The following is a 65961-nucleotide window of genomic DNA, read 5'->3' as shown; positions in this document are numbered from 1 at the left end:
ATTTCAATGTAGTCGTCAACGCTGATTTTTTTGAGGCGGCGCATACCTATACGGCTATACATAGGGAAGGACTAGCGGTTCCTTGTTACTGCGTAAATTAAGGATGTCATTCTTCAAGAAGAAAAAAAGTATTCATTATAAGATATTATGTCACTGCCAAAATAATGTATTTTATTTAATATATACAAGAGTGATGGAAAATAATCAATGGAAGAGTGTATGCAAATGAGATATTGGGTGAAAGAAGAAATTAACATAAAAAACAAGAAATTTGAAGATAAAAAAAGCAATATACAATTTTAATGGATCTATTAACTTTGTAACTATACTCTCTGGTCATCCTTGAGTCGAGTCTAATGATTTATTATAGATTCTTTTACTTTTAGCATCTACATACTATCACACTTAAGGCTGAGGGGTTACGTACCCTTCAGGCATCCATAGCTAAAAATTGTGTCTTTTAGCCTTTTGGTGTTATTGCACTTTTTAGCCTAGGGGTAGTGTATCTTCTAGTCTCTATTGGATTAATTGAGCCCAAATGGTAGATCGACCATGTGAACCAAGGGATACTCAAGGACACTTCTTGCAGCATGAGGGAAATATAATAGGGAAGAAGGCGAAGTTGGTTTGGTGGGCTATTTGAAAATACCGAAACGCAATTATATTTGAAGAGCTAGGCTAGGCTAATCGGGATATGGAGGCAGTGGTAGGGAAGCTGCAATATTTTTGGTGCTGCTGGTGGAAGGCCAAAATGAAGGGATTCAATTACTCGCTTTATATATGCCTGAAAATTGGATCCGATGATAAAAACCATTCGATTTAAGCGATTATAATCCAGTTCCATCTGAATCCATTTTTTTTTACACACCCTACGGGTCTGTCACAAGTGCATGGTGGTGTTACAGGTATAAGGGTATCATGTAAGATGGCTAATCCTCATTGGGGAAAGTAAATGGGGTGAAAGGAATCTGATGTAGTGGTTATCTTGTTTTAATATACTCTGTCATATGTATTGAGGGTGGATGGAACTTCATGTGACATCTTACCTGACTCGTGTAATTCTTTCGTATGCAGATATAAGAGCAGTTGAAGGAAAAAAGAAAAAAGGAAAAAAAAATATCAGAGTTTGATCCATTTATCTAATGAAAAGTAAAAAAATAACAAGTAATATTTATTGATAAAAAAATATAATCCTTTTCATCTTTCTATTAATATAATTTGGCTGTTGGAATAAAAAGTGGTGCTGGAAATGAATTAGAAACATGTTGAAGTTAGGCCTTATAATGGGCGCGCGCATGTGTGAAAAAGATGGGAGGTGGATGTGATGAGCCGTTAATTCTTCTCAAGTGTTAAATATATAGATAAAAAGTGGAATTAAAAAAAAGTCACTTTGAAATTATTTTAAATATGAAATGCTATTGTTTTTGTAAATAAATAAATATGATTACAAATCATTTTGAAAATTAATATTTCATGCTACACATAAAAAGTTAAATGTTGGACTCTAGTAGTCCTAAAAGTCACGTTTTTACATGGATGAGAGACAAATTATATTTGCTTCTACTACATGATTAATTGATTGTAAATGAATAAATTACTTATTATGAGTAATTTTGTGAGAAAATAAATATTCCTTTTAAAAGTTAATTAGTTAGGAGTGTAAATACTTTTAATTGTTGAAGTTAAATATTGGATATACATGTGACATAAATAGAATTTTACGCAAAAAATATTATAATGAATAATATTTATGTGGAAAAAATATTATTTATGTAAATAAATCACTTTATGGGAATTTTTTTTTGGGAATACTATAGGAAGGCTTTATCGAAAATGTTATTAAGTGGAATACTATAGTAAGACTTTGAAGTAATTGTTAGAGTATGAATCATTTGAATTATTAAAGTTAAATAACGATTATTATTAGACTTAAATCTTTTTTAACCAGAATAAATCAGTGAATTTTGATTTAGATCTTTAATAATTTTTTTTATTACATCGAGTATCTAATAAAATAAAATATTTATTTTTGATCCTTATTATTTGTTTCAAACCTTCTATAATATATATATATATATATATATATATATATATATATATATATATATATATATAAAATATAATATGTAGATAATTTGGTATTAGTCCTTATCAAATATTTTTCAAAAGTACTAATACAAAATAAATTTTTTTATAAGGATTAAAATGGAAAAATAAATATATTAGAAGTACTAAAACAAAAAACAATGATCAATTTTTTTTATTAGAGACTAAAAAAAAAGTTATTAGAAACTTAAAATAAAAATTGTTAATTTATTAAGAAACAAAAATATATTTAAGCCTTGTTATTAAGGTATACAAATAAAATTTTGTGCAAGGAAATTATTATGAACTAATATTTAACGAAGAAATTTATCATTTTAATTGAAAATATTTAATTAATTTCTTATACATAAATTTATTTTGAAATGATATACGAGGAGAGGAATTTTTCATTATAACGTTGTCATTTTTAATAATAATTCATACTAACTAAAAAATTTAATTAATCATATTTAATTATATTAATCTCAATAAAATATAAGTTTTTTTTTTTCCAATTTACTCTTCATTGTAACTTGGTACTAGAAATAAAATATCAATTTTGAAAAGTTTTTTTTTCAGAAAAAATGAGCGTGTAATAATTGAATTAAAAATTTGGACTTCAAATTAAAAAATCAAGCCAATACATTGGTTCGAATCCAGTTTTAGAAGAAAAAAAACAAATTAATATTTAAATTATCAAATTTAGTACCGAATTTATCATATGGATCTGATCCAATTAACACCTATGTTTTAGGTTTGACCAAATGTAGAGAACAAGCCACATTATTATAGTTAGGCAGGCCCATGAATAAGCAGCAACACAACCAAATGCCAAAGCGATTATGTGAACACGCGTCAATACTACCAGCAAGATACAAGTCCTCCTTCACGTACCTCAAGTTATGCTCAAGAAAATGACAAGATTCTTCAACAGCAATGCAATATTATTAAGCAAAGCGTGGTTAAAACCAAAGTGGACGTGTACATCAAACCTACAAGGAATACATGCCACTCGTGCAAACAATATTAAACACTACTTAAATACGCTCTCAGACAAATTGTTCTTGGAATTTTGAAAAGGTTATCTAAAAGTCAATCAAATTATTGCGGATCTCAGAACCCCTAAAGTCACCTTTAATAATTAATTAACACTCCACATTGAGACACCCAAGGGTAATCCGTTTTTGCAGCTCAATTAAGCTCCTACATATTGAGACAACCCAAGCAATGCGGAATTTTATATTTGAAATCCACAAGGTAATGTGGCAAGAGAGGAGGAAAACTAGGTGATATATAACTAACTACTGAAAATTTCTGTTTACCAACACACGGAGAAAAGGCCAAGTATACACCTTAAATTAAGGCTTAGACCCATTTCACTACATATAATATCATATTATTATAGAGAAAAATATAGGGTAGAGATGTGACAAGTTAACCGAAATCTAAGCGTAGCCCATGCGTGTACCACATTCCCCACACGTTAATTAAGGTGATTTATGCTACCTTTATTTTTTTTTTTTTTTGGCCCCTATATAAGGAGAGTCATAGACTTTGTAATAGCATCCCAAAATTGAGCTTCTATTGGAGAGAAGCAACCACCAAATTAAAAGATCTACCATGGCAAACAAGTACCATAAGCTTCGCTCAATAAGTTTGCCTTCTAGATCTCATCCTAGCACCGTTAGAGTAGAGGAGGAGCTGAGAAAGATCAAAACTTGGGAAGGAACATCCACAATATCCACATCAAAGTCTATTCACACAGGCCTTTCATTGCTTGAAGATTTGTACATTTGCTTGGATGATCTTCTCAACATGGCATCCACCCAAAAGGTGATTTCTCACCATAGGGGTGACAAATGTGTGGAAGAAGTGTTGGATGGTTCGGTGAGAATTTTGGATATATGTGGCATCACAAGGGACACCATGTTGCAAATTAAGGAAAATGTCCAAGCCCTTCATTCTTCTCTTCGAAGAAGAAAAGGAGACTCATGTGTTGAAGCAAGTGTGGCCGAGTACAAGTTGTTCACAAAAACGATGAAGAAGAATGCCATTAAGTTGATCTCATCTTTGAAGCAGATGGATGGCAAATTTGGGGTGTCCCCACTTTTGGATCTTGATCACCACTTTGCTGCTGTGATTAGAGTTCTTAGGGAAGTCATTCTAATCAACTTGTCAGTCTTCCAATTTATTTTGTCATTCTTGACCGTGTCTTCATCGAACTCAAAGACATCCAAATGGTCGTTGGTGGCAAAATTGATGCATAAGGGGGCAAAACCATGTGATGGCACCAATGATGAGATGCAGTGTGTGGAAGCAGCTTTGAGCTCCCTCCTAAATGAAGGGACTAATGATGACAAGATACATGTGGCACATGAAAGGTTGGAGGCTTTGGAGGATGCCATTGAAAGTTTTGAGAATGGTTTGGAGAGTTTGTTTAGGCATTTGATTAAGACTAGAGCTTCCCTTTTGAACATAATATCTCAGTAGAGTATTTTCAATAGCATCTTTTCTCCAATTCCTGCAATGCATCCAAATTTTAGGGACCTGCCGAGGAAAATAATATTTTTTTTACTGATAAAATATATAATATTTAATAACAATTTATAGATTTGTACAACTCATAAGTAATACATTGAAGTGTAAAGAAAATGCTCATTTTCTATTTTTTTATTACTTAAAGTATGTCCAGCATTATGTAGTATTACTTCCGATCTTATTTATCAGAAACATAGTATCATCAAGATAAAAAAATGGTTAAAATAATTATTTTTAATTAATACTAAAATTAATTCAAATTTTGTTCTAAAAATTTCCTCAAGATTAAATGCTTTAAGTGGTGACTATATTTAATATTAGTACTCAGAATTCATTACCTAGTAATTAAAGTTATAAATAAACTAAAGGTATTAAAGAAATTTAATTCTGAATAAATTTAAAATTTAGTCAATGTTTTTTATAATTATGATCAAAATAAAAAAATTAATTTGTTTCTTATAAATAAAACAAGAGTGTTTTAAATTTTAGGAAGTTTATAATTAAACAAAAACTAATCGCATAATATTTATTAGTTGGCAGCATGTTATATTCACTCACTATGAAACTAGCTCAAAACTAAAGAATAACTAAAACTACATAGCATATAAGGATACGAAACCATAGCAAGCCTATGGTAGGCTTCAAAATGCTACACTCAAGGAAGCACTAAAGGGTATCACTCACGTAACTATTCAACTAATCTTATATTTCGTATGATAAATTATGTAATCATATGCATGTTCTTTTTATCTTCATTTGATTTTTTCTCATTTTTTATTTATAAATTTCACTTTAATTTAATAAAATAATAAACAATATACCTTTAATTATTACGACTCCAATTTTTAATCTAACCATATTTTGTTGTGAATCTTAATCTAATCATAATTAAACCAATAAGACATGAATTAACATCTTTACGTACCAATCTTTCAGGAAAAAAAAATATTTTTACCAATCCGATTATAGATACATTAAATTAAACACTAAATAAAGCTATAAGAAAATAAGACAGAGCACAAAGAAAAACAAATACTTAATATGACTAAAGTACGTTCAGATCTAGTTAAAAAAGAGTTGTGCGCGTAATCAAATTGATTCAGATCCTGTTTTAGACACAAAACAATTAATATTTAAATTTATAACATAAACTAATTGAACTAGTTTAACTTAAAATTAGAGTTTAATGGACCATGTTGTATTAATAGTGTAAATTACATAATCATTCAATTATAAATTATTATTGATATAATTTTAAAGATAATTTTATAAAAATTAAGAAATTTATGATAAACAATTAATATTTAAATTTATAATATAAACTCATTGAATAATATTATAAAATTATTTTATATTTTCATATTGCATAACTTTTTCTCTCTTAAAATTAAATTATCAAATGCATTACCGAATTTATCATATTGATCCTACCCAACTAAGACGTACACGTACACGTCTTAGGTTTTACCAAGTATGGAGTATAAGCCATGATTATAGTTAGGTCCATGAATAATTCAGCAACAGCACAGCCACATGCATGCCAAAGACCTAATGGGGCATGAATATATCTTTCACAAGATACCCAGCAATTATATGAACGCGCGTCAATCCTACCAGCAAGATACGCGTCCTTCTTCGCGTACATCAAGATTGCTCAAGAAAATCGAAGGGAAAGAAAATGACAAGATTCTTCATATAGCTTGGTAATGCAATTAATTAAACAGGCATATGGTTAAAATCGAAGTAGACGTGTACAAGGATACACGCCACTCGTGCACACAATATTAAACACTAAATATATACACTCTCATAGACCCATTGTTCTTGGAATTTTAAAAAGGTTATCTAAAACTCAATCAAATTATTGCGGATCTCAAAACCTCTACATTAATCTTTCTTTAATAAATAATAATCAGTTTCAGCAGCTCAAGCTCCTTCATATTGAGATTTGAGACAATCCAAGCAGTGGATACCAATTTTATATTTGAAATCAACACGGTAATGTGGCAAGAGAGGAGGCAAACTAGGTGATGACTAATGAAGATTTCTGTTTACCAACACACGGAGAAGAAGCCAGGTATTCACCTTAAGGCTCAAACCCATTTCACTACACATAAATATCAAATTATTATTATCATATATAATATAATAGAGAACAATGTCGGCTAGTGATGTGACAATTTAACCGAAATTTAAGCGTAGCCCATATGCGTGTACCACATGCCCCACACGTTAATTAAGTAAGTGATATGTGCCACCTTTTAATTTGGGATTATTGATGAGGATAGCTCTTATATAAAGAGAGACGAGGACTTTGTAAGAGCATCCAAAATTTGAGCTTCTATTGGAGAGAAACAAACACCAAATAAAAATAGCAATCATGGCAAATAAGTACCATGTTCGTTCTATTAGTTTGCCTTCTAGATCTCATCCTAGCACCATTAGAGTTGAGGAGGAGCTTAGCAAGATCAAAACTTGGGAAGGAACATTCACATCCACATCAGGGTCCATTCACACAGGCATATCCTTGATTGAAGATTTGTACATTTGCTTGGATGATCTTCTCAACATGGCATCTACCCAAAAGGTGATTTCTCACCATAGAGGTGAAAAATGTGTGCAAGAGGTGTTGGATGGTTCAGTGAGAATTTTGGATATATGTGGCATCACAAGGGACACCATGTTGCAAATTAAGGAAAATGTCCAAGCCCTTCACTCTTCTCTAAGAAGAAGAAAGGGAGACTCATGTGTTGAAGCAAGTGTGGCTGAGTACAAGTTGTTCACAAAAAAGATGAAGAAGGATGCCATTAAGTTGATCACATCTTTGAAGCAGATGGATGGCAAATTTGGGGTGTCCACACTTTTGGATCTTGATCACCACTTCGCTGCTGTGATTAGAGTGCTTAGGGAAGTCATTCTGATGAACTTGTCACTATTCCAATTTTTTTTGTCATTCTTCACCGTGTCTTCATCGAACTCAAAGACATCCAAATGGTTGCTGGTGACAAAATTGATGCACAGGGGGATAAAACCTTGTGAAGACAAATCAGAGAATATCAATGAATTTCAGTGTGTGGAAGCATCTTTGAGCACCCTTCTAAATGAAGGCACTATTAATGATGAGAAGATGCAGGTAGTTCATGAAAGATTGGAGGCTTTGGAGAATGCCATTGAAAGTGTTGAGAATGGCTTGGAGAGTGTGTTTAGGCGCTTGATTAAAACTAGAGCTTCCCTTTTGAACATAATCTCCCAATAGAGTACTTTCAATAGATATTTTTCTCCAAATTCTGCAATGCAGCCAAATTTTAGGGGTATGCTGAGGAATGAAATTTTTACCTACAATTATTTGTAGATATGTATAATTCAAAAGAAATATATTGAAATGTAAAAACAAAAAAGAAATCTTTGTTCCCTACATTACGGTGTCTTCTTGTGTTAATCATATTTTCTCAAGACAGCATATGTTTACATTTGACATATTCTCTGCCTATACACTCTTAATATTTTCTCTGTGATCATCTTTAATAATTAATCAGATTTGTCCATCCATAGCTTTTTTAAAAATAAAAGCAGTAAAACTTTGTTATTCTTGATTTTTTCACAAAATAATTGAATGGTCTGCTTGTTATTGGAATGTCCAAAGGGAAGCTTTGAACATAAGCTCTTGAGAACTTCATATACAGAATCAACGGGATATCTGCTAGCTTTTGACACCGTTTATTTCGCCACACTAGTAGTTTTGATTAAATTTACTCATGACAATGATTTAATAGTTTGTTATTTGTTACTTTGAAGCTTCAAGATATAAGTTTTCTTTTTTCTTTTTGGTCTAAAATTGAGTGTAGAACTAGAAATCAGTAGGAAATCCAAAACTCTATCACCTCAACTTTAACAAAGATCCACACAGTTGATTTATCTAAGCTGCCATTCTTTAATCATATTACAAGTTGATCAGAAAATCTTTTCTAAAATCTCAGGGTATTTCGATTAAGGTGAACCGTCAAATATACTTTCAAATTAATTTGAGATTATATGAAGTTACATGAGAACAGTGTTGTCCTTGTCTACACTAATGTTGTGACCACAAATAATAGATTATGCAAGGATAGTTTATAATTGGCAATTGTCTGTTCTAAGACCTTTCCCCTGTGTATTTTATCTGTTATATTGTATCTGTCTATTAAGGGCAACCAAATTGGGAAAGTGGTCTCAGCCATGGTATAAATTCAAATGAAAGTTATGAGGGTAATTCTGTTTTGAAAATGGACCATTCTCTAAACTAGGCCAAGGATCCAGTACATAATTTAACAGTCATCTATTTTTGCTCATTGAGGCATTATGTCAATTGTCAAGCACATGGTCCATCCCCACAACTCTGCCACAATTGCAAATGAATACATACCTAAGCACATGATCCACCACACGCTTTGGACATGTATTGATAAAGGTTGATATATGGCAAATTGGCATGCTCAATTCGGATAAAATTTTAAAGTTTAGCAAATTAATCCACTATTTTTTTTTTAAAATGTCCACTAAGTTGTTTCATAGTTATTCAATTTTTAAAATGCCATAAAAAGTTAAAATGATAGGTAAAAGGAATTATAAGGTTGATTTGATGATTATAGATAAAAGAGGAGGAAGAAAAATTATGGAATCAAATATCTGATGTACATCTTAATGAAGCTAAAATTTACTTATAAAAAATATATATGAAAGGTAAAATTAACGAAAATAATGACACATGTGTTTATACTGTATTGGTCTAATTAAAACACCACAATCACCTTAAATTTATACTGTATTGGTCTAATTAGGATACCACAATTTCCTTAAATTTATACTGTATTGGTCTAATTAAGACAGCAAAATCCCCTTAAATGTAAGGGTATTGTAAAAACATTGCTATAAAAATAAATAAAATTCACAAGAGAATGATCACAACATGATTAATTTTATGCGCTTTTTACAAAAATCACATTTTTATTGAATTGTTTTATTTTATTTTTATTTATTCCGAACATTTTTTGTAATAGGAAAAGATCCATGTCGAATTATTAAAAATACTTCTAACAAGAAGCATGTAAGATACTACTTTTCCTTTGAAGCTCGAATTACCCAATTCAAACTTTTCCAGTGAAAGAATTGTGCGAAGATGTCCGTGGGTTTTGAGATCTTCATGTTTAAGAAAAAAATAATTATTAGAAAATAATCTATATATTCATAGTATAAATGGTTATCCTAAACTTCCTCTTAAAATTGAATTTGATTAATAATAAAATATCATATAATAAATTTATTAATTTTTCCGATAACTACTTAAAAAAATTATTTACTATGATTTCTGATGCATTGATATGATAAATATTTTTACACCAACAGTATAAAATTAAACTTTTTAATAATAATAATAATAATAAAGTAAGGGTGTTCAATGAAGAACAACAGTTGGATCCTCCCTTCAAACTTTCTCTCTGCTTATCCGGATGTTACCAGAAGAACTAATGAAGTTATTCTCCTCACAATCCCGGAAAGAGATAAAAAAAATCCTTTGGATCAATTCTAATGATGACAAACTCTCTTTCAATCAAGCCTTTGCTGAACTTAATCCCACAGCTACGCCTAACATCATCATTTTCTCGATCTAATCTACCTCTGGAACAGGTTTATTCCTTCATCGATCAAACACCTTTATTCTTTGGTGGCTTCTTACTAAATACGATTTTTTTACATAAATAATACAAAAAATTTATTATTTATCCGAATGTGAACTATTATTTATATTTATGATATAAATTATTATTTATAAGTGAGAAATTAATTTCCCCCAAATCGATTTCTCATCTCTCTTTTGGGGGAATTATTTTTCATCTATGAACAATAATTTTGTATCATGAATGTAAATAATAGTTTATTTGCATCATTTGGATAATTAATAAATTTTTTGTATTAGTTATGTAAAATTTTACAAAAATGAAGAGAAATTATAATTACAAAGTTTACAATAAAATACAATTATGTAGTGAAAGGTTGGGCATTAGTTTGATTGAAGCTAATTTTTTTTTTAAAAAATAACTTATTGTGAAATCAGTTCCTTAAAAATTGAAAAAAAAAAAAAGAGAAGTAAGAAATTAGTGTAGGAAAATCGATTTCTCACGTGAACAGCAATTTATATTATAAATATAAATAATAACTTGACTTAAATAATAAAAAACTTATTATTTATGTAAAAAATTCTACCAAATACACTTCAGAATTTGTTTCAAACCATGCCTTTGTTTTCGTCTTTTTTTTAAGTAAAGCATGCATTAGGATTAAATAAAGATTAATGTCACAAAACATGGACCACAAGCATAGCCCAAATTCTTAAAAAAGTCATTCCCCAGGTCTTCTTAAAAGTTAAGACCATATTTTACGGTAACTTGGAGAATCTGGCACCATATCAGTCACAGAACTGTGTTTCTTGATTTCCGTTCTTGGACCAAAGCCCGTGGTAAATTATATTCATTATGAAATGACGTAAAATATATTAAAAAATGTTTATATTATAGTATCATACAGTAGATATTTCAAAGATGCGTAAAATGATTTTCACCCACGAATAAAAAATAAAACTGAAAACAATGTCTCATATTTGTATTAAAAGTAAAAATAGAAAAATAAAAAACAATTTTTCAAACCAAATATATATCATTCCTTCCTTCCTGCATGCTGATAAAAAAAAAAAATCATTCCTTCCTCCCTCTTACAAAATTCTAGGAATTATAGATCTATTTGTAGTTATCTTTGAAATGACGTAATTTGTTCCAAGGCATACCTTTGATTTTCTTCTTCTTCTTCTTTTGAAGTAATATAGAGCATGCCTTTGGAATTTGGATTAAATAATGCTTGATGCAACAAATGTGGACCACAAGCTTAACCCAAAGCCCAAAAGTCATTGCCAAAAGTCAAAAGTGGTATAGTTCAGCCATATTTTTGGGTAGCAAAGAATCTGGTACCACATCAAACTGTGATTTGTTTTTTTTTTTCTTTTATTTTAAAAAACAAACAACAAATAAATGTTTTTTTTAAAGGACAAACAATAAATAAATGTGATTTATGGATTTTCATCCATGTGGTCTAGACTCCTAGTTAACTTTTTTTTTTTACACAGACTCCTAGTTAACTTTTACCTGAATCAAGCCCATGGTAAAACATATGCATAGTGTATGTCGGATTATAGTATGCTTAGATACTCTAGATATTCCAAAGATGCGTAATTAAATTTCACCCACAAATAGGTTTTTATCAAATTTATGATTTAGTCATATGTGTTTAAATCCAAACTTTTTTTACGAAGGTTTTAATGTAACTTTGAGTCTATGATTTAAGTAAAAATGCTCTATCAAGTCAAACAAAATCATAATTCACAAACTATAATTTAAACATGGTACTATTAGTTAAATAATATACGTGCGTACGTGCATTTGGAAATCTTCCGGTCACATCGAATTCAAAATAAATTAATATTCTAAAATCACGTAAAACAGAAATATTACGTTTAAGGCCGGCAGGGTATGGAAGATTAGAAATTGGTAGCAATATGTACCATATTAAAGTATGAATTTTGGTATTCTCATAATATTTTAGCGGAATAAAAGTAATAGAATAAATCTTTTTGTTAGGAATTGGCTCAATTCATTCACACACAAGATCTATTTATTGTGTATGATCTTTTGAAAGAGACTAATCCTTATCCTTAGGCATAAGAACAATAATAATAGAAAGAATAATATAGAGAATCCTAAAGTACTACACCAAATTCAAACTTTGGCAGGTTGTAATCCCCAGAAGAAACATCGTGGTAACAACGTACATTTAGTGCCCCATAAAAGTTCTCTCTTTTTCATTTTAGTATATATGAAAATGAATGCAAAAACAAAGAAAGAAAATTTAACTCAATCAAGGTGCAAGGAACTTTGGAAGACAAGCTTTAATTGTAACCGACCATAATGAAACATAAACCATATGTACCGTACCATTAACGGTGGCTTTAGCTTTAGATTCATTGAAGATTGGTCCTTTTTTATCCCTTCATCGTAGAAGACATAACATAATTATGAGAAACATTCATATCCCATGTGTTACAATAATTATAAAGTGTTTCATTTAAAATATATGGATGGCTACTTGCACCGATGATCAAGATGTGACAACATAACCACGTCACAGAAAAACCAAACACTAAATACTTAAATAGCACCTTAACATGTTAATTTTTTTATCAAATGGCATAAGGGTCTAAAATAAGAAACTTCTTGGCCTCTCTCTGCCTTCTAATGTCTAGAGGTCTACAATAGGGTTGGATTATAGTATTATACACCATTGAGTCTATGTTCAAATTAAGCACCCTTTAAGATGAAAAGGGCAAGTATGGCTACATTTTCTCCAAAACATTCTAGCAAGTATGGTGTTAGATCCATTAGTTTGCCAACAAGATCACATCCAAGCACAGTTAGAGTTGAAGAGGAGCTGAGCAAGCTTAAATCATTGGAGGCATCATCATCATCATCATCTACACCAAAGGTGGAAACAATTTGCTGTGGTCTATCTGGCCTTGCAGAATTGTACAAATGCATTGAAGATCTTTTGAAATTGCCATTGACCCAACAAGCAATAGGCCAGCACCAAAATGAGAAATGGGTCAATGAGTTGTTGGATTGCCCAGTAGGATTCTTGGACCTATTAGGCAAAACAAGGGATTCCATTCTGTTGATGAAAGGAAGTGTTGGAGAGCTTCAGAGTGCACTTAGAAGGAAAAGGGTTGGAGATTTATACATGGAGAGTTATCTCTCTACATATTGGAGGCTCAGACGAAACATGAGGAAGGAGTGCACAAAGTCTTGGCTTTTGTTGAAGCAGATGGAAAATGAGTCATTTGGGGGCTCTCCAACTTTGGATCTTAGTGACCACCTCTCTGCAGTGGTAAGAGTGCTCAGAGAAGCTAGTTGCATCACCAGCTCCATCTTTGAGTCACTTGTTGTGTTCCTTTCTTCACCAATCTTGAAACTAAAGCCTAATAAGTGGGCATTAGTTGTGTCAAGATTGATGCAGAAGGGGGTGTTTGCTTACAACAATCATCAGGAAGATATAAATGAGCTGGAGAAGGTTGATTTTGCACTTAATAGTTTGATTTTGGACAATCTGAACAAAGATGCTGAGGCTGAGGCTGAGAAGATTCAATCTGCACATGGAAGGTTAGAAGCTTTGGTGGTTGCCATTGAAGAGATTGAAAGTGGATTGGAATGCTTGTTTAAGCGCCTGATTAATACTAGAGTGTCTTTTCTGAATATATTTTCTCCTTAGGATAGAATATGCATATATGTGTAGTTAAGAAGTCAAGGCCTAATAAGGCCTTGTGCATATACCAGAGTTTCTGGCATTTTCCAGTTGTACAAATTGAGTTGTTAAATATGTAATTGTACATTCTGTTTGTTTTTCTTTGACATCTAATGCCCTTTTACCATAATACTCATCAGCTTTTAATTTTAATTTAATTACTCATATGAGAGTGTAAAAATCTTATCTTTTAGTTTCACTCTACTCTTAAAAATCATATATTATTATCTCTATACATACTATTTTTAATCTTTTTTGTTCTTATACATATCATTTTTTAATCTCTTTTATCTCTTAGTCCCTATTATGTAAATTCATATGGACTAAAGTGAAATAAAATACTATTCATGAAGATTAAAACTAAAATGGATGATGATTTTTTAAGTATAAGAGTAAAAAATAAAGTTTGTACAGATTAATGAATAATTAAACTTTTAATTTTCAAAAGCATATAATGCTTAAATTTTTTTTCAACTGTGGCCCCAAATTCTGTCATTTCAGTGAATCACTGGCATTAAACTTTTTGGAGATTAAATTGGACAATTTGATCTATAAATAGTGTATCAGAATGGCATGGACATAGCTCGTGCTTGGGGGATGAGGGAATTATGGTAGAGATAGGATATTAAAATTGTTGCAAAATGCAAACCCCTATATTCCTAAAATAAACACAATTGGACTGTTAATTGAAGCCCTTTCTGTAAATAAAGAGACACCGTATCATCTACTTTTGCTCCCAATTTTGTTCTTTGTTCGTCAAATGTGGCCAAAATTAAACTTTCCCATGTATTCTTCCCACACTCTCCCTCGCCTAATGAAGATTTTCCACATGTCGTAAGGTTAGAAAAGAAGAATGATGTTATGTTTCCACAATTGCTCTTCCCTCCCCTGTTTCTATCACCACTCTGAAATCTCTCATCGCCTCTCCCTACCCCACCTCTGTCTCCCTCTCCTCTTATTTTTTTTTCTATCATGAAAATATAAATATATTGATTTAAAAATTTGTACGTTAAGAGAGGGGAGTGTGTGTGTATTTAATCACAAGAAGGGAGGGCAGTGCAATATTTGCATATTGGAGGGGATGTTATATAGTGTAAAGGATGTTTTAGTATTAATAAACATTTTTAACAGAAGGTAACAGAAATTTAACGATTTTTTTTTAAATGTAAAATTTTATATATTTGAATCTGTTCATGAAAAAAATTCAAGGGGAGTGTAATATTTACATCTCAAGTCTCTCAGGAGGTGAGGTGAGATGAGCAGAGGAGAGGGTAGTTTATTAAAAATTATTTAAATATATGACAATATTTGTAACTATTTATATATATATATATATATATATATATATATATATATATATATATATATATATATATACATGTTTATAAACATATGTACTAACACATTCTTATATATAAATTCACCAAAAAAAAATCCTTATATAAAATTTAAAAACATTAAAAAATATAAATCTAAAAAAATATAGATATTTTAAACTCAACAACACTTTTGAGCAATGAGATTATCTCAATTATAAATTCTTAAATATTGTATTTAATTTCTTTAATATCAATTGAATGATATTTAACAAGCTATAACTAAAATATATATATATATATATATATAGATTGATTTAAAATTCAAACATGTTCCTTACATGACTTTGATATATCATCTTATACTTTAATATCAATTGAACATTTTAACTTGACAAACTATCTTGTAAAAAAAAAACTGATGATAAATTATTAATTATCTAATTTTCATGATTTTAAATGGTAATGCTCCCCCAAAATCTTAATCCACTGTCGTTATTCATCAGCAACTCTTTGTCATAGAAGATGGTAATATATTAATTATTTTTTGTTTAAACATGATAACAGAAGGAACTTCATCTTTAGCAATAAGGTTCCCGTTACATGTATAGGATCATAGTTGGCCCTTTATTACGTACTATACATTATATGTATGAGTAATTTGCTTAAGCAATTAAAATGGCCCCACGCGTATGGACCATCTGGTGCACTTGGGCACCCTCTTACACAAATTAAACATTCACATTTAATATTTGATAACATTGTTGTTGTCAACCAATTCATATATATATATGAATTGAATATCATGTTAACGAAGGAGACAACTTTCAAGTTGACGCCTTGTATGAAAATTTTGTGTGTGAAGGAGGCACCAACTTGGTTGCCACCTCTTGTTAACGAGTCTCACGATAATTTTTATCTTTATTTATTGGATGGATTCTATAATTTTTATAAAAGTAAATATAATAAGATAAGTTTTATGTCTCAAATAAATCAAACTCAAATGATTTAAAATTGTATCTTAAAATTGAAAATAATCATTATTTTAGAAGAATATTTTGACTAGATTTAAAATATAAAAAATTAAACTAAATTTCTTAAAAGATAAAAAAACAAATTAAATATAATCGAAAACATGACTAAAAGTATAATTTATCCATTATATATTTATATTTCATGTTCGACGTATATTCAATTTCATAAGATTTAAATGAGTAAATATGTCAACATGACCATACTTGAAAATCGTATGTTACACATTAGTTTCGATGTAATATGCTGAATTATTAAAAAGAAACGTATCCTAGATGAGAGTATGATATTTTATAAATAAAATATTTTTTTAAGTTGAAGGTGAATAAAATATGATTCATTAAAGCAAAAAGTTCTTGATTTAATTACATTAATTTGTTTTATATATGCACATATATAACAAATAACAAATTAATTACCAGTTCCCTTTATTCAGTGACTAGTATTTAATAACGTGACGTGAAGGGAATATATGCTTGAAAGATTGATAAAGAAAAGAACAAAGGGTAACCTTGTAGGATGTGGTGTTGTTTGCGTTACTTTCTGACCATTGACAAAAGAGGCTAGGCTTTCGATCCCTCGGAGGAAATACAATACATATCTTTCAGATCTTAGTCTCCCACATCTATCCATTTGATTATGATATTTCCCTTGACTTGACTTGGCTAGTCAATGGAAAGTTCTTTCCGGTAGTGATCCATTACGCCAGGATGTGCTCTTGGAGGACTATGAACAGAGTTTCTAGAGGATACTTTTAACATGCATCTAATCTAGAAAGTAAAATTAACATGAACAGCTCGTTCATTTTCCAAGTCAAATTCAAATCCCTATGATCGCTACCTAGCTTGAAGAAAAGTATAAATCTTGTTAGGGCTCAGTGTGATGACTGATGAATAATATTTAACAATTACTATCATCTTCCTTGAAGCACTGAATAAACTAACTGATATACATATATCAAACCTCATATTTTATTTAAGGCGAGACTCAATATTGAAAAGTTATCCATGCTCGAGATATAAAATTATGAGAAAATAAACTATCACACTATCTAATCACAAATCTTTATATATGATAATTTTATTAGTTTTTATAATAATTATATATCTTAAAAAATTATACCAACAATAAATTTTGATTAATTATTAGGGTAAAAAAATTTACACTAACAACACAATCCTTAAACTCTAAACTTATTCCTTGCTTACGACAAGGATGTGATAATGATTAATGTATAATTCATTTTAACTATTATGACACTAAAAAAAATTAGTTATCAAAATTTCAACATAGGATATAAGTTGTTAGTTTATCTAATTTTCATTATTTAAAAATTTAAATATGGTTGTGTTCATTAGTTTATCTAATTATATAGTTCATCAGCAACTCTTTGTCATAAAAGGTGGTAAAATATTAAAGTTTCTTATTTAATCAAGATAAGGGGAACTTCTTTAGAAACAAGTTTCCCAGTACATGTAAGATCATGGTAGATCCTTTATTACATACTATTTATTCTCTATATGGATGATATATGTGAGCAATTTGCTTAAGCAAATGGCCTTTGATTGTTACAATCCAAGTTGTCTCCGGGGCTTATTCCCATCATCTGGCAGTACCTTCGGTAGAAGCCGATCCGATCTTGGACCCGATTATCCTGGCCGTGGCCGCATTCGAGGCCACCGTTGATTATGTTGGTGATGACACCGTAGCCAGGAGCCCGACCCGCTGAGCTGTCAGCACTAGATGGAGTCCATCTTCCAGTGATCACATCATGGCTTGATGGCTTGTTTCCCTGTGCAGTCATCCAAAACCATAGGGCTGTCTTGAATGACACGGTTGCGTCTGTGGCTACAAGATCCGGATTGTTTATCAAATCCAGACCAAGTGCTTTGCCAGCTTGCCCGTAATTGTAGTTGCTGTTACAAAGAGTCAAGATCCATCCATAATTACTCCACTCTCATCATGCACTTGATTAGTTCCTTATCTAATAATCATAAATCACTCATATTTCCACTCTATAAGTAATCTAATAATGATAAAGCACTTATATTTCCACATCCTTATCTTATATTTTTACATTCTAATCTTACAACTTCCTAAAGAAACAAAGTGGGTTTTTTTTTTCTTTTCAAATTAAATTAATTTTCTCTCACTTTTTATCAAAAGAGAAAGAGTGCATAAAAAGTAGGGCATAAAATTATATAATGTGAGTGAAACATTTTTTTTATAACTATTTAAATTTAAACAATTTTTTATTCCTATAAATATGATAAATTTTTATTTTAGATCTTTAAAAATTATTAATTTTAGTTTTCATAAAAAAATTTCTTATCAAAAGTCTTTATCATTATATATAATGATGACATGATATGTATCTATATATAGACATGTTACGCCAAATATGACTACTCTAAAATAACTCCATGTGACATGATAATGTATATCACATTAACAAATAGTGATAGAGATGATTCTGGATTTTTTAAAATATATAAAAATCAAAATCAATAAAAAAAATTAAAGATTAAAATTAAAATGTTCCATATTTACAAAGACTAGGAAATATATTAAACCTTGTTTTACATTTTTTTATTGTATTACAATCTTAATGAAATTGGTTTCATCCAAATTTGATTAATCAAAGAAATTTAGAACATCTTCTTTTCTTGCTTTCTTGGGGGTGGGGTTAAAATGCTAGAAATTAAGGGTGACTTACTGTGTAAGTTGGATTGGTCCTCGGCCATAATATTTTTTACCAGCAGCACATGGCCAATTCCCACCATCACAATAAGTTGCCTGGTTTTGTTCGTTGATAAAACAATACCCCCACGCATATGGACCATCTGGTGCACTTGCCCACCCACCTGCCCAAAACATTGACATATAATTGATGTTGACAATCAATTTAGATTACTGGTTTTGCCTCACTATATATATGTATCATGTAACCACATCACTTACAGTAAGAAATTTAATGTGTGATTGCAACTCATCTTAATTATCTACCCAATTAATGTTAAATAAAATTTTGGTCTTAAAAACTATTTTTTGTCAATTCTTATTTAAATTATTCAGTTTATACTTTTAATTCCTAAAAATTACAAAATCATGAAAAAAAATACATTGTTTTGTAATTTTTAAAGATTCAAAAAATATTTTAAAGAATAAATAGTGCATATCTTAACTGTATTATTTAATTAAAAACTATTAACTATCATATATAATAAGTTGGTTGATTTTTATAATAATTATTTTAAAAGTTATATTAATTAATATAATAATTTTTTTATTAGTTAATAGTATAAATTTTGTACTAACGTATAGAAATTAACCTGTGGTTTCATGAGAAGTTTGAGCCAAGAAAGCAGCAATCTCCTTCTTGCGAGTGTTGTCATCACCGGTTGTGCCAAAGCCATTGAAAGAGCCAGCAGCGGCAATGAAAGCATCATATCTGTAGAATCCATGGCCAGAACAGCGGCCATCGTTTCGGTATTTAAGCATTTGATCAAAGAGAGAAGAGCTAATGAGTCTGCTAATATCTCCACCACTACTAGGTGTTGTTGGAGTTGGTGTTGAGGGTGTTGCAGATTTGCATTGGCTCTGGCAACCTTCTCCACAGTAGGAATCTGTGTCACCACACCACCCAAATTTGCTGCAACATAATCTATTTGGGCATAACGCTCCACCAGCTTGTGTGCCACATTGTTCTGCTGTGGCCCCAAGAAGGAACGCTAGTGATAAGCATAGCATCACCGAACACAATTTCATGTTTTTCATTTTTGTGAAGTGAAAGAAACGGTGTATGATGTGAATTGTATATGTTGCACTAGGGCAATGACGATATTTATAGATGAGCTATGATGAGAGTATTTTTTTTATTTATTATTTACTTGTTTTCAACATTGGCTGCTGCATGTTTCCATTCCACTTTGCTATCTTTATCTTGTCTATGACTTTGTGGTGTAATATTCATCATTTGACGACGTTCCAGAAGAGAGGGTACATTGATTATATTGCAAACGAAAAATAAATTATGTAAATCAAGAATTTTTTTATTAAAATTACTCGTAATGGCTCTGTCTAATTCTACCTGAATTAATTGGATATTTTATGTTATGTCCAAACAATAACGGTGTTAGACCGTCAAAAATAACGAAAGAAATGACAGACTTGTCAATCAATCTTGCCTTATTTTGAGGAAAGAAACATGGACATTGTTTGAATGTCCTTGACTTCCACGTATTATTACATATTATATATATATATATATATATATATTATGATTTTTTAATGATGTTAATTTTAATATAAGTACATATTAGTATATATGCATCTAAATCATGGGTTTCCTCAAACACGGTCTAATCCGGCCTATGAACAGTACTCTCAATTAATTATTTTTATTTATCTTGTTGACTATACTATTTTACTATTTTATTAATTCGTGTAATGTATTTTTTATTATCTTAATGTGAGAACTAGAATAGGATAGTCACTTCCTTTCTTCTTCTATCTCACCACCCTTATCGTCATTATTATCATCTTTATTGTGAGTGTTATTGTCATCATTATTATCGTCATCATCAGTGTTATCTGTTGGCATTGTCATTTTTATATCATTGTCACTATTATTGTTATCTCTATCATAACAACCCCATCACTACAACCATTGTTACCATCATTGGTATCATCAATCCCACCATTAATTATTATCGCCAGTACCATTATTTCCTCCATTACCTTTGTCGTTATCACATCATCATTATTATTGTCAATATCATTATCAGCATCATGATCACTATCATCGTTGTTGTCACCATTGTTGTTGCATCCATCTTGTCATCATCATCACCATAATCACCGTCATCATCACCACAATCATCGTCATCATTGTCACTACTACGCTATCATTGTTACCGTCATTGCATTCACCATTACTATTGTCGTTACTATCATTACCATTGTCATTGTCGTCATTACTATGAGTTATTCTGATAATAAAAATATATTGAAAATATCTTTAAAAATATTTATTTAACAGTTATTTTTGGCTTAAATTTAAGATTTGATATTTTTCTTATTTATGGCTTGCAGATATGAAATTGAGAGATTAAAAGAGAAAAAGATTGAGAAAATATCCAAAATATCAGGAAATCTCATGAAGATATGATTAAAAGCTAAACAAATCCAAAAAATATCAAAAAGAAAGATTTTTAGCATTAAGTTCAAGTCCCCTACAACAACTATAAAAAAAAAAAATCAAATCAAGTAGAAAAGAACACACCACTATAGAATCCCCTTTATGGGAAATTATTTTCTCCTTTTCTTTCACCCATTTTATTCCATCTGTTCTTATACCCCACCCATTGTAAAGTCCCTCAATGGCCATGAGTGGCTAAATTCCTAGTTAGGGTCTGGTAGGCTTAAAAGTTAAAAGATGTATTGTACACTTCATATTTATCAATGTAAATAGGTATTTTCTTTCCTATTATCATTTTTTACTTTTAATTTCATGCATTATTCATCATGGCATCATCTTTTACTTTTAATTTCATGCATTATTCATCATGGCATCATCTTTGAGGGTTAGGTGCTCGAGAGAGGGTAATTTTTAATCGAAAACAATGAAGGTTTTGCATGCATATGTTTTAGGAATTAGTCGCTCGAGAGAGTATAATTTCTAATAGAACTAAAAGGAAGAGATATCTTGATAAAATCATTTCTAGATATAGAGTGATTGCATCATGCTCATGCATCAAAGCAAACATCTAGAATTAGAACTTCATGCATTTCATCTAAGTCTTTGCAGAGACATTTCGAAGATAGATAGGTGAGATATGTTTCTCATCGTGAGACATCATGGGCAAGTATTTTAATAGATGTGGGTAAGAAAAATTCACCAAATTGATAGAGAAAAACCTAAAATCATACATCCCAGGTAGATAAGGCAGGCTAGGTCCCAACATTATCAAATTCTGATTTTATTTTATTTTTATCTTTTACTTTTCTTATCTTATCTTTTATCTTCTATTTTTCTTTTATCTTTGTCATATCTTAATTTAAATATTTTATCTTCTCTATCTTCTATTTTTATCTTTAAATCTATTATATATTTTTTAAAATCTTTATCTTATCTAATATATTCCTTTATCTTTATTTTAAATTCTTTATCTATTATTTTTAAATTGGGTTTGTATTAATCTAAGTACAAACAAAGTCTTTGTGGATTCGACACTCAGATTTTTGAGTACTTTAGTACTTGTGATAAATTTGGTACACTTACCAACGAGTTAACATCGCATTAAAGATTATCTTGCTTTTATCTTATCATATGTCTTTATATACAATTTAATTTATCATATATTGACCAAAAAACTAATACATGAAAATTAAGTTATATTATTTTTTAACTAATATTTCTCTTGAAATCTAATAATTGTAATAAGTTATTAATCTTATTCATTAGATTTCAAGAAAATGAATGATGAGTATGAAAAATAACTCTATTAGATTTACTCTTGATATGAGTTGATCCTTTGTCACTGGTTATAAGAATTGTTAACTAATTCACACATGTTTAAAAGTTAATTAATTTAGTTATTAGCATTAAATCAGGATCCAATCTGGATCATGTAATAATTTTTAATTTTTTATTATTTTTAATTTATAATTAAATTAAAATTATTATTTTATTTTATACTTTTTTTTTCAAATTAGGATCTGACATATGATTTAAAATTATTATTATGTCATCAGGACCTTCTTTTTGTTTACTATAAAATCTACCTTTAGACTATCACAAGTTGATTTCTCTTTATGTGAAACTAAACACAACATTTACCTTATCATCATATTTAAGTATATAAATATTTTAATTAAAATAATATTATTTTAATTATTTTATTATAAATTTTTAAAAATGGAATCAGTTTCCAATTGAAATTTACCTTTATACTATTCTGGTTGGCAAGTAACATGTGGCATGTTAAAATGAGAGCCAGTCTCATTTGAAAAAAAAATGATATACATATGACATGGAATGAATTAGCTAGCTAGTTTGAGTAATAACTTGCTATAGTTCCACTTTGGCTGCCAACACATGACATGAAACTAATTAACTAGTTAAACTAGTTACTTCCACTTAATTTGAATTCTTATGTGGCATATAAATTTTGTAATTTTAAGTGACAAATTGACTCGTTCAATTTAGAAGTGCTCTAATTTCATCGATCAACCATTGTTCTCAGCATAATAACCGAATTGAAAACCATTAGTTGCATGGTGATATTACTTGCATCATCCTTGACAACTAATAAGGCAGAAAAGATCAAAACGCGGCTGCTAAGGCACTCCCGTGTCGTGTAAGTCAAGGCACTCCCACTTTCCCTAAAAGGACACTTATACGCTTCAGCCAGCCTCAACAATGCAGTGTACCTGCCGCCCCTTCATGTGCCATGCATACGTACAGTACCTGATATGCGTATTATCATTAAGAAGCTATTAATTATACTGTAATCGTGATTTTAAATAACGTCTGCAATTGAAATTGTGGCTACAGTATCAAAGTATTTTGACTCTCCCTAATTCTACTGTGATTATAATTTTATTATTACATCAGCCGCATTTTCTTATAATTATCTGAAATATGAAAATTTTTTTACTCATCACAACCGTGACCGTAATTTATTACTGAATATGTATAAAATTCTTTTAACTCAAATTAATAATTTTGAGTTTGAATACAGAAATACATAATATATAATATATAGTTGTGTTAACAGTTTTGGTCTTCATACACCATTTGTAGCTCTTGAGAATTCTACTGAATTATCTTCAACAAAAATACCTAACCTTGTTTTTTTTTAGATACACACCCCCGAAAAGAAGTTCGGCGGACAGCCATCATATACTTTTTCTGTTTTTCTTCATTTACATTTCGCTGGACTTTGTAATCGTGTAATGGACGGGTATATATATATATATATATAATATTTATAAAATAAATGGTAAAGATTTTAGATAATTAAAAATTGCCCATTAATTTCTCTCTCACGGCTCACGAGGAAATCCACTTCCTATGTACATAATTACATATCTACACACTACACAGGCATGAAAGTTTCAACTTTAAGTGGAGCAGGAGTAGTGGGACGGGTGAGAGCATTATTTCCACTCCACTGTATTACTTAATACACTCCCCTTTTCATTTTCTTTTCCAAAAATACCCTACAGAATACATTCCCCTTTATTTATGTTAAGTTTTTCTCTTTCAGCTTTCAAAACCTTATGTCATCTCCCCCTTCTTCTGTTCAAACTTCAATATCCCCCTTGCCTTTGTTCTACCACTCATCACCTCAACACTGTGATGTTATAACTCTGCTATCTGCTTTGGCAATGGTCACTCGAGGGAGTTTAGGATTGTAACGAAAGTCATAGTGGATCATATTTTCTCAAGCTTGAATATAATTTTAATCTTTTGTTAGTTTGTAAAAAAAGTACAAAATGTAAAATATATGAAGCATGTATAACCACGATATTTGAATTTCTGGAATGAACTCTGACGTGCAAGACTTATATAAGTGTGTGCAAAGGGGAGTGTATTTTCTGGGTATTTTGAAAAGAAAAAAAATGAAAAAAGGGAAACTAGTAATAAGGGAAAGTGGAAATAGCAATAGCCTAATTCAATTAATGCATGTATCCTATATTTTCTTTTGGGTCTTTCGGTTTGAGTTACCGAACTTTTAAATTTCGGTTACCAACATGTTTGCATGAATTTTTGTTTATAAACCTAACCAAATTACACTACTAATACTCCTAGTAGATTTTAATTAATTAAATTCAATTTGATTATTTTATTGGGCAAACAACAATATTAGTGATACGGTCTACGTGGATTGCTCAGTGACATGGGAAAATTAAAGAAGGTTGAGCTGCTAGTGGATAGGATGAGAGCATGAAACTCCATTTAACATAGGGTGCAATGCATGTGACAGATGACGGTACAATTTAAACATTATATTTAAATACTCTTTGGGTGATTACTACAATGAATCATGGAAGAAAAGCCTCATGGTAAACTCGTGAACTATAATCCAGCAACAGAAAAAGTAGCTTAGCTTGCTTCCCCGCAACCTCTACTTTCCCAGTGTGGAGTTGTAAGTCTCACCAGATCAACATATATTTCGTGATCGATCTTCTATATAACTTCCTGTAAATTACTCTCTAGCTTTAAAGTCCCAATTAATTAAGGTACATGCCAAACACAAATGTCATTTATTAATTTAGTTACAACATAAATCAATCCTTCGAAGCATCATAAATTGCAGTTACTGTTGTGTGTAGCAGTAATTTATTAAATTATTATTGTAATTGGCGTAGCAAACTACAACTTTTTTTTTATTATATATTATCGCTGCAAACAACAATTAAAAACATGGATTGTATTGATGCGTCATGGATTAAATCAAATGCATAGCAGATTCATGCTTTCCTTCTACATCGTTGAGTAACAAATGAGCATATTATCCTTGAAGAATGTCCCAGTCAAGCCATGTGGGTTCAGCTTCTTCTTCACCATATCACTCTCACTTTCAAAGCCCTACGAAGAGAAGAACAAAACAAAGGTCATGCCTTTTATCATCCTTATTTGCCATTGCTTTCATGGTAGCGTTGGTTTCGGTTCTCTACTGGCTCGGCTCATTAGGCCCGGCCCATGAGTGGAGTCGGCCCATTGGATCAGAAGTTGTGGCGGTGGGAGAGGTGTCGGGGCCCGAAGACTTGGCTTACGACAAGAGACGGCGCGTGATTTACACCGGCTGCGAGGATGGGTGGATCAAGCGAGTCACGGTGACTGACTCGGTGGCTGACACGGTGGTAAAAAACTGGGTCAACACGGGCGGAAGACCTCTTGGACTTGCTCTTGAAAAAAGTGGGGAACTCATGGTTGCGGACGCGTTTAAGGTACGTTCCTATAACTCTGAGATTAATAATTGAATTAATTAAGTTTTTAGTTTTTAAAATTTTGATTTTTAATCTTTAAATAAAATTTGATCGATAAAAGTCTTTTCATTTTTTTGAAATTCAATTTTTAATCTTTATGCAAAAATTTAACTAATCAAGGTGTTTTAATATTTTTATCTAAGAATTTTAGTTCTTAAATTTTTAAAAATTTTAATTTTTAATCCTTAAAATCTCATTAAATAAATAAAAATAATGGGATCAGTTTAGGAATTAAAAATTAAAAATTAAAAATTTAAAGATCTTAATCTGTCAAACAAAAATTTAACAACTAAAAATCTTAATAAAATAAATAAAAAACTTTAACCATCAAATTTTAGTTTAGGAACTAAAAATCAAATTTTGAAAAATTTTAGAGAATAAAAAATTAATTAACCCTAACAAAAAACTCAAAAACTCATCATAAAAAAAAAAACCGAAAAACCCTTGAGAGAAAAGAAAATTTTGAAAGACCCAAATAGAGAAGAGAACTAACGATGTGAATGTCAAGGAAACCAGAGAGAGCGGAGGTCTTGAGAAGCTTGCAGCCAATTCTGCCAGCCCCAACCATAAGCACTTTGGCATCCTAAAATTTTTCCAAAACGACAACAACACTGAAGCAAAAAATGACAAACAAAAAAAAAAGGGTTATGTTAATAATGAAGGGAGAAGAAGAAGCCATTAATTGGAAGTGAGAGCGTGAGAGAAAGAAAGGATGAAGAAGAAAAAGAATCGTTGAAAAATCACATGAGAGAGAGGCTTTGGGGGGGGGGGGCGACAGCCTTAGGGTTTTGAGAGACAAAGGATTAAGAGAAGTAGAAGTGAGTTGGTGAAATAAAGAAAGGGATATCTTTTTTAAAAACCTTAAAAATTGATGTTGAGATTAGAATTTTAACATCAATTTTTAAAAAAATTGATATTTAGCGAGTATTTATAACATCAATTTTTTAAAAGTTAATGTTAAAATCATTCTGTTAACATCAATTTTAGAAAAACTTGTGTTAATAATAATATTTTATTTTTAAAAATGTCACCGCATATTTTGTAATATCGATTTTCGTCAAAATTGATGTTAACAGAAAAATATTAAATCGTATTTTTATACTAGTGTGAAACACACTTTGATACCTAAAGTGAAATGACCAATCAAGCTAAAATTATATCAATAAGAACCATAAGTTGCCACTAATTGGTTGGTTTAAGCTGTGTATGCCTTATTCCCCTTAAACAAAGTCTCATATTCAAAAGGTTGTATATGGAAAAAACTCACAGAAGAAGAGTTAGTCGATCTAATCACCATGTTATGAATATTCTTAATTAAAGAGAAGGATTGCATCAAGTAAAAAATACTTGCCAACATGTATTTTCTCCACGAGGGTAAGAATTTAAAGATATTTCATAAGATCCAAGTTGTTCAACAAATGTTTGTGATTTGTGAGAACTAATAATATTAACATAAAGTTTTATTCTAATATACGAGGATTTATTTTGCGTGCATGTGAATAGCTATCAATAGTCGATTTACAAATACATTTCTAATTTCTTTCTTGTTTTGAGTTTACTTTATTTGCACTCATCATAATTTAAAGTCATTATTACCTTATTCAACTCGAGTTTATTTGATTATTTGGCACAACAATGATACAGGGATTGTTGAGAGTGACAAGGAAAAAGAAAGTTGAGGTACTGGCAGATGAAGTTGAGGGCTTGAAATTCAATTTAACAGATGGTGTTGATGTAGCAGAAGATGGTACCATTTATTTCACAGATGCCACATACAAACACTCTTTGGATGATTACTACAATGACATAATTGAAGGCAAGCCTCATGGTAGGTTCATGAACTATAATCCAGAAACAAAAAAGGTAACTGTGCTTGCCCGCAACCTGTACTTTCCTAATGGAGTTGTAGTCTCACATGATCAACATTTCGTGATATACTGTGAAACTATCATGTAAGTTAATTACTTGCTAGTTTAAAGTACCATCAATGTTAATTTGTTTTGTGCACCTATAGTCAATTATATAAGGTTCTTAATTGGGTGAGTAATAATCAATAATGCATGTGCATGCTTTTTCCCCCTACATTCACAAAAAAAATAAAAAAATAAAGCATATATATGTTTGTTTTTATTTGAAATTTACCTAAAGCTCAAGAAGGCCAAGCACTACATGTATATAAGTTTTGGATTGACTAAAATTGTTTTTGGTTTGTGTTGATTCTGCAGGAAGAGGTGTAGAAAATATTATATAGAGGGTCCTAAAAAGGGAAGAATAGGGGAATTTTGCCGCGACCTACCTGGCATGCCAGATAATATTCATTATGTTGGACAGGGACAATATTATATTGCAATGGCCACGGTATAATGCAGTACTAATTAATTTCATTGTTTACCTTAACATTATCAAGCATTGGATTGATATTTTGTGCCATTAATTCCCTTCCCTTTACCCACACAACCAAATTTACGGTTGGTATATATTCATAACATAATTATATCATAATAGAAGAACATGAGACATGCATGGGTACATAGTTGTGAAAGGTGCTAATTTCATTCACATTTTGTTAAACGTTTATTTGGATTAACTGAATGGAATGATTAGTACATGAAATTGGCCACCTTAACACAACAACAAAAATAGTCACTTCTTTTGGGTTTGTAGTTATGCAAAATAAAATTGAAAAAATCCAAAAGTGAAATATGTTTTTATGAATTGGCATTGATAACCCTTTCTCTGAAAGTAAATTAACAAACAATATATATAAAATGCTGGTGTCTTGTCTACTGATAAATGTGTTTTGTGGGTTATTGGCAGTCCTTAACTCCTGAATGGGATTTATTACTTAGATACCCTTTCATTCAAAAAGTTGCGGCAATGGTTACAAAGTATGTACTACAACCAAAGGAGAATGGAGGAGTCCTTGTTGTGGATTTGGAAGGAAAACCAACTGCACACTATTATGATTCTGAATTATCATTAATCTCAAGTGGGATAAAAATTGGAAATTATATATATTGTGGCTCCCTTATGTATCCCTTTTTAGTACGTTTTGACATGAAGCAATATCCTGCTCCCTTCCCTTATATGAACGACGAAATTATATCAGCCACACAAAATTACTTAAATAGGCTCACTTAATTAAAGTCTTGTATATGTTACTTTATATTTATAAAAGCTGTTAGATGGTGTCACTATTAAATGAGGATCGGAGTGGCACTATTAGATGGTTTCACTTAATTATTTCAAACTATCCTTTTTTTTATCTTTAACTTTATATTTGATCTTCTCAATTTTCTAGTCCATTTTAATTTAACCTCTTTTTATCTCCATCCCAAAATTAAATTTGAATTATTTTTTTAAAAAATAATTGTTAAAAATAACCTTATATATAAAGGGAAGCTCTAAGGAAATTCTTCAAAAAGACGTGGATGAAAGAATATTTCTCTTAAAAAATGCTTGACAAGCCACTTTTTTTTTAACTTATCCTATTGTATTTGGAAGTTGGTTCTTGGTTGGTGAAAAATGTTGAAGCATGATCCTTTCTAAACTAAAATTTACTGTTTTAATGACAACAAACTTTTAAAAAGTAAATTCTAAGTATTTTCATCTGATGTTACTAATGGATTGTTTTAAGTACTTGAATTTAGATAAGACTTAATTTGGAAGAATGAAGAAAGGTGCGAAACAATGACCTATAAAGGTTTACAAGCTTAGGATATGTCCAAATTCAAAAGTAGAATAGCAAAAGCAAAAGATCAATCATGTTTTCTAAGTCAAAGTACAGATCTCATAAACTGTGTATGATTAGAAGCATGAATCTAGAGTTAGCTATAGGCAAGGGAGCAGACATTTGAAGATTCATACGACTAAAGGATAATCAAAACATGCAATGCAAAACACAAAAGAGTCTACACTGTTTAAACATAGAAATAACAAAGAAAAATGCCATACATCAATTTACAGAAAAAAGTACACATTCACTCTTATTTAAATACTCTTTTTTTTAGAGAGTATATTCTTCTCTCATGAAGTGATGGAGTTCATTATTTATTCTTATATTCTACTTTTAATAGCAACTAAACAATCTAAAAATTTGTATTCGACATATATATTTTCATCTTCAAAATTCAAATCTTTAAAAAAAATCTTATAAATTCAAAACTAATATGCATATGTACTAATTCATATATAATTCGTGTAACTTTTCACTCTATATAAATATCTTTACCACCGAGATGAATAAGATAAATTAAGGAGTTTGATTTTTATTTTTTTTAAAGAAAGGGACAATTTGATAACCTTATCTCTTAAGTCTTAATTATAGGTAAAATCGTCTACCAGATAAGAATCTCGGGAATCTTTCTACATTGAGGTTGTATATTTAACAATAGATGTCCAGTTCCAAAAAAAAAAAAAAAAACAATAGATGTCATTTCATGTCAAAAATTAAACTTCAAAAATAGGAAGAAAAAAAAAACTTAGCATATTCTCACGGTCCACTGGACGTTATTTTCATGAATTCAATCGAAATGCCAACGTTATCTTTTTCTGAATCCTTTTCCACGTTGATTCGTTCATACCGAACCTACACGCTACACTACAAAATAAACACATGTTGCTGCCTATTTTCAATTCGTAGTATAATATTTGATTATGGCATCGTAATTATCATATATCATATTCACAACAACTCCATCGAAAAGTACTATGTACACACTCTCTTCCAATACCTGAATATTATTATTCTTTCTTGTAGCCACCACCACTCTTCTAATGTCTAGGTTATGGTTTTCCACACCATTCTTTGTTATCATTCTCCCCGTGGCGGTGGCTGCGCTTTTCTTCCGGCTCGAACCGTTCGATCCGGGTTTTTTGCCGGTTCAGCTGGGCCGGTCCACCGTGGCGGTTCCGGCAAGTAACGGCCACGTGCGAGTTGGATCGGAAGCTATGGGCGAGGGACACTTGGAGGGCCCCGAAGACTTGGCCTACGACGCCGCGGCACGTGTCGTCTATACTGGGTGTGAGGATGGGTGGATCAAGCGAGTCACGGTGAATGACTCGGTGCTTGACTCGGCGGTTGAAGATTGGGTCAACACAGGAGGAAGGCCACTTGGGCTAACTCTGAAGCCGAATGGTGAACTCATAGTTGCTGACGCGGAAAAGGTACATTGATTATTAGTGTTAAGGAAAAAAAGTGTCATGCTTAATTTTGAGGTAAAGGAAAAAGAAGTTGAGATTTTAATCAGTTATAAAAGACGCTGGATGGAGAAATAAAAAGGATGCATCACCATCACTTTTACCAATAATTGATTAATTTAAGTGATTTATACTCAGTTTCTAACTCGAACGTAATTCTCCTAAAAAAAATCGAACGTTATTACCATCTATTAAAAAGGATGATCTATAATAAGAAAAACTTAAAGAGTTCAAGTAATTAGTCTGAAAATTATGAAAATTACGACAAGTTTCTGAATATGTATTGGTCATTCAAATTAGTTTTTTTTTATACTTAGTGTTTAGATTAATGTTTGTAAATTTAAGTTTGGGTTAAATTTAAGTTTGTAAAGTGAGTTTACAAAATAATCCAAGTCTTATTTCTACAAATTGAGTTTTTAGTCAAAATTTTAATATGCTAATGTATTTTCTATGCATAATCAAATATGTCACTAAATAGAGTTTACTCTCACGGGAATTAATTTAATTGATGAAATATTTATTGAATAATAATTACTATTCTTTTTACTGCAACTAATTATTATATTATAATATTATTCACTTACTTATCTTTAATTATTGGTAATAGCTTTTGTGTTTAGAAAATCGTTTCTTTTCTAAGTTTATCCATAAAGATACAAACAGTAGCCTTTCTAATTTCAGAATAAGTTAATCCTAGCACTTACATAGGTATCCATTTAATTATTCTTTGATTTATTTTTTACTTCTTGTGTACATTATCATTTGTGAGCACTCAGTAATCCAATTAATTAATGATGCAGGGACTGCTGAGAGTGTCAAGTGAAAGGGAGATTGAGCTGCTGGTAGATGAGTATGAGGGCTTAAAGTTCAAACTAACAGATGGTGTTGATGTAGCAGATGATGGTACCATTTATTTCACAGATGCATCTCACAAATACCCTGTGAAAGATGCTGTGTTAGACATCTTGGAAGGGAAGCCAAATGGAAGATTCTTCAGCTATAACCCAGCAACAAAGAAGACAACCCTGCTTGCCAAAGATCTCTACTTTGCCAATGGCGTTGCAGTTTCTGCAGATCAACAATTTGTGGTCTTCTGTGAATCTGTCCTGTAAGTTATTTACCGGCTTAAATACATTGAAATTAATTGGCTTAGATATAATTTTCATCCTTTTACTTTTACACTTATTCAATTTTGATCCTCATACTTTTAATATAGTGATTTTAATCTTTTAATTTTATCATATGTTAAATTAATTGGTTCCCTACTTTAGTCTCACATAAGAGATATTTTTTGTTTGAAATCGAAGATCACGAGTGTGTTTCATTCCGGTGGATCAAATATTAATCTTACTCGTAGTGTAAATCATTTTAATAAATCATTAATCCTTCAACATCATATACCACATTAATCCTTTTAAGTTTCATAAAATAGAATTTGTGGATATTAGACATATGGTACTTAATTGACGTATAGTACACTTTAGAGTACGTACTAAAAAAATCATATTAGATTTATGTAAGTTTTTTTAACTACCTTTCACACATCGTAATTTCCAATGGTTGAAATAGTTTCTTAGAGGTCTTTTTTAACCTGTGTTAACTTGATGATTGGTTTCATCAAATTTTGTTACAATTTCGAAGCTACACTAATTTTAATCCAATTTTAACATATGATCAAATTTAGCGAATAAAATTGCTACCTAGAAATATGAGGATCACTGTAAAAAAAGAAATGAGGACTAAAATTGTATAAATTAATGTAAAAGTATCAAATTATATTGAAGTCCGTTTAATATTATGTACTGTTGTTATATTTACCATCTCTATCAGAGTGTGAAATTAAGGGCACTTATATTTATGACTTAAATGGGTAAGTAAAGGTTGTGTTTTGTCTGAATTGGATCTCATTGATCTCAATCCAAACTTCTTGCATACTAGTAGTTTGGAAAGTTGGTTGCCTTACTTAAAATGTGGTGGTTCTGCAGGATGATATGCGAGAAATATTACGTACAGGGCCCTAAAAAAGGAACCATAGAGAAGTTTTGTGACCTACCTGGCATGCCTGATAACATTCATTATGATGGACAAGGGCACTATTTGATTGCAATGGTCACGGTAATGTATCCACATGTTTCATTATTAACCTTAACATCAATGGGTTGGCCAGCAACTATCATTCAATTTTTGTAAAGAAAAGGGAACACATTATATCCAAAATACTTCTTTTAAAAAATAAACGTAAATACAAAACTATTGACTAAGGGAATTTGACTTGTGACATGGCACTTAAACTAAACTATCTAAAAAAACAAATGACGCATGCTTTTGTCTTGTGTACTAATAAATATTTTTTTGTGCATTACTGGCAGGCCCTTACTCCTGAATTGGAATTGGCATATAGATACCCTTTCATTAGGAAGACTTTTGCAATTGTTACAAAGTATGTAGGGAGTCTACCTATCTCGAAGAATGGAGGAGTTCTAGTCGTGGATTTAGAAGGAAAACCAACTGCACATTATTATGATCCCAAATTATCATTGACTAGTGCGATTAAAATTGGGAATCATATATATGGTGGTTCCATTTTCTACCCCTTTGTAACACGTTTTGATATTGAGAAGTACCCTGCTCTCCCCACAGTTTGAACAACAGTGAACATCTTGTAAGGTTGTGATCTAGAAACAAATTTTAAGTTTCTGCCTTGTCATGTTGGTGCCGTACAATGGGGATTCATGTCAAAATTCATTGTAAATCTAACATATGTTTTTATATTTAAAAATATTTATTATGAATTTTAATAATAATAATAATCATGATAATATTTATATACTTACAAATTTTTTGGTTATTGTAAATTTTAATTATACAAGAAAAATATTTATATCGTGTAATACACAGGTTTAAAGAAAATCTAAATTCAAACTGGGAAAAAAATAAGTGAGCTTAATATCTAAATATCGATTATTGGAGGGAGAGGTTAGACATAATGATTTTTCTGTTTCGAAGGAGATTAATGGTTAACTAGAGCAATGGGCCCGCTTTGCATGGCACAAAAAAATAAAACAGTGGTCGGTTTTCTAAAATGCAAGAGAAAAAGAAAGTGAGAATACAACAACTGACATGTGTAATTTAATAATTGACGGCTGGATAAATTTATTATATATATTGATTATGGGTTGAGGAATACTTTCCATGCATCAAGAAAACATTGGGTAGTGATAAATTAAGAATGATTTTAATATGAATTTAGTACTGTAAGTATGCACGTTTTTAATTTTACAGTCTCGATAAAAAAAATTTGTTTAGTTTTAGTTTAAAGTTTATGATTGTCCAATTTTAGTGATTTTAAGATTTTAAAATTTTTATTTTTAGTCTTAGTCTTAATATGTTCACATTTTAAAAGATTAAAATTGAAAAAATACAATCTTATATTTTTATGCTTTGTATAGAACGATTGTTCCTTATATCAAGAAGCCAATCCGGTCGGGTAAAGGAGGTCCCTAGCTAATCGACCCACTTCACTTTTGTAAATGATTTTATTCTTTTTGGTGAAGCATCACTGGATCATGCGAATGCTATATAGACCATTCTTAATTTGTTTTGCAGGAGCTTTTGAGAAAAAGTCAGCTGTGACAAATCTTATTTTCTTTTCCAAGAATGTGGGTTGGCAAGTGAGGCAACAACTAAGTGATGGTTTGGGAATCGCAACAACGAAGTACCTTGGCAAGTATTTAGGGGTACCTATTATTCATGATAGAGCATCTAGAAATACATACCAATTCATTTTTTACAAGGTCAATCAAAGACCCAATGCCTGGAAATCAATAATTCTCTCTCTTTTTCTAGTGGGGTCACACTCACCAATTCGTGCTTCAGGCGCTATCACATATGTCATGCAATCTATTTTATTGCTTTGTGATGATATTAATCGAACTTGCAGAAGATGTGTGTGTGTGGGGTGGGGTGGGGATAATGATAATGATTACATTTGTTGGAGGTTGGGGATTAGAAGAATGTGTGATATAAATCAGGCTTTTATGATGAGGGAAGGTTGGAGGTTATTTCAACATGAACAATGCTTGCTCCAACATAATTAAGAACAAATACGAGTGCAATGGAGAGGGGTTTTCCAAACTAGATTTGAATAGGGTTGGTTGTAATTTTTGGAGAGGACTTTGCAATTTGTGGAATAAGTTTCATGAAAATTGTATTTGGCAAATTGGCAATGGCACTCGTGTATTTCTGGAAGAATAATAAGCTTATAGGAGGTAGGGTATTGGAAAAAAAATGTCACACCAAACATACCTTAGGGGAATTGGATAAGAGAGTAGTGGATTATTGTTTGCAACAAAGTACTTGGTTGTTGGATAAGATGCAAACATAACTTCCTGATTTTGAATCCATGCCCAAGTTTTAATTATGACAAATCATTACTAAAACAAATTATAAAGATGATTGAGAAAAGCTATGCAAGCTAACAAATCTACTAAGTATTTTAGTTGAAAGTAAAAGAAAGCATATCATTACAAGTATTCTGATGAGATCAAAGGAAGCTCATAAAAGATGTCTTTACACTACATTGAAATAGAGTATCAGAAGATTGAATGAAACTTCATCAGAATGATTATTTAAAGCTTCCTTCGAAGATCTCAATCTAAGTAAGTTGCAAAGGACATAAAAAAGACCTCACATACTCAGAAGAAATATTAGAGGATTTAATGGAAATAACATGAGAATGATGTACAAAAGTTGAACCAGATTCAAGATTATTGAAGGATTTTGAGAATGAAACATCATAATGACGTGCAAAGCTAAATTGGAATCAAGACCTTGAAGGACTTTGAGAATGAAGCATCAAAATGATGAAGCAACATCATGTCTTGAATATGATTCACAAGTAAAAAGGTTGCATTAGAAGACTGAAGTTGACAACATCAAAATGATGCATGAAGCAACATCGTGCCTTCCATATAAAAATCACAATGAATGAGGATTTATGAGAAGACCAAAGTTAACGACAGTACAAGATACATAAAGTTGAAGTTGAGACAAGTCCTTGTGCGACTTTGATAATGAAACATCAAAGTGTATGGATTCCAAATTAGCCAAAAAGTAGTGTATGGGTTCCAAATTGTTTTCAGAAGTCACCACGAATTTGGGGATTCAAAAGTTACTCGATGGGCACAGACTATAAAGCAAAGCATAGAGAAAGTGAAAACTACCATGGGGAAGAAATTCAAGATATTACCTTAATTACTCCCATCATTCCAAAATGTCAAATGTTTTAAGTTTTTCACATAGATTAAGAAAAAATTAAGGATTCCAAGATTAAGAGATAATTTTACTAAAATATCATTACTCTCTTTTTTAATTTCAATAAATTCAATATTAAGTCTTTCAAGACAATAACATTTTTTAGTGGGCAAAAATGAAAAAGATGATTTAATATCACATTTGAACTGAAAACATCAAAAAAATTGAAATTTTTTTCAACACTCAATAAAATTGGAATGAAGGTGTCAAACCCTAATCATGTCTAAGTCCCCCCCCCCCAAAAGAAAAAAAAAAAGAGAAGAAAAGAAATAAAATGAAAAGAAGAAAAAAGAACAAAGAAAAACAATAGGAAAAAGGAACGGTAAAAAAGAAAAAAACATAAGAAAATAAAAAAAAAGGAACTGTAAAAAAAAGAAAGAAAAACAAAAACAAAAAAAGTAATAAAAAAAAGAGAAAAAACAAAAAAAACAATTATGTGACTTATTGAACTCTCAAAGAGATAATAAAAAAAGTATCCATAAACAACGAAATTCATAAATTTATAAATTCAACCATAAAATAATAATACACAAAATTCTTATATATTAAAAAGTTCATCAAAATAAAGTTAATAATTTTTTTTCCAGATTTTTTAAAAAAGTTGTGAACCCTGGAAATGAAGACACTGAGCCGTTGATCATGTGTCCCGGCTGACTCCCAAGAACAGTATACAGCCGAGGTTATGTCTCTGCAATCCTTCGCTGCTCTCTCTAGGAAGGTGATAGGAGACAGGGGACATAATTCGCAGGGCAACGAAGAAGACCCTCCACTGATTCCCACGAAACCCGATCATGATCCTGCTAAATGCTACAAATTTTACGTGAATGATGGCGAGACGAGTATGTTGAAGTTGATCTGAAAAGCCTCAGATAAGAACGAGTCCAGAACATGATCTTCTTGAAGCTGTTTCTCAATGGCACAGTTGATGGGTCATTCATTGGTTACGAGTTTCGACTCATTGTGATGGCCAAGACTTTTATCCCGAAAAGAAGAACATTGGAGTGGGGTTCAAGTCCGAGAATCATTTCTATGATTTTTGTTTCTTGTTTTTTTTTTTTCTGTGGAGAGTGTATAGATACAGCCATGAGTACCTAGGCAATGCGGCTATATATATATATAATAACATACGCTTCTTTAAAGCATCAATTAAACAATGGATTGCGTTTTAATTTGTAAAACCATTAATTCTCACATGTTCTAGTGAAGTTGAATGGGACTTGACTCTGGAGAGAAATGATGGATTAACCTTTTTTTGACAACGATGGATAATCGTTAAAAGGAAGTTTAAACGTCAAAACAAATACATATGAAGTAGTGAGTTAAGTTGAGTAATTAATTAATGAAGACATTCATTTATAAAGTAAGCTTAAAATGCACAAGCATGACTCATGAGCTACTTGGGGTGAAGATTTTCTGGCGCCGTTGTTACAGAGGGAATAAAGTTTAAATCTCAATCTTTAATTTTTTTTTTCTTAAGTTTTATAAAATTAATACTTCAAATAATATTAAGAAAAATTTTCAGCTACATGATCATGGCTAGGATTGCTCGTGCTAAGAGCCCAAGAGTGATCGATCGCAAGTAATCCTGATCCCGAGTAAGAATATGAGAATATCGATCCACGTTTTAGCCACAATATTTGTCAAAAACAAAAGTTCAAAGATTGGAACTCGCAGAGAATAGAGGACCCGACCGAAAAAGTTAAGAAAAATGATCCAATCGACACTCTTAATGTTGTGTTTGGTTTAGAGGATTAAAATAGAGATGATAGAAATAAAAGAGGATGATAGGACCCTTAAACTCAGTTTTTTATTATGCTTGGTTGCCTCTAAAAGCCTTGGCTTTCTCCCTTAGAACAAACTTCTGTATCTTCCCTGTTGAAGTTTTTGGCATATCTTGAAAAATGACAGTTTTAGGAGCCATGTAATGGGGCAAATGGTCCCTGCAAAAGTTGATTATTTCTAGAGCATCTAAATCAAACCCCTCTTTCAACTTCACAAAAGCACAAGGAGTTTGGCCCCAATGATCATCAGGCTTTGCAACAACTGCAGCTTCAAGAACCGCTGGATGGCTATACAAAACTGTTTCTACCTCAACCGAGCTAATATTCTCTCCCCCGGAGACTACTATGTCCTTCAACCTGTCCTTGATTTCTATGTAACCATCAGAATGTTTCACAGCTAGATCCCCACTATGAAACCACCCATCTTTGAAAGCTTCTTTTGTTGCTTTCAAATCTCTCAAATATCCACTCATCACTGTATTCCCTCTAAACATTACCTCCCCCATTGTTTTGCCATCAGATGGAACACTTTCCATTGTGGAAGGATCTTTCACATCAATTTCCTCCAAAGCCACATGGGGCACCCCTTGCCTTGCTTTCATCTTTGATCTCTCTTCATGGGGCAACAAGTCCCACTCAGGTCTCCATGCACAGAAAGTTCCTGGACCATATGTTTCTGTGAGGCCATAAAGGTGAGAGATGTTAAAGCCAATCTCCTCCATCTTGGCAAGAATTTGTGGTGGCGGAGGCGAACCTCCTGTCATCACCTCCACCTTGTGATTGAGTGGCTTTCGATCAGTCAATGCAGAGTTCACAATCATGTTAAGCACTGTTGGTGCTCCTGCCATGTGTGTCACCTTATGCTGAGCTATATTGTCAAAAATGTTCTTTGGAGTGACCTTCCTAACACAAACATTGGTCCCAAATTGTGATGCCACTCCCCAAGGGAGGCACCACCCGTTGCAGTGGAACATTGGAACATTCCAAAGATAAACAGGAAAAAGATCCATTCTAAAGAGCAAAACCGTTGCTAGAGAGTTAAGATAAGCACCCCTGTGACTGAAGACTACTCCTTTAGGCCTAGATGTGGTACCAGAGGTGTAATTTATACTTATAGGATCCAATTCGCAATGGGGTCTCACTATGTCAAAACCATTATGCCCATCAGCCAGTAGCCTTTCATACTCATAACTAACTGAAGTAATGTCAATGTGAGATGTGCAATCATTGTCGGCAATTAGAACTAAAATTGGCAATTCTCTAGCTTTTTTGCCTAACAGGTCCAATGCTCCTCGTGCAATTTCAAGTAGTTGATAGTCTACAAAAAGGACCTTGGCTTGTGAATGCTCAAGAAGGACTGAAACTATAGCCGCATCTAAGCGTGAGTTAAGGGTGCAAAGAATGGCTCCAGCCATTGGGACAGCAAAATGTAGCTCATACATGGCAGGGACATTAGGTGATAGGGTGGCAACCTGTGCAGAAACAACATGGAATATCATCAGTGATTCATTTACCTTTGGAAGTCCCAAGATGCTTCCAGATATTTGTTCCCTAGCAAAAGTTTTATCAACGCAAATTAGAATTGTTAAAAGTGCAGCACATTTTGTAGAAACATCTAAGCATTGCAGTGCAGATGAAAAATCAAGTAGCATCCAGAAAGTAGTGATTTCTGAAAGCAACAAATAGTAACTAAAAAACATGATGGAAAATCTAGAGAGAGTGTTTGACTTCGAGCAAATGTAAGTATGAAACACTAAGATAGTTCCCCTAAAAGAACGGTTGCCACGTGCACACAAATCCCCACCTGGCTTGTAATTTCTAGCTGCCTTTGTATGTGATTTTTTCTGTTTGTATTTTCTGTTGTGATTCTTAACTACCTCCTGTTTCTGTTTTATGTTGTGTTTGTGTTTGTGTCTGTGGGAGAACAGGGTGTTTTCTGTTGTATTTTTTCCTTTTTAGTGAAGATCCTAAAGTAGTTTTTTCTACTTAGGTATTTCCTGAGATTGAAATGGGATATATTGAAAGCAGAAGCTCAATGTAGTAAAGCTTTGCATATTAAATCTGTATACTTGTGTCTTTAATTGAAACTATAATGCTTCTAGCACATAACAATTTGAAGCTCATGGGTACCAGCTCATATACGAGTGATGTTCTAGGGAATCAGTGTAACTATTGTGATTTGCATTGCCATGTCAGGAGAGCTGGAAGCCTCAGTTTGTGCTTTCTTAAAATGAATAAAAAAAAGACTTACACTAGAGTGAAAGGAAATATGCTACCAAAAAAAGAAGTCAAAGGAAATAAAGAAGAAAACATCAAGAAAGTTGAATGCATGCAAGGTAATCTATATAGAATAGAAAGAAAAAATTAAAGACAAGGATAAATGGCTTTTATATTGTTAGTTATCTTTACAAAATTTTCTACTCAATCAAGGTTGATTCTATCATCATTTACACAAGTGGTGTTCTGTCTCTTATAGCACATTTGGCCTGGGTCAACCAAAAACTTTTTTTGTTTATTATGCAATGCCCTCATGGATTAGAAAGACTTATTAGTAATAGAATAGTAACAGTCTGAGATTTTCAATAAAAACCATACCTGAGCTAAAGGTTCAAGACTAGTTGGTCTTTGGTATAGTTCAGGAGCCTAATCATGTAATTGGTCAAATGTCCAAACCTTGCTGACCCTCTCTTCTAATAAAATTGAAATTTCAGCACAAGGTTTTGGGTGGACTCATGCTTTTTGCACACATGGTTAAAGTCTAAAAGGTTTTTCCCATCAATTGGTGAGTCAGAGATGTTAATAGAAATTTCTATTAACATTAGAATCCCAGGTCTTATCCTAGTAACGAGTAACAAGTTAAGCTTTATGAGATTGGCATACATGAACTATGAAGAGTTTTGATCCTTCAATGAACATTCTAATAGGAAAGACTAGTTTTCACTTTTTTTAATTTTTCATATAAAGTTGAAATATACTCGTATACCCTGAGAACTGGAAAAATAAGCCAATAGAACTTGATTGATTTGATATAATTAAAATAAAGTCGTTTTTAGCCCCTGAATAATCAACCAACTTTCCTATTTCAATAAAATTCAACAAACTCGTATAGAAGAGAGTGGGAAAACATCTCCAATACTGTTTTTTTTTTTAAAAAAAATTATTTATTCGAAAACAAGTTTTGAAGCTTAATAGACTTTGAATGAGTACTCGATTATTGAATAGTATGGATTTGTTTTAAAAAAATAGTTTTTAAAACTAAAAACTAAGAAAGAAATCAGAGACCCAAAATATTCTGGATCCAACTTTCCTCTAAAATAAATAACTAACTCTAAAAAATCATGTAAACAATACAATATAACATGGATGTACACGCAACAAGTTTTATTTTTTTTTGAACCGTCAGATGTCACTAGTGTCTCTTAACTCACTAATGATCAAAGACTAATCATGCTCAAAAACAATTTTCACACAAAGAAAACTGAACAGTTCTCCCGCAATATAGATGAATAGATCGCACATGTAAATGCAGGGTTTGTTAGTTGATAAACATGCACACGCGTGACCACAAAACAGAACAAAGATAAGGTGTGAGGAATTAATGGCAGAAGAAGAACTCACCACATCCCCACGTGAAATCCCCAAGTGGGTAATAGCAGAAGCGAGTTTCAAGCACCGTTGATGGGTCTCACCCCAGTTATACTCCAAAGAACCATACACAAGCGAGGTTCTGTCTCTGCAAACCTTCGCTGCTCTCTCTAGGAAGCTGATGGGAGACAGAGGAACGAAATTCGCAGGGCAACGAAGAAGACCCTCCATTGATTCCCACGAACCCGGATCATGGTCCTGCGAAAAGCTACAAATTTTACGTGAATGATGTGAGTAGATGGTACTTGATATAAAAACCCTCAGAGAAGAACGAGCCCCGAACATGGTCTTCTTGAAGCTGTTTCTCATGGCGCATTGATGGTGCATTCAATGGATAAGGGTGTCAATTCAGTGTGATGGAGAAGAGTTTATCCACAGAAAATATATATAAACATCGGAGAGGGATTCAAGTCTCTCCAAGAGAATAATTTATGTGATTTTTTTGTTATTTTTTGGGAGAATAGAGAGATACAGTGAGTACTTAGTCAATGCGGCTATGTAACGCTTTCTTTATTTTATTGAGGGCATTATTGACGAAAGCATCAATTAAACAATGGAATCAGTGGGGTCATTGATCAAGACATTGATTTATTTGTTTATATATATGCATGGGGTACTTGGGATGAAGATTTTCAAATAGAAGAACTTTATATATGATATTGATAAATAACTAATAACTTCATTCCCAAAAGGTGTAAAGTAGTAACAATGTTAGTATTTGAATAAATGAAAATCTGTATCTGATTGAAGAGATAAAATGTAATTGTCACATTGTATTTTTAGAGATAAAAATCACTATTTATTCTAAATTTTATTTTCAACTTAAAGTGACTACAGGTCATTCTAATCCTGAGGTAGCATATTGATCCGTGTTCACCCACGTAAACTACAATGTTGAGTTGGATGCTCGTTTTTGTCTTGCAGAGGCAGTTTTATGCACGTACTCAAGTATCTGAGATAAATTAGAATTTGTGGTCCTCCTATGCTGGAAATAAATTCTAATATTTTTTCAGTACAAAAAAAAAATATTTTTTATTTAATATTTTTAATTATAATTTCATCGAACTATGATACATAAGTATCTTATTGTTAGAATAACATTAATTACTAAATTTTTATTATAAAGTTAAATTTCATATAATATTTTTAATCCAATATTTATAATAATATTTTCTATTTAATGAGTAAATGTGTTTGTATACTTCCATTAATAATTTTTAAAAATATATAATTAAAATATTTGAAAGAGAATATTTTGCCAAACAAACTTGAGTAAAAAATACTATATAAACTGCAACATGACTTCGAAAAGACTATATAAATTATATAAACTTGAGAATATAATTTTGTTGGTACTTTTTATTTTTTATTTGTTTATTTATTTATTTGCTATCAAAATTTAAAAGAGACTCGGTTAAATTTTGATAACAACATGACTTAATTATACGTGATCTATTTTTAATGAATAAGACTTACTTAAGAGGTTAATTTTTCCTACCATTTATTTTTTTCATACACAGAGATCTGAATTTAATCCTTGACCACATTCCTAAAAAAAAAATGTTACCTATCAACTATGTAATGTCACACAATGTTGATTCACTAATTTAGTAAGTTTAAAGGATAATAACAAACAATTGATATAATGAGAATGTATACACAGAGAGAGAAAAAGAGAATCATGGATGGATGGATGCTTGCTTGATTCATAGTTTCATACCCCTCTATGTTAGTGGTCCCTTTTCAGCCAAAATAAAAATAATACAAAATCAGATCAGAAAGGGACACTGACAGACTGGATCAGATTGGCTATACTTAACGCTAAGGCTGTGTTTTAGTGAAAAATGGAAAGAGAACAGCCGAAAGAAAGAATCCGCTACACAATTTGTTTAGAGCATAAGGATGAAAAGAGAGATTGGTCCTACTCCAAAACTTTATCAATTAAAAAGACTATTCAAAAAAAAGAATCATATTTACTTCATCTTAACAAACCGAACAACACTTTTAAATTTTTAATCTATTAAATATAAGAAACTGTCTTATTTTACTTGATTAATTTCTTAAAATTAAGTGTCTAATTATTTAAACCTTGAGAAAATATAACATGACTTTAGAAAGAAAGAAAAAAAATATATATATATATATATATAACATGTGATTATCTGAGATGGACGTCGATGACGTGTTTGAAGTAAACTATTAACGTTTTTAGATGAATTATTGAGTTGGAGACTCTGAGGTCTTTGGTATACTTTAGTTTACTCCAATAAAAAAAATCCCTCAAAACAATAAATTATTGAAACACGTAATTGATAAATCTGGTTGCGAAACGTAACTGAAGAGTAATCCATTACATCGAGGACACCACATGTGTTATTCAAAGATTACTCCGTTCAAAGGGCAAATAAAGAAGAGTTCATAAGTTCAAAAATATTTTCAATAAAAATTAATATCAAAACTCATAGTAAAGCTATCATGATCAATAGTAATGAAGATAAGATCAAACTGTCCAATAATAAGACCTGAAAGCACTCAGTTTAGAGAATAAACAGACAGGAACAAATTACAAATCAAATTAAAATGTAAGGGTGAAATCATCAAATTAACTTATCTGATTGTAACTAATCGATTATCAAAATACAAAAAAAAAAAAAAAAAATCTTTTATGAGGGCGTCTTTTCTTACCTGCGTTACTCTAATGTCGCCTTGACTGACTGTAAATAAAACAAAGACAACAGTGTTGGGGTATTTGGTTAACCATTTCTAACATGGGAATATATTTGAAGGTACTATCAAACAATTTATGCACTTTCTAATCAGAACTATAAAAGAATTGATGGGTTGTAATAACGCCAAATCGCAGCTTTAAATAGGAGGGAAACAATTATCACTTTCTGTGTTCCATAAACTTTATTCAGGACGAAAAATTACTATTTTGCATTTGATGGGTGCAAAACAATGTTGGCAAAATTGGTTAGAAAGGAACGAGACTGACTTCGTTTGGGAAATCAGCAACAAAATTACTCAATCTAAAGCATCTATCACTGCATCCACAACCTCTTGGGTGGTGCTTGTCCCTCCAAGATCCTTTGTTCGGCATTTGCCCTCCAGGATGACTTTTTCCACAGCAGTTTCCAAACGGTCAGCAAATGCAGGAAACTGGAGATGCCTAAGCATCATAGCTGACGAGAGAAGAAGCGCCACTGGATTGGCTTTCTTTTGTTCCCTTATTTTATCACTACCGACATTTCCCGCTGATGCACCTTGCTCAAACACAGCGTGCTCAGCCCCAACATTACCTGCAAAATTGGCATGCATTGTTTGTGGTAGTCAAGCACAAGAAGTAATTTGAGTACAAAGAATAATTTTTCTCAAATCTCAATAATCATTTATTCCCAAAAGCCCTTCCACACCTTCACAACATCAGCTTTATCTCACTATTTTAGCCCCTTCTGCTAATCCTCACCACAATAGCACTATCATCTATATCCTACTGTACCATCACTATCATCTTCATGTCACTGATATCACTACAGCTACTTCTGTTGTCACCACCATCAACAACTCCATTTCCTTCTTAATGAGCCAATGAAAGCCGTCATCTCTAGTAATTCCCATATTATTGAATAAAAGTGTATGCCCAGGTTGATACAAGGTCCTATATGATCATAGAGTTTAATGCAATAAGATGCCTTTATTTGCCAAGTTTTTCAAGGAGTATAAATGCTCCTGAGATGCAGAATAAATGAATAATCATCTCGACATGCACACAATTAAACTCAGACTAGTTTTTCAAGTTCTGAACATTAGTAAAAAAAATTGATAACATGGTAGAAATGAGCAAGGCGGTATTTGAAAAAGCAACATAATCAGATGATAGCACTGAAGTTACAATACAGTAGCAACTAACAACTGTACCTCCTGGCATGACTCCAGTGCCTCCAGCAATGCCTGCTGCAGTGTTTGCAACTAGATTTCCATAAAGATTTGGGGTCACCTAGCAAGAGGAAACAGTATGCATGAACTTCAAAAACACTCTTATTAAAAGTCAGAAACAAATTAAGACCAGTGGTTTGCAAGACAAAGACATCAAGACCTGAGGTTATTGAGAAACCCTTTGCAATGATTCTCACTTACACAAAAAAGAAAGGAAAAATTTAGCTATCCCTTCAATATAGTATAAAGTACAACCACATCCTCCTAGATATATGTTGGGATGGAGGTGTCTGGGGAGAAAGGGATTGGGGGATTATTTTCCAATTTAAAATTGAGAATATTTTAAATCTTAATAAAATAAGAAATAATTAGATTGTTGAATGAAAATATCTTATTTTATTCCTCTTGTTTGAAGGAAAAAAAAAATCCCCCACCCCCCTTTCCCCCCAAACTCCTCCATCATAGAGTTCTATACCATTTATTATCACGAATCCTTACTTTATCCATCTCCACACAGACAAGAACTGTTTCTGCTGTGGAGATGGAAAAGCGCATTTTTTTTCCAAGATAGCAAAATAGGGCTGTCCAAATCCTGTTTCAAATACATGCTACTCTATAAAAAAAATTAGACATCCATCCTCTACGAGTTGCGCAAAAAATGATAGGTATCATGCTAAGTGTCTGACATAGAACTGTTGACAAAGATGCTGTCAATACTTCCAAGACATTGAAGACAATGTGCAGAAGTGATACACTTCCTTTCCATTTTCCCATTGCCAACAATCTTAAAAGAACATAACAGCCAAATTTGGAAACATCTCAATCCCTACCATTTTTTTCTAATTATTTAACCTTAAAATATTCTTTGATTAGGCCAACATGATTTATCCTAAAGCAACTTAGCTTTTGTTATAACTTTTCACTCTTTTGTGCAACTACTCGTTTTTTAGCTTGGACCTGGCTTAGAAACTTGGAGAAAGATTTTAAGCTTCACTTTAACCAATGGTCAAGTCACATCCGACAGGGATTTATGTATTAGTAGACAATAGCTCCTTTTGGATTTATAGTAGATAATTAGATAATTTCATATGTAGCCATGCTATGGTTCCTACTCAAACTACATCAGTTTTATTTTGGAACCAAGAGCATGGTATCTAATCTATGTATTAAGTACCTCTGGTACTTCTTTTCTATCAATATATACTTATTTTTGCTGATAAAAAAAAAACTTGGGCGGGGGGCGGGGGGCGGGGGGCGGGGGGGTTACTGCACAAATACATTAGACAAATTACATAAGTGCATAAATAGCTGCAAGCCAGGATTGAAATGTAAATACACATACCATGACATCAAACTGTTCAGGCTTTGAAACAAGCTGCATACAGCAGTTATCCACAATAATTTCGTTATACTTGATTCCAGGGTACTTTGTAGCAACCTCTCGACAAGATTCCAAGAATAAACCATCAGCAAGCTTCATAATATTTGCTTTGTGCACGGCAGTCACCTTCTTTCTGTTATTCAGGTAAGCATACTCGAATGCATATTTAGCAATTCGCTCTGAACAAAACTTTGTTATTACCTAGTAAAATATGAGTATCAACAGCAAACATAAACCCATACTGCATCAGGACAGTATCAAGGTGATACCTTCATGACATATATACATCAAAGATCACATGGAAAAGAAGAAAAAAAACTGGATAGAAATTCCAAGCGAAAAGAACTTTACATAAAATGAATTAGCCCTCTTGAAATCATAAAATACAGGAATACCAAATATGTTCACTTTCTTTTGCTAGCACGATAGGGAACGTTTTGCTAACATATCACCAGAAAACAATCATTATTTGCAAAAGCTCTCTAAAAAAAAATAAAAACAAGTTATTTATCTATAGCAAGCTGAATCATTCAACTGTTAGTACATATATTATTTTCTCTAGTTTTATTCTAATTTTCATAACAAATTATTTGATTTCTTGATTCATTCTATTTATTATCCTAAAAGTAATTACAAATAATTAAAAAATATACTACGAGTGGAAGTGGAATTGGACTAGGATCCCTTAACCAAGGTGTTCAAGCCTCTTGTTGGGGACAAAAAAAGAAAAAGGTCAAAAGGGAAGACTTAACAAGTCCAGCAACTATTAGTCATTATCAAGCCGTAAGTACTTCGCACCAATAATAACAGTAATAACATAGTCAACAAAAGAATAAGGTAAAATATGCCTTTGGTTCCTGTACTTTTTTGGTCAAATTTAGTTTTTAGTCCTTCGATTAATTTGGTTCCTATATTTTAAAAAATGGGTGGATTTGGTTCCTATTTAGTCCCTCAATCGTCACGTCAGTGAGCAGAGACTAAATCCGCCTATGTTTTTTTTAAAGTATCAGGATCAAACAGATTGATTTTAAACTACAAAGACTAAAACTGACAGAAAGTGCAGATACCAAAACAAACAAAAATGATAGGAACACATAATAAATAAAGTTGATAATATATATATATATATGGTAAATCCTACGCAACTTAAATTATAAATATTTTTATTGTAATGCGAAAAATTGGGCTGCTGATGATTTTTTTGCTGCTCATCATCTTTTTTTGTGCTCTTTTATGATTTTCAAAGTAAATGATTTCTCTTTTTAGTTCGTTAACTAGTACCCTTAGCAAGACCCTATATGTAAAAAGTGTGAGAAAGCGAGAGGAGAGGAAGAGCACACCTTAAGGCTTTCAACAACGCCGGGAACGACCTCGTGTTCGAGGCCGGAGTACTCGCCTTCGGTGTTCTCCCTGATGACAACAATATCAACATTATCATGGCGCGTGGGAAGGCCAGGGAGGTTGAAACAATTAACAAGAGAAGCATAGAGATCAAGCTCCTTCCGAAGCTGAACATTGAGGGAACTGACGCCACCGCCCATGGGGGTGACGAGTCCACCCTTGAGACAGACCTTGTTCTTCCGAATCGAATCGAGGACCTCCGGCGGCACGGCCTTCATGTGGCCGTGGACCTCGAACTTCTCAAAGTAGACGGGCGCATGCATGGCCTCCATGACCTGCTCCACCGCGCCCGTCACCATCGGCCCGATCCCGTCGCCAGGGATCAGCGTCACAGGCCGAGGAGACCCGTCGCCCGGCCGGTGCATGTACGTCACGGATCGGGCCGGGATCCGCCGCGAGAGGAGGAGGTGCTTTAGGAGAGGGAGGGATCTTCGTGCCATTGCGCTGTTGCAAAAAGGGAAAAAAGAATGAATGGTGGATTTGGTCGCTGTGCGGTGTCGGAGAATGAACAAATGGGGGAGAAGGGAGAAAAGAGAAAAGTTGACCAGAACACGGGATGATTGGAAGGACGGAAATTGTAGTGGCTCCTAAGAACTTGACTCACTTTTTTTTTCGATTTATTATATCCTTTTTTTAATGATAATAATTCTTTAAGGAATCAATATTTAACCTTGAGTGACAAATTATTTTTATTATATTTATTAAATACAACTCCATCTCTTATTATTAAAGAGAAAAAGTTCTAAAAAAATTCCATCTTTTTTTTGCATACAAATCTTGCTCAAAATTTCATGTAAATCATATAACATATTGGTATTATTATTAAAATAATCTGTATTAATTATTGTCTTATTAATATAACAAATCAGTAACAAGAAATTAATTATACATTCAAATATTTATTTAAATTTATAATGCACCTTAAGCTTTAATTGTATATCTTGAGTGTAAAAGAAATGTACAAATATAATGGAGAAATGTACAAATCCATAAAGTTCAATTCTTAGACATGTTACTAAATTTGCAGTCTTGCTATAAATTTTTAACAGCAATGAAAATTCTTTCAGGAAATTAAAAATATCATCAAACATCATAATTTAAAATAAATAACTTAACTTTTTTTGTGTTACAAAGTAGAAGAAATTTTTAAGATCAATGTCATGAGTTTGAATTTTGACAAGAATGTTTAGGCACTGTATGCAACAAAATATAATTTGACATTTATGTTGAAAATTCAAGCATCTTCAAGAAAATTGTATCTTTTTCATTTGTAACTATTACTATATGATGAATACACTTTTTTTTTATTGGTTAAAATAACTATTAATAAATTGAAAGACCTTCATCTGTATGTGTTTTGTTAATTTTGATTACTAAAAATACTCACTAATTATTTTTTTAAGAAAAAAACTTTCGATAATAAATATTGTAGTTAGGTTAAGAGAAATTCACAAGTTTTATTAAATGGCCAATAATTTAAAATAATGACTTGTGCATGATATGGGTAATCCGACTAGTATGTTTAATATTGTATATGTCTAAGGGTAGTAAGGTAATTTCCTTCGCACATCTCAACAATTGTTTTCCTCCTGAATAATGAGCGTAATAAATTTGAGGTGAGGAAAATTACCTCACTACCTTTAGGCGAGTACGTTTTGGCACACACCATAGGACTTGAACCCACGACCACAAGGTTAAGAGTCTTGGAGAAAAATCCAACAACCATCATCTAAGTCTATTGATGCAATTACTTTGAGCGATGGTGGTCGGAAGAATCCTCGAATGATTTTTGATGTTTATGGTGTTTCCTTTTCAACTTATCCTTGTTTTTCTTCTTGAACACTAAAGGAGGTACAACATCCGTAGGGGGGTCACCAACTAGTGAATTCTTATTTACAATAGCAGCAGTCTCGACTTGCAAGACAACAATGTCCCGGATTTTACGAGCATTGTGAAAGTTTAGGGGGTTACCACATGCTTCAGCCATAATCCCTAGAATAAGAAAAGGATAACACTATGGTAGAAGTAAAATTCTAGTCAAGATGATGAAGAAAGAACTGATAACTTACCCTTTTTGCCTACTATCGAGTTGGGAGACTTAATTAAACAAAGCTGGTAATCCTTTAGCTAGGAGCTTTTGGGGGAGTGTCTCAAGGAAGGCCAAGTAAGTATTCTCACTCTTTCTCGATCATGAAAGACTTCAAAAACTTATAACGTTTCGACACTCTCTCCTAGTACAAAAAAAAGGTTATTCTTTTCCTTATCATAAAAATGGTTCTTACCAACCACAATAATAGCTACCTTGAAAAAATCGTTTTAAAATTCTTATACAAAGTTATGAGCAGCCAAAATAATGTTATCTTTGATTGATGTATCAAGGAAATTTAACCGACCTTATTATTTGGATTCGGCTAACCGAATAGTTGGATACATTCAGACATGGTCGAATACTCTAAGACAACCTTACTTATTACAAACTAAAGGCACATCATAATCGAGATTATCCTTACAACCATCATACAACAATAACTAAAGTTAGATTAACCAAAATGGTAATCATGTACAAGGGTCCATGGTCCAAGACTCATTATGGTATGTATAAATAGGATTAGATTCTTAAGGTAAACCAACTATTCACTAATTGCCATTTTGGTTAGTCTAGCTCTTAATTAATCCTCATTCCCTCATCTTTGAGCACACACCTTATGGTAGGAGCAACTATCCTACATGTGCTTAAATATGCTAAAGAATTGCAACATCTTCTAATGAGCATTTGAAATAATGGTATCTTTGATTAATGTATCAAGGAAATTTAACCAACCATATTATTTGGACTCGGCTAGTCGAATAGTTGGATACATTCAAACATGGTTGATTACTCTAAGACAACCTTACTTATGAAAAATTAAAGACTCAACATGTGAAACAAAATGATAAAAATTATATGTCCAGAACTTCATGCAATTAATACAGAAACCTGTGTCCCAATGTCACATCCTATCAGAGCATTGTGTCATGACGTCCTCCAGCACAAGGTTTCTCAAAACAATCCACCTAGTCATCTGCTATCACAAACACAAGGCTCGAGATCATCACGGGATTCAAATACAAACAGCACACAAGGAGTGAGTGATCACATTCCAAACTAATAGAGAGAAACGAGACAACATGTAGATATACAAATCATATAAATGAAATACAACTTACTTAAACACAGCTCACGTCATTCCACCACTTGTCACGTAACATCACATCTCAACACAACGCGTCTCATTCATTTTTACATCATTCACGTACTCAAGGATCAAAACACAATATCACTCAACCAGTCAATATGATCAATACACAAGTGTTATGCAATAAATATACTAAGACTCAATCTTATATGCAATGTGGTACCATGTCAATGAAAAACCTCTTCGAGCGCCTAGGAGTACATGACAAGACAGACCACACACTAGTAAGTCAGGTCACTCTCACTAGGTAAAATCATAGGGAGACTAGTCAGGATCACATTGTTTTGTGAGAATGCTTCAACTATGTAGGATTGGCACATACTTAAATGAACATTCAAATCAGGAGTATTTACCCCCAAGGCCTAGACTCCGAAGAGTCCAGTAGGGTCTCTCCTTCCTTATTCAAGTTCAACCCAAAAAATATTTTAACACATAGACTCTATCTATGAACTGTACAAAACACACGACTTTTCAATTGTTCTCAAAATAGTTTTATCTCGTTACACCTCAAAGTGATTAAACTCATCGGGTTCCCATAATGGTTCCCATCACAATACTCGTTGCACATTAACTTGTCGCCCTTAAAGGGTCTTACAGTCATGTGATTGTATGGTTCGTAGCTCATAACTCAATGCACACAATATCTCAATACACATGTATTTCATAATTCATCACATATTCAATTTATCACTTCAACACAATTTCAATCACAATTTCATGATCCCAATATAATAATTTATCATGCTAATCTAGTAAATCTTGTCCAACACAAACAAATTATATAAAAATGTTTCTCATAACATGAGGGGTAAAAACCCTCAAACAATTTCACATAATCATATGAAAATCAAAGGAATAAAATCATAGGTCAAAAACACAAAAACACCAATAATACTCAATTTTATCAATCAATTCGCATCAGGACATCAATTGACTCGTCAAACACAACAATATCGTAATTAAAATCGTAAAAGAAGAATTCTAATTCAATAAATATCTCAAAATAAATTATAATTTAATCATTTAAGGATCTCTATACATGTTCATTCTAACTCTCATTGCGATAAAATGTAAAAATGGACCTAATATATCTATATTTATAGTTAGAGTACTTCCTTTCTATTATTTACTTTATTTTTTTATTTTATTATTTTATAACACAAAAATTTATGTTATTCCCTATCAAATTAATAAATAAAACATTATTTTTATTTTTTAATAACATATATTTATTTTATTTATCTTAAAATTATTATTTTAATTAATAAAACTATCTCTTCTTATTTATTTAATTATAAAATTTTCATTATTTTCTTTAAACTTTTTTTTATTTTTAAATAAAATCATTTTTAATTTATTTCACGAGAAATGAAATGTTACATTATCCACTATTTATCCTAAACCCATAAAATATCATATTCACTGGAGGCTTTTTGCTAACTAAAATAAAAAAATCCATCACTTTATTTTTCAATGACCGGTCCTTTAATAATCTCTAAAGTAAACTTACTTTTTAATATCAAAATTTGACATTAAATTATATAGGGGAACCATTTTAATGTAAAATAAATTATATTAAAAGATCACTTTATTTTCAAAAATTGATCTTTTTTTGTAGGTGTAAAAAATATTCTTTGATTGATAACTTCTCTGAAAAATAATAAAGATCACTAAAACATTACTTTTATCAATAAAATTCTTTTTTATGCATATATTTCTGGTTATTTCAGAAACTGAAATCAAAAGTATCACATACTACTATATATTTTTTATTACTTTTTCTTGTGTACATATATTTACTATTACTGTAACTAAATGGTTTTAAAGGTAGATAAAAAAAAACTAATGATTTTAAAGAAAGAGATATATATTTAGTTTTTTAATTATTTGCTGTTGATGGGTGGGTTGCGTATGACGTGTGATTATTCTATACTATAATAACGTTTCGCTTTTGGAGGAAATGTTTCTTGCTGCGCACGGGTACACGTACAATTATACAACCAGATCATCACTCTGAAGGGACAAAAGAAACAAAGGCATAAAAAAACACATAACCAAAACCAGCCATTTCGTAGTTATGAAGAGTTGCAGGAAGTTGAAGCGTTGCAGATGGGTGAAAACAGTGGACAGTGGCTCTACATCGACTACCGTCAGAAGAAGAGTTATATTTAATTATTGTTCACTTCTTATCAATTATTGTTTTTTTTAATTCAGTATCACTCAAATTAATATTAGTTAAATTTAATTTTTAATCTTATAAAAAAATTGATTCAGTCGCTAATTTATATAATTTTCATTTTAATTTAGAGTGTTCAATAGTAATATAAGATTTCACTAAAGTTTATATGTGGAAGAATAATTTATTTAATAAAATAATCATGTTTTATTTTTGTATTTATAAAATTTCTTAAATTAACGGTACGACCCAAATTCATCATTACTATAGTGGATGGAATTTGCTACATGAGTATTTAATTAAGTTATGTTATGAGATATTAAAATAATTACGCTTAGGAACTGAGACTAATGATAATTTATCTTAATTCTCATTTTTTAACTCACAAAGATGTCTTTTAAGGATAAGATTATGAAATTCATGAGATCAACACTAAAGCAAACAATACATTAAATGTAGTAGTGACCCTATCCATGTAACAAATTTGATGTTAAAACATTGGTGCTAGAAGGAGAACCTAAGTCACACACAAGGACTATAGACCCTCTAGCTAACAAGTAAGGGTAATAAACATCATGTTCTCTTAACCCACCAAATCACCTTTAAGACCAAAAATTAAATTACGATAATCAAATCAATCCTCTAGCTAACGATGTATTCAAGGTTGAAATAAGTTGTATCAACTCAATACTTTAACTAATAAATACTTATTTAATAAAAACTACTATATAAGAATTCATTTATAAATTTGAAATAAATTCTTGTTTTAAGGATATTTGAAATAAGTTAAAAATAATTTTCAATCATATTTTTATAATTTTTTTCAAATAATTAAACTCAAAAATTATGAAAATAGTTATATATACACCATTTATGAATTTAAATATTTTTTAATCCTTATTTATTTTAAAGCTATAAAACTATTGTGTTTTCTAATAAAAGAACACATTTCAATGCATTGATATTTTTCTTATAAATATCAATCTCATAGTTACCAAGGAGATCCAGCTCATGCAAGTTATTATAAACCTTAATATTTGAGTTTAATTTCTATAGATGAAAAATCACATTCAACGACTCAAAATCAATTTTATTAAATGTTAAATTAAATTATTTTTTGCTTTATCATCCATCTTAAAAGAAATCCTAAAAAGGTAATTTTCTTTTCGTTCACATAGTATCATATGTATTTTTTTTCTCTAGTCTCAAAATAAGTATCCTAGCTTATTTTACACAAACTAAGAAAAATTAATATATAGATGGAAAAAGAGTGATAATTTTACAAAATTAACCATATTATTAATATTATATTGAAAAACTAAAGTGATACTTATTAGGGATATTAATAAAAAAAATTAATATTATATTAAAAAACTAACATAACACTTATTTTGTGATAGAGGAAGGAGTAGTATTATAATAAGATAGCTTAGACAATAGGTGAGTTTGTTTAAACTTAAAAAAAATTAAAAGAAATATTTTAAAAATGTTCTTTTTAAGAAGGAAATAAGATTTGCTGATTAAAAGAAACATAAAACTACTTATTTTAAGTAAAAGCAATTTGGAGAAACATACCATAAAAACATAAAATTGCTAATTTAATTCATCTTTTTTTTTAAAAACTTTTTTTAAATAAAATTAATCTTAAACAATTAACTCAATTAGTTACTTAAAAAATGTAATCAATAACAAAAAAAATTTATTAATATATTTTTCTTCAACTTTAATTCATCTTCTCCTTTCTTATTGGTTGCTTTGATTCTACTTAAATTAACTTATTTAACAGTTATTTCCGTTTCTTTATCAAACACGATCGCTTTGTCCAAGCATCTTTGATAAGGGTGAGATACTAAGATATACACACACACCAAAATCCCTCTTAAAAATATCTCAAGGAAAAAAAATATATAAAGGTCAATTTAAGGAATTATTTGTTCATAAAGACTAGATTATTTTATTCAGTGTGATTGTATACAGTTGAATAACAATAGTAAATGATTCCTATTCGATTTTGATAAATTGCATGCATTGTAAAAAAATATATATAAAAAGTGGAAGATTGATTTTAAACTCGAATCCCGCTTTTACTAGTGCCGTATTCTTACCAATGTTTTTGACTTCATAAAATTCGATTCCAACGATGATACGTGGATAAATAAATAAATAAAAAGCTAAAATATATTTTACTTCGTACTAAATATGAAAACATTTAAAATTTGTTTATGTAAAATTTTAAAATTTGTTTATGTAAAATTTTAAAATTTTTGAGTATGTTTTTTATTCTCACAAAATTAAAATCGTTTCATGATCCGTTTAGACATTCCATAAAAAAATATAACTAGAAAGTTATGCATGAACCGCAGATAAACCAACTCCACATCCTACCTCTTGAATTCAATTCATGAGTCGGAATAAAAAAGGGTTAAAACTCAAAAGGACAAGCTGTGGCATATCCATGACCACTGAAAATGGCACTTTTGGTTGCATGTACCTTCCTTCATCCCCCCCTTTTCCATTGTTCATTATAAATAATTGCTGCACTTTGTTTCTAACAGCAAACACAACTCCACCACTATTATACAACTATAATAATAACGGCTGCATAGATAGCACACTTTCATTTTTCTCTTATCTCCTTTTCTCTTCTATAACTATGTCTCATCTGAGCCACAAGACCTTGGTTTATCTTCCTGAAATGAGGCCTGAACATGAAGCTGAGGAAGGCCAAGCCAATAGTCTTAGTTCCATTTCTTCTTGGCCTCATCGTTTGGAGAATGTTTTCCCTGTTTATGCCATGGGAACTTCCAACCCTGTCTTGAATTCTTCACTTCACATTTCGGATTGTCTTGATCCTATTTGGGATGTTGTCAGAGAAGAAGCCAAGTTAGAGGTACCAATAAAAGTTTTTCTTCTTTTTTATGCATTATATGTTCCCCCACCTTTTTCTTTGGTTGCATTTTCCTAGTCTTGCAGATTGGATGCTGTCTATGCTAGTGAATGTTGGGCTAAAGGGACAGCAAGAGAAAAAAAAAAGTCAGAATAACAGAAATGAGAATGTTAAGATAAATGTGTGATCATGCAAGAAAGGATTGTTGAATAGGATACAAAAGGATTCTATAGGAGAAAATTTTAGTGAGACACCAATTGAAAAAAAAGATGACAAAAAACCGGTTAAGGTGGTTCGGAGTTTGGACACATACAAAGAAGGCTACTGAAAACACCACTGATAGGATAGATTGCTTGGTTTTTACTCAAAGGGGAGAGGGAGATCGAGATCGAGAAGGACATTGGAGGAAGTTGTTAAGATGGATCTCATAATGAATAATATCTCTGAGGATTTAGTTTTAATCAAACCAAATGGTGCTGTGTGATTTATGTAATCAACCTCACCTTGTAGGATACGACTTTTGTTGTTGTTAGCATATTGGATGCTGAAAATTGGATAATTGAGAAGTTCATGGATTGTTCTGTTCTTTTTTCCTCTGAGTATAAACTTTATATAGTTATATGATGATATATGCAGTTAGATGCTTCATTTTGCATATTTGATGAGTGTTGGAGAACATTTACATGTTTTTTATGCATCATGATATACCATATTTTGTGTGCAGGCAGAAAAGGAGCCAATATTAAGCAGCTTCTTCCATGCCACTATTCTATCTCATGATTGCTTGGAGGAAGCATTGGCTTTTGCTCTTGCCAACCGTCTCCAAAAGCCTACTCTTTTGGCTACTCAGCTTATGGATATATTTTCTAATGTGATGAAGCATGATAAAGGTATCCAACAATCGATTCGCTTGGATATTCAGGTAACTTATGCCCTTTATGTATAGGAATAGGACATAATGTTCATCTTGGTTAATTTTGGAATTTGGATTGTATATTGATCTAATTTGATTCATTTTGGTACTATTTTTCTGACCAGGCATTTAAAGATCGGAATCCTGCTTGTTTGTTATATTGCTCAGCACTTTTATTTATGAAGGTAAATCATTTTGTATTTCATCAAGTTTCAAGTATTATGCTCATGACTTGCTTTATTATGTTTTTTTAAATCCTATAGTATGAACATTGAGGGCGAGCCCTGGTGCAGCGGTAAAGTTGTGCCTTGGTGACTTGTTGGTCATGGGTTCGAATCCGGAAACAGCCTCTTTGCATATGCAAGAGTAAGGCTGCGTACAACATCCCTCCCCCATACCTTCGCATAGCGAAGAGCCTCTGGACAATGGGGTACGAAATTTTTTTTTTTATAGTATGAACATTAGGTAAAGGGATTCGATTGACATCTCTCTCCACTATAAAATGAAGGTTAGAAATACAAACATTTTGATGATGCTATAAATTTTTATGCAAAGGAGTGTCACCTTTTTACATCCTAAGTACTTTACTATGATGAGGGTGCTTTAGTCAATGTTTCCGCATCATCTAATAATTGTACTAACTTGTTCATTATAGTGACGCATTTGATTGAATAGCATGGTGCTTCATGCTTTATGGAACATTCAAAACATTTTTCTTCTATATTTTGTGACCCTTCCACAACTTTTTCTTTTCGTTCATTGGATTTTTATTCTCTGACAGGGTTACCAGTCTTTGCAAGTATATCGAGTAGCTCACGCTTTGTGGAGGCAGGGACGCAAGGTTTTGGCCGCAGCTTTGCAAAGTCGAGTTAGTGAGGTAGTGCTTGCACTTGGTAAAAAAAATGGAGAAATACTACACAAGGGTATTACATATTTTTGTTGCTGATGATCGATCCCTTTATTTTCTCTACTGCAGGTTTTTGGAGTTGATATACATCCCGGTATGTTAGGTTAATCTTTGCATGCAAACATAGAAATACTTTAGTAAGAATGATTTTGACTATTTTATCATTTAAAGGGACAATGTTCTTGGGAACTGCTAGGAAAGCATTTGCAATATATTGTGGCAGAAAGTGTTTTTCTGTCACTGCCAACTAATTTTTATGTATACAGGGCTTATATGTTTTAATATATGGGAGAATGTAAAATGTAAATAATTAATTTCCTTAATAGAACAGTTAATTTCTTCTTTAAGCCTGCTATATCTCTTATTCAAGATATTGAAAGCATTATGGTTACTTAATTCATTAAACTTTACATTTTCATGGTTGGTTTTATAGCTGCGAAAATTGGGGATGGAATCTTAGTAGATCATGGGACAGGTGTTGTTATTGGTGAAACAGTTATTGTTGGAAGCAGAGTTTCATTGATGCAAGTGAGTGATGTTTTTTCATTCATGTCTTCTATTATCATTTTTGGCTAGTTCTTTTGTTCATTCAATTCAATTTTCTATGTCCTCTGTTGTGAAGCATGTATGAATATAATTATACTTGAAACAATTTTTTGAAAACTAATTAATCTAATATAACATTTTAGCACTCCTCTGTTGATCTTTTCTTTTTTAAAATTGAATTTTTCCTCATTATGTAACTTTTTCTAGATTTTGGACTAAAGATATAGTTAAATGCTAAGAAATCATTATATCATATGTGACCATCATGTATTTATGGTCTTGGTCAATCTCCACATGATACATAACTGAGTATCTTAACTTGCGAGAAAGAGTTAATAAAACTCATTATATGTCACGTAAAGATTAGTCGAGATTATAAACACATGGTGTCTCATACCATATTTTTCTCATATTTATTGCACAAATTCAATGATATATTTGATTTGTCAGGGTGTAACTTTAGGTGGCACGGTAAAGGAAACAGGTGATCGGCATCCCAAAATTTCTGAAGGTGTGCTAATTGGAGCTCATGCAACTATACTTGGGAATATAAGAATTGGTGAATGTGTGATGATAGCTGCTGGCTCTCTTGTGTTACAAGAGGTCCCTCCTCACAGGTAAATGTTAGATGAAATTTTAACAATGTTTCGTACTTGCAACTTCTACCAAGATATGTTTAGTAATAAAGGGCATGTTTCTTCTGTTGAAGCATTGTGGCTGGTGTACCAGCAAAGGTTATTGGAAGAGTACATGAGCATTATCCATCCTTAACCATGCAGCAAGGTAAGCAATAAGATCATGCCTTGCCATTGATATTGATAATTCCTTTCTTTTATTGTTATTAAGTGGGTTAAAATTAAGATTTTTGACGACTTCTCCAAAGATACTATTTGATATTGAAGGTATATAACACTTTGAAATGAATGGAAGATGAAAATAAGCATCTTTCGGAGGAGTTTTTTCTATAGCAAAGATGAACCACAGAAAATGACTACATAATTTGAGTTGCTGAAAAAAAAAATATAGACAAGAGAAGAGAAGTGCAAATAGAAATCCCGGGTTGAAGTACTTGAGTTTTTTCACTGAATTTTCAAGCTTCAACAAGAGTTTGGTACATTTACAATTTTGGAGCACAGCTCAGTCATGGGGAGTCTTATTCTTGGCATTGGAGTCTCTCAACAGGGGATCTCCCAACCTTTGCATTGTTGAAGGATACATCACCCTCTTAATAAATTTCAACAAAGAAAAAAGTGTTTGAAGTTTGAACTCTCAAACTTAAATATTAGAAGTTAGTAGTACAATAAGCAGGAATAAGTAGGCCCATTTAAGCTCAAAACCAGAGAATAATCGATAGAATGATCGAATGATGAAGCTCAAAAAGATGTCATGTAGATGTTTGATCAGTTTTAAATTTGTAATATACCTCCCAAGTATTTTAATTCAATGCAAAAACAAGAATAATTAATAGAATGATTGAGATGCATTGAAACACAGTGGAAGTGCAGAGAAGGGATGGAAGTGTATGGGGAAAAAAGTTAATTCCTTTCGTTTGGTAGCAGTGAATTAGGCAAGAAACGTTCAAATTTGTAGAGTCCACACAAAAACATTTCTTCACAAATATGCAAAGAAGTGCCCTCCGTTAAAGCTCAGATTATGCATACCTACATAATCGATTAACTGGTAACACCGCTTATACCTGGCCCCAAGCAATTACCCCCTACGCCCCCTAATCGATTAAGTTAGACTAACCCCTTGCTTTCTTATATTATCATTTGAAAATTATGAAAATTTTAGTAAGAATTAACGTATATAGCATTGCTGAAAGCAATACTGCTTCGTTTCACACATCCACACTTCGATATATTGCGTCCTCATTCGATTTATTGAGAGTACATTCCAGCTTACATCCATTAGTATCACAAGGGACCGAACCCATACAAACTTACAACAGAGGATTATTTATTAATAAATTCAAACCAAAACTCCTAAACATGCTTAAGGTCAGAGTAAAATTCTCCTCAAACCCAAACAATGCCAAAAAGTGTGGATGAAAATACTACCTAGTAGAACCCAAATTTGAACAACAAAACATAACACAAAAAGAAGTAACAAACCAAGACTTCTATTTGAGCCAGTTTGGATACAAAGTTAGAAGGGTTTTGGAGAGCTTCTCTTCTGAAAAAAACTTTATACTTATAAAGAGAAGCTCTCGAAAGGACGCACTTATGACTCCTATCCAAACCGGCTTTTTAAGACCCTTTTTCGGTGAAGTGTAGCCAAACTTATATAGGAACAAAAAAGAGGCATCCTCCTCTAAGCATGCCTGGCCTGAAAATCCTTCATGAAAGCGACCAATTTCTGAACCCCAGCCAAAGGCATAGCATTGTAAATAGAAGCTCTCATACCTCCCACAGACCTATGCCCTTTAAGCTGAACCATGTTCTCCTTCGCAGCCTCCTTGATAAACTCGCCCTCCAGCTCCGGCTTCTCCAACGTAAACGGCACATTCATCAACGACCTCACCGACTTCTCCACCGGACACTTATAAAAACCATTGCTTCCATCAATTGTGTTATACAAAACCTCAGCTTTCTTCACATTCTTCTTCTCAACCTCACCCAACCCACCCTGCTCCAACAAGTCCTCAAAAACCAACCCACACATGTAAATCCCGTAGCACGGTGGGGTGTTGTAGAGAGAATTGTTCTCGGCGTGAATCTTGTAATCAAGCATTATTGGGGTCGATTCTTGTGCATGTCCGATTAGATCGTTTCTTATGATCACAATGGTGACCCCAGAGGGCCCCACGTTCTTCTGCGCGCCAGCATAGATGACACCAAATTTTGACACGTCCACGGGTTTGGAACAGAAATTTGAAGACATGTCAGCAACAAGAACCGCATTAGGGTTCTTTGGGGTTGGGTAGTTCTTATACTCAACCCCATGAATTGTCTCATTTGCGCATATGTGTAAATACTTTGCATCTGGGTTTTGCTGCAAAGCTTCGAAAGATGGAACCTTTGTGTATTTTTCGGGTTTTCCAGACCAGATTATAGTGGGCTTGGAGAATTTCTGGGCCTCCTTGAAGGCCTTGTCGCTCCAGGAGCCGGTGATGATATAATCGACGGCGTCGGCGGGGGAACAGAGGTTGAGCGGGACGGCGGCGAACTGGGTGGTGGCGCCGCCCTGGAGGAAGAGGACGGAATATTCCGACGGGATTTGGAGGAGGGTACGGAGATCGGACTCGGCTTTTTCGATGATGGACTTGAATTCCTTGCCGCGGTGGCTCATCTCCATGACGCTCATGCCGGATCCGCGCCAGACGTGGAGCTCCGACTGGGCGCGGCGGAGGACGGTCTCCGGGAGGGTGGCGGGCCCAGCGGCGAAGTTGAAGACGCGCTCTTGGGCCCGGGTTTGGGCCGGGAGGGGGTCATGGGTCTGAACTTGGGCCGGGGTGGAGGTGCATTTAATGGAGATGGGCCGGAAAGGGCGCGGAGAGGGTGTGAATGAGGCGTGGGTCCCACTTTCGGAGAGAAAGTGATTCTGGTTTTGGGGAAGAAGAAGGTGTGAGTGAGGTGAGGTTGAGATTGATGACATGGTGGTTATAGGGTGGGTGTCTTTGCAGACAAAGAAATGAGGGAAAGGAGATTCAGAACTGAACAACTTTTTCGCGCAAAGTTTCCTTAAATAAATTTTGGAGGTCTTTGTTTGTTTGGTAACGATCTAAATCTGCGGAAGGGGAATTCTTTGGGGTTGCAAATATTGGAAGAAAAAAAAACGAGAATTTAATTTAAAAATTTAATGAAGAAAGAATTATAATTTTTTTAATAAATTAATTTCATAAATTTCTTTTCCTCATTTCTTATACCCCAAATCTTAAAGATTAACTAACAGATTGTCCAAGAGTTTTTAATTTAAAAAGTAAACTAGTATTTTTGTTTATGCAAATTTTAATGTAAATTTTTATTTTATATAATTAAATTTATAATAAAAAAATTAATTTTAAATATATAATTTATATTATAATTAAAATTTATAATAAATAAATATTTTTAACATATAAATTATATTTTATATTTACAATAAATAATTTATATTGTGATACAAGATTGTGTTTCACTATTAGTAATTTCTTTAAGAACATATTGAAATTAAATATAGACATAAATATGAAAAATAAATAAATTGAAAGATATAAGAGATTAAGAAAAATCTGTAAAAACATTATTAGTGAAGGAAAACTCTAAGAAATGGTTTTGTTGAAGAGTAATTCTTAAATTTTTTCTAATTCAGGATAGATATTTCAATTTATACATATATATACACTTTTTACTTAAATTAAATAAAACTTTAAATTTTAACTTTAACCTTAATAATAATATTTAAAATATAATATGAGGTCAAATGTTATTTGAATGCTTTAAATTTATTAAAAAGTTATATTAAATAACTTGCATAGTTTTAAAACACATTTTTCAAATAAAAGTTAATATTTTTCCACGCTTAAGAAAAAACCTTACTAAAACCCTAAAAGGCGTCAACAAAATATAATAGTAATAATAAATAACTAAAAATACGTTACTGCAATTCTAGTTTCTACACGGGGTTGGTGGGGTTGGTCAAGTGCAATGAAACGACGTGATTTGCAGACCTTTTCTGAAGTGGAGGTGTTTGGTTCATATTTGTCTTTGCCCCTCTCTAACCCCACGTGCCGCACATAAGTATCTCAAAACCATTATATAATAAACTATGGGGGAAATGAAAATTTAGTGATGCTTACTTGATTAGCAAAATATATTAACTATTAATTGAATATAATAAGTTAATCAAAATGTAATATAAGGTGACGTAATTTCGTTTATTTTTCGGAATCTTATTAGATTGTGAAGATTATGATATATTTTTTTATGTTTGTTAGAAAGTTATAAAAGAATTAGTGGTAACTTTCTCCTAAAAATTCATATTTTACATGTTCTCTATTTTCATATTTTCTTGTAAAAGGGTCAGAACTTTATATTCTCATGAGAATGTTTAAAATAATTTTTCATTTTTTTTATTTATACTCATTTATTTAATATTTTTATTTTTGAATTAAATTAAATTTAAAAATATTTTCACAAATTAGAAGTATGTAGTAAATATCTTTGATGAGAATAATATTTTTAATTATAGCATTTTAGAGAATATATATAATTAAATCCTTGAAACAAACATCTCCTAGAGATTTTAATTTGATTGAACATGTGTGAATTATTATAAATCTTTAGTATTTATCTTTGATTCTTACAAGTAATTTACTTTAATTAAAATGTAATTATATTACTGATTAACTATATCTTAATTTAATAATATTACTTTTTTAAAATTATATTTTTATTTAGTGAACAAAAGGGGAAAAACCCTTACTCAAAAATCTCTAAAGAAAGTTACATTGGTAAAATCTGCCAAAAGACCATAAGATAAAAAGTTAGGATGAAATTCAAACACACGTCCTCCACTAGGGCCAATACAAATTTTGCGAGAGAATCTATAGTCTGGTTTCCTTTTCTAAGAGTGTGTGACAAATGATTTTAAATAGTGATTCACAACCGTAATGACAAGGTATTTTGACTCACTGTACCGCAATTACAACCGCAATTGTGACCACATCAGCCACATTTGTTTAATTTCTGACTCACTTGAACGGCAACCACAAGTACAATTTAAAACCATGGTGAGAATAAAATTGTGATTCCATTTCCTGCGAGTCCGTTTCAACAGATGATATGAACCCTCATGGCACAAGGGCTGACTTAGGATCGTCTAGGATTAAACCTTGATGGAAAATGCGGAAATTGATTAAGGAAAGGATGGAAAATAAGGTGGCTAATTTCGTGGGTCTTAATAAGGTGGTTCTTGGCATAAAATGGATGAATGGGATGGTAAAACGTAGGTTAAGTGGTGGCTGAACAGAAATATAGAAATGGCAATAACTGAAGCTACAGGGCTCCAAATGAGGTGATTCCAAAACGAGGTGAAAGGTCTCGTTTTGAAATTCAATTTAGGCTCAAGAATCACTTAATTTGAGTGCGTAAAATGGGAGTTATGGCCACGAGATAATTCTGGGCAGAGGTGGATTTTCTGGAATTGTGGTTTGAAAGAACAAGGGTGATGATGAAAGGAAGGAAAGAATCACTCTTTCCAGCGAGGGCAACACACAAAGGTTGTGAAAGTCCTTTGATACAGCCAAGGTGTTCTTGAATCACTCAAGAATTTAGGAGAATCACTCTCACTAAGATAAAAGAGATAAACT

At 31.9% G+C, this 65961-nt stretch overlaps 10 protein-coding genes across 14 annotated transcripts; 6 read left to right on the top strand and 4 right to left on the bottom strand.

Annotated features, from left to right (window-relative positions):
• The first annotated feature begins 3641 nt into the window (after positions 1-3641).
• Positions 3642-4718, top strand: LOC100814466 (uncharacterized). Its single transcript, XM_003520004.5, has one exon. The coding sequence runs from the start codon at positions 3706-3708 to the stop codon at positions 4573-4575; it is 870 nt and encodes a 289-aa protein (XP_003520052.1). The 5' UTR covers positions 3642-3705; the 3' UTR covers positions 4576-4718.
• Positions 4719-6940: 2222 nt separating this feature from the next.
• Positions 6941-8038, top strand: LOC100811784 (uncharacterized). Its single transcript, NM_001317415.2, has one exon. It carries the CDS (start codon positions 7004-7006, stop codon positions 7877-7879), a length of 876 nt encoding a protein of 291 aa, NP_001304344.2. The 5' UTR covers positions 6941-7003; the 3' UTR covers positions 7880-8038.
• Positions 8039-12807: 4769 nt separating this feature from the next.
• LOC100809654 (uncharacterized) lies at positions 12808-14101 on the top strand. Its single transcript, XM_003519996.4, has one exon. It carries the CDS (start codon positions 13021-13023, stop codon positions 13966-13968), a length of 948 nt encoding a protein of 315 aa, XP_003520044.1. The 5' UTR covers positions 12808-13020; the 3' UTR covers positions 13969-14101.
• Positions 14102-17760: 3659 nt separating this feature from the next.
• CHIA1 (chitinase class I) lies at positions 17761-20140 on the bottom strand. Its single transcript, NM_001251632.1, has 3 exons — positions 19682-20140; positions 19066-19213; positions 17761-18265 (listed from the first exon to the last, which is right to left on the bottom strand). The coding sequence occupies exons 1-3, from the start codon at positions 20124-20126 to the stop codon at positions 17896-17898; spliced, it is 963 nt and encodes a 320-aa protein (NP_001238561.1). The 5' UTR covers positions 20127-20140; the 3' UTR covers positions 17761-17895.
• Positions 20141-25587: 5447 nt separating this feature from the next.
• On the top strand, positions 25588-29584 carry LOC100806445 (protein STRICTOSIDINE SYNTHASE-LIKE 6). Of its 2 annotated transcripts, XM_041010855.1 has the most exons (4): positions 25588-26309; positions 27993-28300; positions 28574-28706; positions 29166-29584. In XM_041010855.1, exons 1-4 carry the CDS (start codon positions 25884-25886, stop codon positions 29487-29489), a joined length of 1191 nt encoding a protein of 396 aa, XP_040866789.1. In that variant the 5' UTR covers positions 25588-25883; the 3' UTR covers positions 29490-29584. The 2 variants fall into 2 exon arrangements, with proteins under 2 accessions (XP_040866789.1, XP_006574654.1); XM_006574591.4 differs by lacking the exon at positions 29166-29584 and having other exon boundaries at positions 27993-28211; positions 28574-28687.
• A 1414-nt stretch (positions 29585-30998) lies between these two features.
• On the top strand, positions 30999-34335 carry LOC100813217 (protein STRICTOSIDINE SYNTHASE-LIKE 5). The gene is made up of 4 exons (XM_003519799.4): positions 30999-31514; positions 32348-32655; positions 33533-33662; positions 33917-34335. The coding sequence occupies exons 1-4, from the start codon at positions 31125-31127 to the stop codon at positions 34190-34192; spliced, it is 1104 nt and encodes a 367-aa protein (XP_003519847.1). The 5' UTR covers positions 30999-31124; the 3' UTR covers positions 34193-34335.
• A 4129-nt stretch (positions 34336-38464) lies between these two features.
• Positions 38465-42801, bottom strand: LOC100500429 (fatty acyl-CoA synthetase domain-containing protein). 2 transcript variants are annotated; one of them, NM_001251011.2, is made up of 2 exons: positions 42260-42801; positions 38465-40113 (listed from the first exon to the last, which is right to left on the bottom strand). In NM_001251011.2, the coding sequence occupies exons 1-2, from the start codon at positions 42611-42613 to the stop codon at positions 38671-38673; spliced, it is 1797 nt and encodes a 598-aa protein (NP_001237940.2). In that variant the 5' UTR covers positions 42614-42801; the 3' UTR covers positions 38465-38670. The 2 variants fall into 2 exon arrangements, with proteins under 2 accessions (NP_001237940.2, XP_014618497.1); XM_014763011.2 differs by having other exon boundaries at positions 38539-40192; positions 42260-42779.
• A 2317-nt stretch (positions 42802-45118) lies between these two features.
• LOC100800050 (isocitrate dehydrogenase [NAD] regulatory subunit 1, mitochondrial) lies at positions 45119-49613 on the bottom strand. The gene is made up of 4 exons (XM_003519986.5): positions 48944-49613; positions 47565-47804; positions 46205-46283; positions 45119-45585 (listed from the first exon to the last, which is right to left on the bottom strand). Exons 1-4 carry the CDS (start codon positions 49442-49444, stop codon positions 45311-45313), a joined length of 1095 nt encoding a protein of 364 aa, XP_003520034.1. The 5' UTR covers positions 49445-49613; the 3' UTR covers positions 45119-45310.
• A 7187-nt stretch (positions 49614-56800) lies between these two features.
• LOC100812677 (serine acetyltransferase 2) lies at positions 56801-61139 on the top strand. Of its 3 annotated transcripts, none has more exons than XM_014764911.2 (9): positions 56801-57306; positions 58028-58225; positions 58342-58401; positions 58998-59093; positions 59193-59217; positions 59557-59651; positions 60120-60286; positions 60379-60452; positions 60553-61139. In XM_014764911.2, exons 1-9 carry the CDS (start codon positions 56818-56820, stop codon positions 60561-60563), a joined length of 1215 nt encoding a protein of 404 aa, XP_014620397.1. In that variant the 5' UTR covers positions 56801-56817; the 3' UTR covers positions 60564-61139. The 3 variants fall into 3 exon arrangements, with proteins under 3 accessions (XP_014620397.1, XP_003519846.3, XP_040866786.1); XM_003519798.5 differs by having other exon boundaries at positions 56802-57306; positions 60572-61139; XM_041010852.1 differs by having other exon boundaries at positions 56803-57306; positions 60379-61139.
• Positions 61140-61530: 391 nt separating this feature from the next.
• LOC100795286 (phosphoserine aminotransferase 2, chloroplastic) lies at positions 61531-63384 on the bottom strand. Its single transcript, XM_003519980.5, has one exon. The coding sequence runs from the start codon at positions 63264-63266 to the stop codon at positions 61983-61985; it is 1284 nt and encodes a 427-aa protein (XP_003520028.1). The 5' UTR covers positions 63267-63384; the 3' UTR covers positions 61531-61982.
• Positions 63385-65961: the final 2577 nt, after the last annotated feature.

Source organism: Glycine max, chromosome 2 (genome assembly GCF_000004515.6).
Source record: "Glycine max cultivar Williams 82 chromosome 2, Glycine_max_v4.0, whole genome shotgun sequence".
In the NCBI taxonomy this organism is placed as follows: Eukaryota; Viridiplantae; Streptophyta; class Magnoliopsida; order Fabales; family Fabaceae; genus Glycine; species Glycine max.
This window is presented reverse-complemented; position numbering and strand designations above follow the sequence as displayed.

Coding starts and splice junctions, on each gene's coding strand:
- LOC100500429 (NM_001251011.2), bottom strand. CDS start 42,613: ATGCACCATCAATGCGCCATGAGAAACAGCTTCAAGAAGACCATGTTC. Junction 40,114..42,259: donor GGATTTCACGTGGGGATGTG/GTGAGTTCTTCT, acceptor GTTTCTGCACAG/GTTGCCACCCTATCACCTAA.
- LOC100809654 (XM_003519996.4), top strand. CDS start 13,021: ATGAAAAGGGCAAGTATGGCTACATTTTCTCCAAAACATTCTAGCAAG.
- LOC100811784 (NM_001317415.2), top strand. CDS start 7,004: ATGGCAAATAAGTACCATGTTCGTTCTATTAGTTTGCCTTCTAGATCT.
- LOC100812677 (XM_014764911.2), top strand. CDS start 56,818: ATGAGTCGGAATAAAAAAGGGTTAAAACTCAAAAGGACAAGCTGTGGC. Junction 57,307..58,027: donor GAGAAGAAGCCAAGTTAGAG/GTACCAATAAAA, acceptor TTTTGTGTGCAG/GCAGAAAAGGAGCCAATATT. Junction 58,226..58,341: donor CGATTCGCTTGGATATTCAG/GTAACTTATGCC, acceptor TTTTCTGACCAG/GCATTTAAAGATCGGAATCC.
- LOC100795286 (XM_003519980.5), bottom strand. CDS start 63,266: ATGTCATCAATCTCAACCTCACCTCACTCACACCTTCTTCTTCCCCAA.
- LOC100813217 (XM_003519799.4), top strand. CDS start 31,125: ATGTCTAGGTTATGGTTTTCCACACCATTCTTTGTTATCATTCTCCCC. Junction 31,515..32,347: donor TAGTTGCTGACGCGGAAAAG/GTACATTGATTA, acceptor TTAATGATGCAG/GGACTGCTGAGAGTGTCAAG. Junction 33,663..33,916: donor ATTTGATTGCAATGGTCACG/GTAATGTATCCA, acceptor CATTACTGGCAG/GCCCTTACTCCTGAATTGGA.
- LOC100800050 (XM_003519986.5), bottom strand. CDS start 49,444: ATGGCACGAAGATCCCTCCCTCTCCTAAAGCACCTCCTCCTCTCGCGG. Junction 47,805..48,943: donor GCGTTGTTGAAAGCCTTAAG/GTGTGCTCTTCC, acceptor ATATTTTACTAG/GTAATAACAAAGTTTTGTTC. Junction 45,586..46,204: donor CACTGGAGTCATGCCAGGAG/GTACAGTTGTTA, acceptor CCAATTTTGCAG/GTAATGTTGGGGCTGAGCAC.
- LOC100806445 (XM_041010855.1), top strand. CDS start 25,884: ATGTCCCAGTCAAGCCATGTGGGTTCAGCTTCTTCTTCACCATATCAC. Junction 28,301..28,573: donor ATATACTGTGAAACTATCAT/GTAAGTTAATTA, acceptor TTGATTCTGCAG/GAAGAGGTGTAGAAAATATT. Junction 28,707..29,165: donor ATTATATTGCAATGGCCACG/GTATAATGCAGT, acceptor GGTTATTGGCAG/TCCTTAACTCCTGAATGGGA.
- LOC100814466 (XM_003520004.5), top strand. CDS start 3,706: ATGGCAAACAAGTACCATAAGCTTCGCTCAATAAGTTTGCCTTCTAGA.
- CHIA1 (NM_001251632.1), bottom strand. CDS start 20,126: ATGAAAAACATGAAATTGTGTTCGGTGATGCTATGCTTATCACTAGCG. Junction 19,214..19,681: donor AACTTCTCATGAAACCACAG/GTTAATTTCTAT, acceptor TGTTTTGGGCAG/GTGGGTGGGCAAGTGCACCA. Junction 18,266..19,065: donor GGACCAATCCAACTTACACA/GTAAGTCACCCT, acceptor TCTTTGTAACAG/CAACTACAATTACGGGCAAG.